At 42.3% G+C, this 71,817-nt stretch overlaps 1 protein-coding gene and 1 long non-coding RNA gene across 3 annotated transcripts; both read left to right on the forward strand.

Moving 5' to 3' along the window:
• The first annotated feature begins 24,668 nt into the window (after positions 1 to 24,668).
• Positions 24,669 to 26,066, forward strand: LOC140713870 (proline-rich protein 15-like). Its single transcript, XM_073024481.1, has 2 exons — positions 24,669 to 24,881; positions 25,058 to 26,066. Exon 2 carries the CDS (start codon positions 25,084 to 25,086, stop codon positions 25,408 to 25,410), a length of 327 nt encoding a protein of 108 aa, XP_072880582.1. The 5' UTR covers positions 24,669 to 24,881; positions 25,058 to 25,083; the 3' UTR covers positions 25,411 to 26,066.
• A 349-nt stretch (positions 26,067 to 26,415) lies between these two features.
• On the forward strand, positions 26,416 to 48,793 carry LOC140713880 (uncharacterized). Of its 2 annotated transcripts, XR_012095756.1 has the most exons (5): positions 26,416 to 26,505; positions 27,069 to 27,224; positions 36,011 to 36,115; positions 37,979 to 38,071; positions 48,465 to 48,793. It is a non-coding gene; the product is annotated as an uncharacterized lncRNA (long non-coding RNA). The 2 variants fall into 2 exon arrangements; XR_012095757.1 differs by lacking the exon at positions 37,979 to 38,071.
• The last annotated feature ends 23,024 nt before the right edge of the window (positions 48,794 to 71,817 follow it).

Raw genomic sequence — 71,817 nt, forward strand, 5'->3', positions numbered from 1 at the left:
ATGCAGGGACGGATACAATTTGGCACCAACAGCGTTGCAGGAGTTGCTAGTCAACTTAGTTGAATTCAACTAAGGACCGCCTTAGGGAGTCCATCTCCGGATTTTTCCCTCAGAGTTTACGCCTGAAGCCTGCCCCATGAGTGGGTACAGCCACACGGCAGTGGAGATTTGAAATCAGAGTTTTCCTTCTGGATGACCTGCCAAACACAGCTGACAAGCCCCATCTACCCAAAGCAACTGGTTTTAAGGCGCCCGAAACCTGCTTTGCCCCTTCTCCTGTCAGTAGAAACAGTTGCACCAGGCTTAGTAACTCAGACACACGTGAAGGCTAGGAGCTTGTTGTGGTTGTCAGAGGATATTTGAGGATCATGTCATTGGGAGCATTTAATAGGAAATGGTAGTTGGTCCCCATTACCACCCCTGCTTATAACAACCTTAAGGACGCATAACAATTAGTGTGATGTTAGTACAGCTCAATGCGTCATAGTTTATAGTTCAATTCCCGTGCCGTCCGGAATGAGCTTGTATGTTCTCCCCAGGACTACGCGAGTTTCCTTCGGGAGCTCCCACAACCCAAAGGCATACTGACTAGTAGCTTAATTGGTCACTGTAAAAATTGTCCTGTGACTAGCTGCTGTTAAATAGGTGGGTTGCTGGGCGATGTGGCTTGTTGGGATGAAAGGGCCTGTTCCATGCTGTATCACAAAATAAATGAACAAATCCCACAATTTTTCATTTCCCCTTGTTGTAATAGGCTCATTTCTTAGCCAATCAGATAGCCCATCTGTCAATGAGGTTTAGCCCACACTGCTCCAGTCATTGGCGAAGTCAGTATTACCTCATATTTCTGGTCAACTTGCTCTGTAAATCAGTCAACTGAAACTGAATTGCTGTGGGTATCTGTCACTACAAATCTCATTCCTGCTGCTACTTTTTATGAAGCATCTGCTTTATCCATACGATTGGCAGTAAAATGGCCGAAGGCCAACACAAGTCATACCTCAGGTTATCTAAAAGTGTGTGTGGGAGCATTGGTTCTGATCTGTCCATGTGTGGATATGATGAATAGAATGTACAGATAAGGTGTAATCTCAATTCAGAATCAAATTTATTAGGTACCTTCTGTATCTAATAAAGTGGTCACTGACTGTATGTTCATGGTCTGCTGCTGCAGTAGACCATCCACTTCAAGGTTGGATGTGTTGTGTTTTCAGAGATGCTCTTTTACACACCACTGTTGTAACATGTAGTTATTTGAGTTACTGTCAGTTTAATCAGTGTGGCCATTCTCCTCTGATCTTTCTCATTAACAAGGTGTTATCACCCACAGAACAGCCACTTACTGGATTTTTTTTGTTTCCCGCACCATTCTTTGTAAACTCTAGAGACTGTTGAGCATGAAAATGCCAGAAGATCAGCAGTTTCTAAAATACTCAAACCACCCTGTCTGGCACTAGCAATCATTCCACAGTCAAAGTCACTTAGATCCCATTTCTTCCCCATTCTGATATTTGGTCTGAACAACAGCTGAACCTTTTGACCACGTCTGCATGCTTTTATTCACTGTTTTGCTGCCACATAATTGGCTGATTAGATATTTGCATTAATGAGAAGGTGTACCTAATAAATTGGCCAGAGTGTACGTTCTTTGATAATAAATTTACCATTGAATTCATCCACTCAAATTTGCAATTTTTCCAAATCCTTGTAATGTGGTTCTACAACCCTTCAAAACTAAATTGGCTAAGGTAAAATGCAATGGTTTATCACAAATAGATTCCTGATAGTGGCATTATCAGCTTGAACAGGACCTTGCGGCTGAACATCAGGTTGGCTCATTACAGCCAATCATAGAGCTGCGTTTCTCAAAGTTAAGATCATGCTATCATGAAAACTTATCATAAATGCAAGGGAATCTGCAGATGCTGAAAATCCAGAGCAGCACACACAAAATGCTGGAGGGTCTCAGCAGGTCAGGCAGCATCCACGGAAAGGAATAAAGAGTCGACGTTTCGGGTCAAGACCCTTCATCAGCATCTGAAAACTTGTTTATAATAAATAGTTTCTTTTTTTTTACATACGTCAGTTCTGTTCTACCCTCCAATTTTTTCCCAATGCGTTTTGCCTGACAGCTGCTTTAAATAACATCTGAAACGTTTGCCTCAGGATCACTGGTGCTGAACTTGGCAACTGCCATGCTACAGTGCACAAAGCGACAGCTGTCATGAATCTCTGGCGATCCAACCACAAGACGTAGGTACAGCTTCAGCGAAGAATCCTTTGCTCTGCAGCCTGCAGTGGGTTAGTGGCACAACGCTGAACTGAACTGAATACTACTGGACTCCCGGTTTGATGTTTGATGTTCTACGGGTTGCCAGCTTGCTTTTCGCTGTTTGCACAATTTGTTCTGCTTTCGGGCACCCAGTGTTTGACATTCTCTTGAACAGGTTCCAGTTGTTTCCTTGTTTCATGGCTGTCCGTGGGAAGACAAATCTCAAGTTGTATTCTGTATACATACTTCGATAATAAATGTACTTTGAACTTCGGCTTTGAACTTTGAACTTGCTAAGCCATTCCATCATGGCTGATTTATTACCCCTCTCAACCTCACTCTACTGCTTTCTCCCCACAACCTTTGACACCCCTACTAATCAAGAACCTATCACCCTCCAATTTAAATGTACACAGTAACTTGGCCTCCACAGCTGTTCGTGGCAATGCATTCCAGAGTCACCATTCTCTGGCTATAAAAAATCCTCCATCTCTGTTCCAAAGGGACATCCCTCTATTCTGAGGCAGTGCCCTCTGATCCAAGAGTCCACCATGAAAGGAGACATCCTCTCCACATCCATTCGATCGAGGCCTTTCGATATTCAACAGGTTTCAATGAGATTCATCAAGCACAGGCCTGGAGCCATCAAGTGCTCCTCATACATTAACCCTTTCATTCCCAGGATCATTCTCTTGAACCTCCTCTGGACCCTCTCCAATTCCAGTACTTCCTTTCTTAGATAAGGGGTCTAAAGCTGTTCACAATATTCCATGAAGTCTGACCAATGCCTTATGAAACCTTAGGAAGCCCCCCCCCCCCCCAGACAAGTAGCTATAACTAGGCATGGGAAATAACTGTTTATGATCATTCTGCCCCTACCCACTTTTGAACATAGCAGCCAGTGCAGAGACAAGAGATTCTTCAGATGCTAGAAATCTTGAGCAACACAACCCAAAATGCTGGAAGAACTCAGCAGGTCAGACAGCATCAGGAGGAGAATAGACAGTTAACATTCTGAGCCGAGACACCATCAGGAATGAAAAGGAGGGGTAGTGGCAACCAGGAATTAGAAGATTGGGGTGGGGCAGGGGAAGGAGTACAAACTGGCAGATGACAGGTTCTTATTGGATTACTCTGAGATTTCTAAACCTCTATGACCCCCTGCCTGTTTGTATATAGAGGGGTAACAGGTCTAAACTGAGTGAAGTTCTCCTTCCTTCATTTCTGTATGCTCTCTGTCCCCGTTGGCCCAGTAGGTTCAGATATCAACTGCTTAATCAGAATTCAATCAAAGTACAATAACAAGTTGATAAGATAAAATGATTAAGCGGTAAAGCAAAACATCCGGCCTCTGTTCGTCTTTGCCTTTTCAATCACCAGTCTGCAGAGCTGATTTTTTCAAAAGATCTGCACAGGAGTGTCAACATCTCAGATTTTAAGACAATCTCTGCGCAGAGAATCCAAATGAGCAAACCTAGGAAATCCACATATAGCTCCCCCTATGGGCCACCAGTTGTAGCACAGATTATACAGAAGTAATCAAATGCAGTTACTCATCTGAGTTTGTTTCATCCTTGTGAATTTATCAATTTAGTAATGCACTTATTCAAAGAATATCCAAGTATTTATATTCGTGAACTATTGAGTTAAAGTGTTAGACCGTCAGACTGAAAATACATTTCTTTGATTGTTATCACGAGTAAAGCCCTCGTCACCATTGAGAACATCGACACAAAACACAGTCAGAAGAAAGTAGCATCTATCATCAGGGACCTACACCAATCAGGACATGCTCACTTCTCACTGCTGCCATCAGGAAAAAGGTACAGAATCCTCAGCACTCACAGCACCAGGTTCAGGAACAGTTATTAACCTTCAACCATCAGGATTTTGAACCAAAGGAGATAACTTCATTCAACTTCACTTGCCCCATCATCAAAATGTTCCCACAACCTATGTAGTCACTTTCAGGAACTCTTCATCTCATGTTCTCAATATTTATTGTTTATTTATTTATTATTATTGTTTCTTCCTTTTTATATTTGCATAGTTGGTTGTCTTTTGAACATCCTAGTTGGTGTGGTCTTTCATTGATTTTGTAATGGTTATTATTCTATGGATTTACTGAGAGTGCCCAAAAGACAATGAATCTTAGGACAGCATATGGTGACATATATATACTTAGATAATAGTGAGGACGCTGAACTCTGAGAAAATGAATCCCAAGGTAGTATATAGTGACATATCTGAACTTTACTTAAATTTACTTTGTCTTTGACTTTTGCCTCCATCATCAGATTGCTCAGCCCATGAACCCATGAACACCAATTTTGCACTACTTATATAATTAATTTAAAAAAAAATTCTTATTGCAACTTATTATTTTTATATTATGTATCGCATTGTACTGCTGCTGCAAAAACAACAAATTTCACGACAAGTGTCAGTAATGACAAACCGGATTTGGATTCTCTCTATCTTAACTAGATAAGGCAACCGAAGATGATTTGTTTTATAACCGCATCGGATCTGGAGTAATAACTATGATGTTCTCCTTTAAATATGTACTGGAAATAACATTAAATGATCTTGAATCTGGATAACTGGTTAGTATGTACTGTTTGCCATTTTACTGGAGTGGCTACAACTCGTTCCTGTGCCATTAAAGATTAATTACTTGGAAAAAATAAATCTAAATAGTAATTAATAACCTTAATATATACCAAAGTAAACGTATCTTTCTTACCAACTAAATGAAATATTTCAAAATCTGTGCTTTACAAAGACAAAAAGAATTCACTTGTATTATCCAACCTACAACATGGAGGAGCAGCACCTTACATTTGGGTACCGCCCAACCTGATGGCACGAATATTGATTTCTCCTTCTGGTGAACAAACTTCCCCCGCTCCTCTATTCCCCACCACAGTCTTCTTCTCACCTGCCTATTACTTCCACCTGGGTCCCTCCCTCCTCTTTCTCCTATGGTCCACTCTCCTCTCTTATCAGTTGCTTTCTTCTCCTGCTCTTGACCTTGCCCACCCACCTGGCTTCACCTATCTCCTTCCAGCTATCCTCTTCCCCCTCCCCCCACCTTTTTATTCTGGCATTTTTCCCCTCCCTTCTCAGTCCTGATGAAGGGTCTCGGCCCTTAACGCTGCTTGCTTAATCTTTTCCTTAGATACTGCCTGACCTGCTGAGTTCCTCCAGCGTTTTGTGTGTGTTACTTTGAATGTCCAAATGAGTTTTTTTTTAAATGTGATACTCAACTTCACAAGATTTTTCAGCAAAGGTGAACAACAGACAAAAAATATGAGGACTTTCTGAACAGAACAATAGAAAAAGAATACGTAATTGGCGATATGGACTGTAGGAAGTTGGATTCCTGATCTTATTTAATCTGGACAATGGCTGTGATTTGCTTGTCAATGATACCTTGTTTTTTCACTGCTGAAGTAATAGTTTTGTGCAATCAGTTCCTCCAACTCCCAGGCAATTGTGTCTGATTTGCATGTTACTACGTCAATCTACGTAAAGCTCCATTTCAAGAATGAGACAGTGCTCTAACTGTTTTGATTGTTTCAGTCACACAGTTACCAAAGTTGCCAGAGCTAAATGCTGGAGGGTATTTTTTTATGAGTTTCCATGAGAAAATTCAGAATTTGTTTGGGAAATGCAACCTATACACATTATAAATAGTTATAAACAGTTTTATGTTGAAATAACAAACAAAGATAATCACGCTCCAAGTACAACTTTACCCCCCCCCCCCCCCAAGGGTCCAATATATTTCTCATATAGACTCAGTGGTCACTTTATTAGATACAGGAGTGGAATCTGTCGGATGCGGGGGTTAAATTTTAATAATCAATGTGGAGATAGTAATGCAAGAAATGCAAAGGTGTGAGGACCCTCCATTGTGTAGTGGGAGTAAATTACACCCAGTGGCTACTTCCTGCACTGAGTGTGTGTTCATGGTCTTCTGCAGCTGTAGTCCATCCACTTCAAGGTTTGACATGTTGTGCATTCAGAGATGCTCTTCTGCACACCACTGTTGTTATTTAGTTACTCTCACCTTCCTGCTGGCTGTTGAACCAGGCTGGCCATTCTCCTGTGATCTCCCTCATTACAGAACTGCCACTTCCTTGATGTCTTTTTTTTTTGCTTTTTGCACCTTTCTCTGTAAACTCTAGAGACCGCTGTGTGTGAAAACACCAGGAGATCAGCAGTTTCTGAGATACTCAAACCTGTCTAACACCAACAATCATTCCACTTAGATCACATCACTTCCCCATTCTGATGTTTGGCCTGAACAACAACTGAAAGTCTGCTTTTATGCATTGAATTGCATTATGCATTGACACTTACATTATATGTAGGCCTCCGTTAGTCTCAATAGACCATGGATTTGTGCCTTGGAAAGGGTCCAGGGCACAAGCCTGGGCAAGGCTTTTTTTTAAATGGAAGACTGGCAGTTGCCCAAGCTGCAAGTCTCTCCTCTCCACGCCACCGATGTTGTCCGAGGGAAGGGCATTAAGTCCCATACAGCTTGGCACTGGAGTCATCACAGAGCAATGTGTGGTTAAGGACACACACGCAGCCTCAGCCAAGGCTCGAACTAGCGACCTTCAGATCACTAGACGAATGCCTTAACCACTTGGCCACGCGCCAACACATATTTACATTAATGAGTAGTTGTACAGGTAGTACATGCTAGCATCTGGCCTTTAAGCAGCATACTCAACTATGGCTAGACTGCCCTCACAAGATACTGCCCATTCTCCAAAACAATAACTCATGCTAACTGGATGGGGCCATTGCTCTAATTAAAAAGCCTAACAAAATTACTTGGACACATTGAATGGGACCAGGCTTCTGTGCCGCATGCCCGATGGTACTCACACAAATATGGCATGGGCCAGGTGGTGGGGATCTTTGATGATTGTTGTTGGCTCTTGAAGGAACACTCCCCTGTAGATACTACTGATGGTGAGAGGACTTCCCTTCATCCAGTCGGTTCTTCAAACCTGAATCACTACAGTTCACTTCGCATTAAAATTACTTTTATTACTTAATTCTGTTTTCTTGAAAGGATTGTAGATCATTTATGTTTAATTTGTGTTTTTCACATGAATACATTGAATATGTTCATACATGCACTTGTGTAGATGACAAGAAGCATAGGACACTTTTAGCCACTTTTTATAATGCAGTTTACAGCGTGAATACATTCTGGTATTGATGTGTTTATACACAATTTATTTCATATCTGCACTTCTAACTTTAATATAATTCTTTATAATTGTTGAATATTGTTTTTTTGTTTCATGTCACACCAATACAATGCAACAAATTCCTATACATGTAAATACATATGGCAATCAAAATTGATCCTTGATCCTTGATAAACTTGACTCTGAATTATTGTACATGATCGCAAAGTTCAAAGTAAATCTATTATTAAAGTGTGTACAGTAATGTGCAAAAGTCTTAGGTGCAGACTTGCATAGTACTGTAGTAACTTTATGTTTACACTCTTTGCTGCCAATAAAAAAACAAATTTCATGGCATATGTCAGGGATGACAAACCTGATTCTGATATGGGTCTCTATTGTGGATTGAGAATGGGGAGGGGGCAGGGAGAGGGGAATCATGGTTAGGAAAAGGGGAAGGGACTGGGGAGGGAGTGGGAAGCACCAGAGAGACATTCTGTAATGATCAATAAACCAATTTCTTGGGAATCAAATGACCTTGTTTGCTGTCTCAGGGCTGGATATATCTGTACCTGTATCACCCCCCCACCCCAGCACTCCTTCTCTGCCACCTGCCCCACATCCCTCCCGTGGCACTCCACCCTCGCCATTCCAAACATCTTTTGCTTCCACCAGATTTACAAACTTGCCCTCCACTCCTTGTTGACAAATACAGTATTCTACAAAAGGCTTAGGTACCCTAGCTAAATATATGTGTTTAAGATTTGTTTACAGTTTGGTATATGTCACCATATACTACCCTGTGATTCATTTTCTTGTAGGCATTCACAGTAGCACAAAAGAACTATATTAGCATGTTTTCAGTGTTCAAACTTCAGCTCTTTTTCACTATCCACAACAACTACCTAAAAGGAAATCCTGCTCACTTCACTTTTAGCATTTTTTGTTATAATATTTAAATAGTTCTGGATTTATGCAGTCTGATTGAAAGAAATAACAAAATAACTTAAAAATAAATCAGCTTTTGTAGATGAAGCGTCTCTCAGGTTGGAGTTGAAATACCTCATATTCTGTTTTGATAGCCTCCAATCTGACATTAATTTCTCTAACTTCCAGTGATTTATTCCCCCACCCCCACCTCTCTCTTTTTTCATTTCTCACTCTTGTTCCCCTCTTACCCCTTCTCTTCTCCTCACCTGTCCATCACTTCCCTCTGGCAACCCCTCTCCTTCCCTTTTCCCATGATCCACTCTGCTCTCCTATCAGACTCCTTCTTCAGCCCTCTATGCTTTCAAAACTAAAAGTAATTTTATTATCAAAAGACTTTTTTTACAGTTCGACATATGTCACCATACACAATCCTGAGATTAATTTTCTTGCAGGCATTTACAGCAGAACTAAGAAATACAATGGGATCAATTAAGAATGACAAAGACTGACAACCAATGTCCAAAAGAAGAAAATCTGTGCAAATAGAAAATAAAATAATAAATAAATAATATTGAGTTGTAGAGTCCCTGAGAGTGGGGCCATAGTATTAGTTCAGAGTTGAGATGAGTGAAGTTATATTTGCCAGTTCAAGAGCCTGTTGACCGAAGGATAACAACTGTTCCTGAACCTGGTGGTGTGGGACCCAAGGCTCCGATACCTCCTTCCCAATGGCAGCAACGAGAAGAGAACATGGCCTGGATAGTGAAGGGCCTTTCCTGTGGCAGTGCTCCTTGTACTGGTGCTCAGTGGTGGGGAGGGTTTGTCCTGTGAAAGAATGGACAGTACCAATGATTTTTGTAGCATTGGTGTTTCAAATTCTTGGGTATTGGTGTTTCAAAGTTAAAAGTAAGCATTATCAAAGTACATCTATGTCACCATATACAGCCCTGAGATTCATTTTCTTGTGGCCATTCTCAATACATCTATAGAGTACGTAATAACCATAACAGAATCAATGAAAGACTGCCCACTTGGGTGTTCAACCAGAGTGCAGAAGACAACAACCAGTGCAAATAATAAATGAAAGAAATAATAATAAATAAATAAGCAACAACCATCAAGAACATGAGGTGAAGAGTCCTTGAAAGTGAGTCTATTGGTTGTGGGAACATTTCAATGTCTGGGCAAGTGAAGTTGAGTGAAGTCATCCCTTGATGGTTGAGGAGTAGTAACTGTTCCTGAACATGTTGGTGTGAGTCCCGAGGTTCCTGTACCTTCTTCCTGATGACAGCAGAGAAAAGAGAGCATGTCCTGGGTGGTGGGGATTCCTGGTGATGGATGCTGCTTTTCTGCACCAGCTTTTCATGTAGATGTGCTCATTGGTGGGGAGGATTTTACCCATGATGGACTGGGCCGTATCCTTGACTTTTTGTAGGATTTTCCATTCACAGGCATTGGTGTTTCCATGCCCGGCTGTGATGCAGCCAGTCGATACACTCTCCACTACAAAGCTGCAGAAAGCTTGCCGAAGTTGTAGCCATCATGCCAAATCCACACCTACTCTCCTCATCTGTCTCTGCATTTTTGAATTTATCTTTGTGTGTGTTCTCCTCTGGCACTCAGCTCTATTTTATTGCCTTGAGCAGTTTCCATTTCTCCAGCTGAATGTGCTCCAACTGTTGAACTGTTCTGGATTTGCTCTAAAGGATGAACTTTGAACCTGAAGGGTGTGCCAGTGTTTGCTGTTCTTCCTGCTGTATTGACTCTTTCGCTGATTGCAGTGACTGTTGCCGGGGCACATTTTTACAGGCCTTGGCAGCTCTCCTGTACCTCGCCCAAAGAGCTAATCCTCACGACTGAGCTTAAGTAATTGATCCTAGATTTCAAAATTACAGCTGATTCACATCATGATACCAATAGTAGCAGTCAAAAGGGTGTTAATACCCTTGCCTCAATAGTTTGGACGTCATAAACGTCAATCTCCTTGGAGCGAGTGTCAGCGATCTAAACAGACGTCCTTATACCACTGGGACACTTGGCCTGAATCCGATGGAATCCTTTACGTTGAGAGTGGATTGCACGCACAATCTGAGAAATTACCATTGTTCAGTTTTCCCATTCCCATTCCAACATGTCAGTCCAGGGCTGCTTCTACTGCCATGATAAGGCCACTGTAAGGTTGGCAGAGCAACACCTCGTATTTCATCTGCGTAGTCTCCAATCTACTGACTTTTATCAAATTTTGGGTGCCTTTACTATAACTCAGCTGCAATCTGCTTAAATTTCATCTTGCAATTTAGACAGAGTCTTATCCATCAGCATTTGCCCATTGAAAACTCGTCCAATTAACATGTTGAAGACAGTCTGCATTCTGAAGACTGACTCAGAAGCTACACTTGCATTCCAGACTCTCCAAATATTATCATCATCATCATCATCATAATGTATTGTAAGACATGGACGATCACGGTCTTTTTCACCATGATTGTTCTTGGAAAATTCTTCTACAGAAGTGGTTTGCCATTGCTGCCTTCTAGGCAGTGTCTTTACAAGATGGGTGACCCCAGTCATTATCAATACCCTTCAGAGATTGTCTGCCTGGCGTCAGTGGTCGCATAACCAGGCCTTGTGATGTGCACCGGCTGCTCTTACGAGCATCCACCACTTGCTCCCATGGCTTCACATGATCCTGTTTGGGGGCTACGCCGGTGCTACACCCTGTCCAAGGGTGACTTTCAGGCTGGCGGATTGAGGACTGCCTTACACTTTCTTTGGTAGAAACTTATCAACACCCCTCAACACAAAATAACTTATTTTAAAAAGCAGGAACAATGATATTGACAGCTTTTAACCCGAGCGAATCTTCAAATTCTGTTTCATCTAATAGGATTATGAATTCTTATGTAGTATTGGGTGAAATATTTCCCCCTTCTTTCCCCTGTTCCTGGGCATATGCTTTTAGAACCAATATAACTCGGAGTCCTGCCATGTGCAAAAGTTCGCTGATGACACGGCCATAGTGGGGTGTGTCAGGAATGGACAGGAGGAGGAGTATAGGAAACTGATACAGGACTTTGTGATATGGTGCAACTCAAACTACCTGCGTCTCAATATCACCAAGACCAAGGAGATGGTGGTGGACTTTAGGAGATCTAGGCCTCATATGGAGCCAGTGATCATTAATGGAGAATGTGTGGAGCAGGTTAAGACCTACAAGTATCTGGGAGTACAGTTAGACAAGAAGCTAGACTGGACTGCCAACACAGATGCCTTGTGCAGGAAGGCACAGAGTCGAATGTACTTCCTAAGAAGGTTGGCGTCATTCAATGTCTGTAGTGAGATGCTGAAGATGTTCTATAGGTCAGTTGTGGAGAGCGCCCTCTTCTTTGTGGTGGCGTGTTGGGGAGGAAGCATTAAGAAGAGGGACGCCTCACGTCTTAATAAGCTGGTAAGGAAGGCGGGCTCTGTCGTGGGCAAAGTACTGGAGAGTTTAACATCGGTAGCTGAGCGAAGGGCGCTGAGTAGGCTACGGTCAATTATGGATAACTCTGAACATCCTCTACATAGCACCATCCAGAGACAGAGAAGCAGTTTCAGCGACAGGTTACTATCGATGCAATGCTCCTCAGACAGGATGAAGAGGTCAATACTCCCCAATGCCATTAGGCTTTACAATTCTACCGCCAGGACTTAAGAACTTTTTAAAGCTATTATTAATGCTTTTTGAGATAGTGATTTAGATGCATATCATATTTTTTTTACTGAGTTAAGTATTGTATGTAATTAGTTTTGCTACAACAAGTGTATGGGACATTGGAAAAAAGTTGAATTTCCCCATGGGGATGAATAAAGTATCTATCTATCTATCTATCTAAATGCCTGTCTTCATCTGTCAGCTCCGTGTCCTTGTAAAGGAGGTTTTCAGTAATTAAGGTTCAGCCTCTAAAGTTTTTGATATGCAGTAATTACTGTTTACCTGTGCTGCCCACCACATGTATTTCGAATTATATTTATTAACTTATTTGAGATACTATTTTGTTTTATGTGCTGTGTGATATATGTTTTGTGGGTACACCATGGTCAGGAGGAATGATGTTTCATTTGGTTGTATTCATGTACAGTCAGATGACAATAAACTTGAACTTGCACTTGGACTAGACCTTAAACATACTGTGTGTGTGTGTGTGTGTGTGTGTGTGTGTGTGTGTGTGTGTGTGTGTGTGTGTGTGTGTGTGTGTGTGTGTGTGTGTGTGTGTGTGTGTGTGTGTGTGTGTGTGTGTGTGTGTGTGTGTGTGTGTGTGTGTGTGTGTATAGGCACATGAATGACAGAAAAAAACTGGAGGGCTATATAGGAGGGAAGTTTTAGACAGATTTTAGGAGTTTAAAAGATCAGCACAGCATCCTGTGCTGAAGGGCCTCTACTGGGATGCAATGTCCTATGTTTCTGGAATTTACTTCTGGCACTCCTTCGTAAGAAAGCCATAAATTGCTTGGAGCTTTGTCCTGCATATCTTAATTAAGAAGACAGTAGGAGTACAGGTGGGAGCTGCAGGTAGACAGAAAACCAGCTATTACACTTTTTAAATGCATACAATTAGAATATTTGTCCTTTTACACAATAGGTTACTTATTCTGGTAGTATAGCGGTTAGTGCAATTGCTTTACAGTGCCAGCAATTACCAATCAGGGTTCGATTCCCACTGCTGTCTGTGAGGAGTTTGTATGCTCTCCCCTTAACCACATGGGTTTCCTCCCACAGTCCAGAGCCATATGCTTAGGGTTAGGGTTAGTAAGTTGTTGGCATGCTACACTGGTGCCACACTTGCGAGCTGCCCTCCGACATAATCCTTGCTGGTTTCAGTGGGTTTTTCTGTGTTTTAATGTTTCAATGTATAGTGCTGTGCACATATAATTATAGCTATGGTACCTAAGACCTTTGCTCAATTCCGTATTTGTCAATGTAGGGTGGAGAGCAAGTTTGTAAATCTGGCAGGAGCGAAGGATGTTGGGAATGGTGAGGATTGAGCACCACGGGAGGGGTGTGGAACATGTGACAGAGAAGGAGTGCCAGCAAGGGTGGTGTCGGTGCAGACACACCCAGCAAGGTGATTTGGTTCCAAACAGCTGGTTTATTGATCATTACAGAATGTCTCTCTGATGCTTCCTGCTCCCTCCCCTCTCCCTTCCCCCTTTCCCAACCATGATTCCCCTCTCCCTGTCCCCTTCCCGCTCTCAGTCCACAATAGAGACCCATATCAGAATCAGGTTTATTATCACTCACATATGTGATACAGTATACCAAAGACTTTTGCACAATATTTTGCACAATGTGCTAAATTAAGATGATCTTTAAAAAATTTTATTTGGATTGGTATCATAGTGAAGTCAAATTATAGCCCTGGTTGATGTCTGCACAGACATAACTCCAGGAACTAATGATTAAGTAGCAGTAGCTGGGAATCTCAACAGTTAGAAACACAAGAGTTTCAGTGGATGCTGGAAATCTTGAGAATCATACACACCCACAATGCTGAAGGAACTGTGCAGTCGATCCGTTCAGCTACAAAGTGATGAGGTAAATTACATCAGAATAATTTTCAATGCCTTGCTGCGATTTAAAAGCAGTTGTTTTCCAATAGTTCAGGGTTAATAATTTTGCAACAAATAGCCAAATGTGTCACTGTACGCCCGTTTTTGTTGTTAGAAAGGTTTATTATACGACTAACAAGTCACACCCTTTTCTGAGGTTTTCATTACTGTAACTGTTTGTATCAGTGTCGGTGTTGTGGAGTGGCCACAGAGGCAACAATTGCTCATTGGTTGGAACATGCAAGTTAGTGTGTAAAGGTAAAGGGTTTGGCAAAGTACGAGCACAAAAGAAAAGGGAGATCTGATATTTTATTGAAACTAAGCCACCCAGTTCACTGGAATCCACCATTTACGCATTTTAAAGAACAAGTTAATTCGTCAGCATCACATTACAGTGACACACAAATTTAGTGACAGTACTCATTCAGAATAGTTACATATAACAGAAAAGTAAACTGAATAACCTATGCAACAGCAACCTACTAATTATTTTAGTAAATGAATTAGAAAGGAAAGCCTTGAAATTTGATTGTGTGGAACCTGTTTTGGATTAAAATTGGGCACGGCAGGAGCTGTGTTGTATTTACAGTAAATTAATTCAGGTCTATTCATTCAGCCAGAAGGTAACATTGCAGCACTATGAAACCCTGGTTAGACCACACTTGGAATACTGTGTTCAGTTCTGGTCACCTCATTCTAGAAAGGATGTGGAAGCTGTAGAGAGGGTGTGAAGGAGATTTACCAGGATGCTTCCTGGACCAGAGGGCATATCTTATGAAAATAGACTGAGTGATCTAGGGCTCTTTTCTTTGAGCAATGAAGGATGAGAGTTGATTGGATAGAGGTGTACAAGATAGTAAGCGACATAGGTCAAGTAGACAGGCAGAGACTTTTTCCCAGGACGTAAGGGGTTCATACAAGGGGGCATAATTTTAAGGCGATTGGAGGAAAGTACAGGCAGAATATCAGAGGTAAGTTCTTTAGACAGAGAGAGGCGGGTACCTGGAACATCCTGTTAGGTTGGTGATACAGACAAATGAATTAGGGGCATTTAAGAAACTCTTAGATAGGCACATGCATGGTAGAAAAATGGAGGGCTATATGAGAGGGAAAGGTTAGCTTGATCTTGAAGTTAAAAGGTTGGGACAGCAACATGGGCCAAAAAGACCTGTATTGTGCTGTAATGTTCGATGTTCTATAATGGAAATGTGCCACACATCACCCAATTTAGAATACTTTGCAAATGTAGAGGCTTCTGCCTAGAATAGAACCTATATCCACAGCTTAACAAACACATTCAGTTCGAGAGGACTATTTTATAAAAGCAAGGATGTATAAGGTATTGGTTAGACTGCACTTGGGAGTATTGTGGGCAGTTTTGGGTCCCTTATCTTAGAAACGATGTGCTGGAATTGGAGAGGATCCAGATGAGGTTGGTGAGAGTGATCCCAGGAATTAAAGGGTTAATGAGTGAGGAGCATTTAATGGATGTTGGCTTGCACTTGCTGGAGTTTAGAAGAATGAGGGGGGAGGGGTTCTCATTGAAACCTGTCGAATATTGAAAGGCTTTGATAGGGTGGATGTGGAGAGGATATTTCCCTGTAGTGGAGGAGTCTAGGACCTGAGGGCACAGCCTCAGAATAGAGGGATGTCCATTTAGAACAGAGATGGGGAGGAATTTCTTTAGCTAGAGGATGTTGATTCTGTAGATTTCACTGCCACAGGCAGCTGTGGAGGCCAAGTCATTAGGTATATTTAAAGCAGAAGTTGATAGGTTCTTGATTAGTTAGAGTGTCAAAAGTTATGGGGAGAAGGCAGGAGAATTGGGTTGAGAAGGATAATAAATCAGCCACGATGGAATGGAGGAGCAGGGTCGATGTGCCAAATGGCCCAATTCTGCTCCTATGTCTTATAGTCTTAACAGATTCATACTGTTCATAATCTGTGTTAAATGTGGGTTTTCCCAGCCAGTGACTGAAAATGGAATGGAGGCAGCAGGTGCAACAGCAGACGTTGGGTAGAGACAAACACTGGAATTGGTTTATCATTGTCACAGGTACTGAGATACGGATAAAAACCTTGCCTTGCACAACTGTTCATACAGATCAGATCATTACACAGTGCATCGAGGTAGAGCAGCTTAAAGCTGTAACACTTAATGCTGTGTGCAGGATTTAGTGTTACAGTTACAGAGAAAGTACGGCGACAGGTATATAGAAAGGTCACACGAGGGAGATTGAGAGTGCAGTACAGGTAGATAATAAGGTCTCTCTACTGCTTGTTATGCTTCTGGCGTTTAGGGTAGCAATGAAGGTCCTCCATCTCAGGCGGTGCTTAGGGCTTCCTTCATCACATCAGTAGCTTCCTCTCGGTTTTCACTACTGTCAGACATGCAAGTTCCAGGTGGAGATTCAGGAGTACCATCGGATTTTTCATTGCTGTTTCCATAACAGTTTTGTTCTCCTAGTCAGATTTGTTGGCCTGAGCTGAACCCCTGAACCTGGAGGACCGGTGGACCACACTCAGTCTGGCCTCTACCCTTTGTCCTGTTTGGCATTGGTGACCCTACCAGGAGCCAAAGCATAAAGCCTGACTCCAGCCAGCGTAGCTCTCCGGGTTATTGACTCTAAGCCATGACGAGGCTGAGGTCCTTTTGGAGGAGGCAGCAAGGTGTAAGGTAGAATGCCACTAGTTGAGACTCCAGGGTTTGCACTTCTTACTTAATTTAACAATAAAAAAAAATATATATACTTCTTATTTCACAACATATGCCAGTGATTTCAAACCTGATTCTGAATGTGTATCCAGGTGGAACACTCCAAATCAGATACAGATAAACTTATTTTAAACACAAGAGATTCTGCCAATGCTGGCAATCCAGAGCAAACACACACAAAATGGTGGAGGAACTCAGTGTCAACAGAGGAGAATAAACAGTTGACATTTCAGGCTGAGACACTTCATCAAGTGCTGTCTGTAAGGAGTTTGTATGCTCTCCCCATGAACTACCTGCGTTTCCTCCAAGTGCTCCATTTTCCAAGATGTACTGGTAGGTAGATTAACTGGTCATTGTAAAAATTGTCTTGTGATTGGGCTAGTGATAAATAGGTGGGTTACTGGGCGACATGGCTCGTTTGGCTAAAAAGACCTGTTCTGTGCTCTATGTCTATATAAGTAAATTAAGTAAGAATCTGCTAATAGGAGAGGGAATGAAAGAGCATGACCAGGATGGAAGTTCTTTATTATGCTGGCTGCTTTCCTGAGGTAGCAGCAATTGTAATCCATGGCAGAGAGGCCAGTTTCCATGATTGACTGGCCCCATTCATAACTCTCCGCCATTTCTTACAGTCTCAGGCAGACGAAGATGAATTCAGGCAAAGCGAGTACTCCTTTCCCTCCCCCCACCTGCTCATTCTGGCTTCTGAACCTTTCCTTTCCTGTCTTGATGAAGCATCGACCATTTACTCCTCTACCTGCCTGACTGCTGAGTTCCTCCATCATTTTGTTTCTGTTGCTTGGGTACGGTACACACAGATTCACAGCACCAGTGACCCAGATTCAATTCCCGTTGCTGTCTGTAAGCAGTTTGTACGTTCTCCCCGTGACTGCGTGGGTTTCCTCTGGGTGCTCTGGTTTCCTCCCACAGTCCAATGACGTACTGGTTGTAAATTGCACCCTGATGAGGCTAGGGTTAAATTGGTGATAGTTAGGCGGCACAGCTCGAAGGGCTGGAAAGGATCACAAATAAATAGATTGATAGAAAGACAGATAAATAAATTTAGCTTAACTAAAAATAAAACCACTTAAGTATTGTTGAATATGACAATATATGCTATTTCAGAAAAAAGAAGCAAGAAAAAAGGGTAACTTTGAAGGTATGAGACGTGAATTAGCTAAGATAGACTGGCAAATGATACTTAAAGGGTTGACGGTGGATATGCAATGGCAAGCATTTAAAGATCGCATGGATGAACTACAACAATTGTTCATCCTAGTTTGGCAAAAGAATAAACCAGGGAAGGTAGTGCACCCATGGCTGACAAGGGAAATTAGGGATAGTATCAAGTCCAAAGAAGAAACATATAAATTAACCAGAAAAAGCAGCACACCTGAGGACTGGGAGAAATTCAGAGTCCAGCAGAGGAGGACAAAGGGCTTAATTAGGAAAGGGAAAAAAGATTATGAGAGAAAGCTGGCAGGGAACATAAAAACTGACTGTAAAAGCTTTTATAGATATGTGAAAAGAAAAAGATTGGTCAAGACAAATGTAGGTCCCTTACAGTCAGAAACAGGTGAATTGATCATAGGGAACAAGGACATGGCAGACCAACTGAATAACTACTTTGGTTCTGTCTTCACTAAGGAGGACATAAATAATCTTCCAGAAATAGTAGGGGACAGAGGGTCTAGTGAGATGGAGGAACTGAGGGAAATACATGTTAGTAGGGAAGTGGTGTTAGGTAAATTGAAGGGATTAAAGGCAGATAAATCCCCAGGGCCAGATGGTCTGCATCCCAGAGTGCTTAAGGAAGTAGCCCAAGAAATAGTGGATGCATTAGTGATAGTTTTTCAAAACTCCTTAGATTCTGGATTAGTTCCTGAGGATTGGAGGGTGGCTAATGTAACCCCACTTTTTAAAAAAGGAGGGAGAAAGAAACCGGGGAATTATAGACCGGTTAGTCTGACATCGGTGGTGGGGAAAATGCTAGAGTCCGTTATCAAAGATGTGATAACAGCACATTTGGAAAGAGGTGAAATCATCGGACAAAGTCAGCATGGATTTGTGAAAGGAAAATCATGTCTGATGAATCTTATAGAATTTTTTGAAGATGTAACTAGTAGAGTGGATAGGGGAGAGCCAGTGGATGTGGTATATTTAGATTTTCAAAAGGCTTTTGACAAGGTCCCACACAGGAGATTAGTGTGCAAACTTAAAGCACACGGTATTGGGGGTATGGTATTGATGTGGATAGAGAATTGGTTGGCAGACAGGAAGCAAAGAGTGGGAGTAAACGGGACCTTTTCAGAATGGCAGGCAGTGACTAGTGGGGTACCGCAAGGCTCAGTGCTGGGACCCCAGTTGTTTACAATATATATTAATGATTTAGACGAGGGAATTAAATGCAGCATCTCCAAGTTTGCAGATGACACGAAGCTGGGCGGCGGTGTTAGCTGTGAGGAGGATGCTAAGGGGATGCAGGGTGACTTGGATAGGTTAGGTGAGTGGGCAAATTCATGGCAGATGCAATTTAATGTGGATAAATGTGAGGTTATCCACTTTGGTTGCAAGAACAGGAAAACAGATTATTATCTGAATGGTGGCCAATTAGGAAAAGGGGAGGTGTAACGAGACCTGGGTGTCATTGTATACCAGTCATTGAAGGTGGGCATGAAGGTACAGCAGGCGGTGAAAAAGGCAAATGGTATGTTGGCATTCATAGCAAAAGGATTTGAGTACAGGAGCAGGGAGGTTCTACTGCAGTTGTACAAGACCTTGGTGAGACCGCACCTAGAGTATTGTGTGCAGTTTTGGTCCCCTAATCTGAGGAAAGACATTCTTGCCATAGAGGGAGTACAAAGAAGGTTCACCAAATTGATTCCTGGGATGGCAGGACTTTCATATGAAGAAAGACTGGCTTATATTCACTGGAATTTAGAAGATTGAGGGGGGATCTTATTGAAACGTATAAAATTCTAAAGGGATTGGACAGGCTAGATGCAGGAAGATTGTTTCTGATGTTGGGGAAGTCCAGAACGAGGGGTCACAGTTTAAGGATAAAGGGAAAGCCTTTTAGGGCCGAGATGAGGAAAAACTTCTGCACACAAAGAGTGGTGAATCTGTGGAATTCTCTGCCACAGGAAACAGTTGAGGCCGGTTCATTGGCTATAGTTAAGAGGAAGTTAGATATGGCCCTTGTGGCTAAAGGGATCAGGGGGTATGGAGAGAAAGCAGGTACAGGGTTCTGAGTTGGATGATCAGCCATGATCATACTGAATGGCAGTGCAGGCTCGAAGGGCCAAATGGCCTACTCCTGCACCTATTTTCTATGTTTCTTTGTTTCTAAACATTAGGTTTAAGAAACTGGAGGTTTTGTGTTGAACAGCTTTTTTTATTTAGAGATATTGCAAGGTAACAGGATCGCATGAACCTGCTCAGCTACACCCATGTGACCAATTAACCTACTAACTATACGTCTTTGGACAGTGGGAGGGAACCAGTGTATTGGGGTGAAACCCATCTGGTCACGGGAAGAACGTGCAATCTTGTTACAGACAGTGGAGGGAACTGAACCTTGGTCACTCATGCTGTAAAAAGTTATGCTATCCACTAAGAGGAGAATTCTAATAGTTATAAAAAATTAACAAATTAATGTTCACTGTACTGAAAGCAATCTGATAACCAATTGTGCTTCAGCAAAATGAATGTAACTTTATACATTGTCATTGAGTCATTGAAAAGTACAGCACAGAAACAGGCCCTTCAGCCCATCTAGTCTGTGTCAAACCATTTAAACTGCCTACTTCCATCGACATGCACCCAGATTGGACCCAGGATAAATCTTCAGAGATGTCGACACCCAGCAACATTGTGTGTCTATGAACTTTGTAACAATGACCAATGGCATTTTATAACTTAGTGGTCTAATTAATTATTTCCAGATTTCTGAATTGAGAATTACCAGATTAAACTTAATTTGAGAATTGTTACTGATTATATATTAATGGAATCTTAGTTTTATTGGAAGTGCCTGTTACTGCGCTGTATCTCTAAATAATTTTATTGAATAATTATTAAAGATACTAAAATCATTAATCTCATACTTCTGTATTCAAAATAGGTTTATCCTGTAATTCCAGATGGATTGGTTAGAGCTGCAGAGTATTCCAGCCCACTTCCGCCTAATGCATTTTTGCTGTCTGAGGTACCCACCAAACTGGTTACATTTGTCAAGGCTTGGCCTAGATTTCCTGAAAACTCTCCTATCTATTCCAAATATCTTTGAAATGTTGTTAGTACACTTGCTGCAATTGTACTAACTGGCAGCTCGTTCCATATCCCCACCAATCTGTGGGTGAAGAATTTGCCCTTCAGCTTCCTCTTATGTGTTTCCCCTCTCATTTTAAACACCTGCCTTCTAGCTTTCGGTTCCCCTTCCCTCTGAAAGAAAGGAGCCCTGTCCTGTCAATTCTGAGACAAGGCAAATGGGCGAGTTAGCTTGATGGGATGTGATAATGTGGATTTATGACAGTTTATTTCACTTTCAGTTAAAAAAAATGAAATGTTGACACATGGACTTAAGGAAGAGCACAAAATATTCTGCACTCCTCATTCTCATTACCCCTTTGTTCTCACCTGCCCATAACCCTCTGGTTCCCCTCCTCCCTCCCTTTCTCCCATGGTCCATTCTTCTCTCCTATCAGATTCTTTCTTCTTCAGCCTTTTACCTCTTTGACCTATCAACTCCCAGCTTCTCTCATCATCTCCCCTCCCCAACCCACCCACCTTCCCCCTCACCTGGGCTTGCCTATCACTTGCCAACTTGTACTCCTTCCCTCCCCCCCCCACTTCCTTATTCTGTATTCTGCCCCCTTCCAATGAAGGGTCTCAACCCAGAACGCCGACTGTTTATTCCCCTGCGTAGATGCTGTCTGACCCGCTGAGTTCATCTAGCATTTTATGTTTGTTGCTGAAGATTTACAGCACCTGCAGAATTTAAACGCAAGAGATTCTGCAGATATAGGAAATCCAGAGCAACAAGCACAAAGTGCCGGAGGAACTCAGCAGGCCAGGCAGCATCTCTGGAGGGGAATAAAAAGTCAACATTTTGAGCCGAGACTCATAAAAGGTTTATGCTTCTCCATGGATCTGCAGAACCTCTTGCGTTTAGGAAATATCAGTAACTTTAAAATTAATATTTTCAATCTGTAAAATTTGCAACATTACTCAAAGAAATAATAATCTTCAGAAATAAAATTAATTCTGCCAAAGCACAGGGGTCCCTTTTACAGACAATGCTCAGGTACATCTTGTTAAAAAAAAATCAGTACTTCCAGTGGTGTTTACAATGAAACAAATCAAAATAAATACTTCAACAGTGAACACAATGAAAATATTGAACCATAATGACACTTTCAATGAATATGAATGATTCTGTGCAAAACTTGAAGAGCAAGAAAATCTGCCTGAGAAGAATGTTTCTATTTGTGGAATACTGGTGTGCACAAAATATTTTTTTTTTTCATTTATTAAGATACAGCATGGAAGATGCCCTTCAAGCCACACCGCCCAGCAACCCCTGATTTAACCCTAGCCCAACCATGGGGCAATTTACAATGACCAATTAACCTTCCAACCAGAAACCAGAGCAGTGGAGGAAACCAACATGATCACGGAGAGAACGTACAAACTCCTTACAGACAGCAGTGGGAAATGAACCCGGGTCACTAGTATTTTGCCAACCACTAGGCTACCATGCCATGAGGATCACAAAATCATGCCCCAAGGCAGGTATCTGCCTTAAAGTGATCACGTAAAATCAGTGTTAATTACACAAATTTCTGAACGGTCCATCAACCCAATTTGTGATCCATTCATTATTCTTTTAAGTTCACACTATTTATTTTGCATTTTACAATAATTTTACGTCTTTGGGCTGTATTGCTAAACAACAAATTCCATGTCTTGTAAGTCGTAGTGCATGGTGCCGTAGTGTTTAGTGTAAATGCTGCTGCAGTGCCAAGTGACCCAAGTTCAATTTCCACCACCGTCTGTACGGAGTTTGAACGTTTTCTCTGTGACTGTGCGTGTTTCCTCTGGGTGCTCCGGTTTCCTCCCACATTCCAAAGACGTAGGTTATCGGTCATGTGAGCTTGTTGGGCCAGATGCTGTATCACTAAAAAACATAAGTTATTGATATTAAAAAAACAGATTCTGAATCTAATTATATTTTCCTGCCTCTGCCTGTATTGAGCATGTATGCATGGGTTTCCTCTGCGTGCTCCAGTTACCCCCCACCCCCAGTCCAAAGATGTGCTGGTTAGTAGGTTAAGTGGTTATTTTTAATTATCCCATGATAAGGCTAGGTTTAAATCAGGGGGTTGCCAGGCAGCATGGCTCGGAGGGTTAGAAGGACCTATTCTGGACTGTACGTCACTAAATAAAATAAATATATCTTGTGTCTGGGGAAGTATAAAAAACATAATCAATGTTGCTTTCAAATTGAATGCAACTACATTACAAAACTAATTGGTTAATATACTGTAAAGTGCCTCCATATATTTGAAAAGTGATAAATATTAGCCTCTACTACATGAATAGATTTCTTTTTATTGTTATCTTTATTGGATAAAGAATAAAATCTTATGCCTAAATACACTTAAACCTTGTGGACTATTTATTATTTTTATTGTGACTCATATTCATTTTTCAAATGTATGACAGTGTACATATACAGCAACACATTTCACAACATCTGTCAGTGATATTAAAACATGGTTCAGATTCTGAAAAAAATAAATCAATTGATTTCATTAAATAATTTATCATTATGCACATTTCCAGATTATAATTTCAAAGGTTCATTTATTATTAAAGTATACAACTCTGAAATTCTTCTTCTCCAGATAGCAATGAAACCAGGAAAAAGAACGGCAGCATCACCAACCCCCAAATGCCTCCTTCCCCGCACAAAGCACGAACAAACACGGAACAGGTACATCAACCCCACCATCCCCCACACCCGCACACCAAACAAAAACCAGAAAATCGGGCGAAAAACTCAGCATATTAAAAAAAAAACCTTAAGTCTGAAAACAAACGCCTGTAGTCCAAGTCCATTTCCAAAATCGCAAAATACTGGGTAACACTCTCCGGGCACAGCGGCATTCCTTCCCGTCTTCGTAGCAGAGCGATCCCACCAGCGAGCAAATTTCGAATCTTCTCTCAACTTTTTATACATTTTATTGTCTGTTCTGTCATAATTATGTGCTGCTTCCACAGTTTTTCTAAGTGTTTCGTGTTTTGGCTTATCCCTGTCCATAGAGATTTTGAATGCATCGGAATTTGTTGACCGGGGAGCAAAAATGATACTTTACCATGATCCCACCTCACCAGCACTGCATGCTCATCACGCCGCCACTTTATGTACAATGAGGCCACGTATTTAACAGCTGTGCACTGCGTTTTACTGGATTTTTATATGTATACTCATTATGTGTGTGCGTGTTTCTGCGAGCTGCTTCAGATCCGGAATAACAATCATTTCATTCTCATTTACACGAGTTAACTGACGAATGACAATAAACGTTTTCAATCCTGAACCTTTGAAGTCCCCGGTAAAACCGCTTGGACCTGCACGCCATCACCCTACCGTGAATTATAATTTGCAACCGTTAGAGCGGAACACACGCCAAATGTTGGAGGAGCTCAGGCAGCACCTATCTAGGGGAATAAACAGTCGACGTTTCGGGTCGACTTCATTGGTGGAAATATCTCCCTGAAGTGTACCGTTGCCCGGGTTCGGGCCCGGCATACCGCTGCTGAGTTGGAAGCTGGACTTGGGACTCACCTGAGGAGCGAGCGCCGTGCGTGATTGACAGAGATCCCCTCCCCGCCGCAGCCCGGAGCTCAGAGCCCGGGGCGGGGCGGGGCCTGGTGCCTTCTACCTGTCGCCAGTCCCTGCAGCTTTGGGAAATACGGAGAGGGAAAAGGTCGCGTCGGCTGCGACTACAAATCCGCCGCACTTCTTCATTTATTTTTTGTGTTTTTTTTTGGTGGTGGTAAAAGCGCACCGAGCCGAATGGATCGTGTGACCAGCATGGATTAAGGGCAGCACCGAGGAAAAGAATCCTGCCGCGGTCGGTTCAAGCGCAAACAGGTGAGCCGGTGCATAGAAATGGTGATGTGGAGCCCAGATCATCAACAGGTGGCCCGGGATCTTTGGCGTTTTGTGCTAACTTTCGCATTTTCGCTTTGTTTTGCGTGCGGCGGAGTTTCGGCGTACCGATGGCAGCCGGTGTTCACCCGTCCAGTCATTCCGTTCTTTCCGTGCAGGTCAAGAAGGGCGGAGTGGCCGGGAAATGGCCGACGGCGGGAAGAGCAGCTGGTGGAAGTTGATGACCGCGAAGAAGAAGCCGAAGGAGCTGACGGACAAGGGGTCGGGGCAGGAGAACGGGCAGTTCCCCGCGGACAAAACGTCGGCTCGGGAAAACAAACCCCCGACCGTGGCGGAGGAGAAGGAGTACTCGGATCCCCGGCTGGAGAAGGGCTTCAGCGAGAAGAACACGCGCAGGAACCTGAAAATCTCCCGCTCGGGACGGTTCAAGGAGAAGCGCAGGGTGCGGGCCACTCTGCCCGAGAACCCCAAGTTCTTCGAAGGCAATGGGAACACAAACGATGATAACTAATGCACATCCTTTCCCCGCTTACAGGGGCATCCGATGCTCCATCCAGCAAAGACTGGTCACCAGACACTATCTTAATTTAACAGTGATAAAGCCGAAATTAACGCATCAATTTATATTTCCGTAAATATTTCATGAATAATGCGTTAAATATTTATTTGTTGGAATCCGGATACCTATTGAAGTAGATTGATTTTTACGATTACTGAATTCTCTTTCTCCCCCACATCAGGTGCAGGTTCGATTAGCGGAGCAGGACGTGTTCTGATTAAGAACTTTATCTTGGTGGGGTAGGCGGGGAGGGATAATCACAAGAGGTTCTGCAGATGCTGGAAATCCAGAGTAACACATGCAGATTGCCGGAGGAACCCAGCGGACCAGGCAGCACCGGTGGAAATGAAGGGTCTCGGCCCTGAAACGTCGACTGTTCATCCCCCTCCATAGACGCTGCCTGACCTGTTGAGTTCCTCCAGCGTTTTGTGTGTGTTGCTCAGTTGGGGTGGGAGGTGATTTCAGACTGCAGTTGTAACTGAAAATGTTTTTCGGCCAACAGTTTGTTTCATGGCCTTGGTCAGTTTTAATTCAAGCAGTCGTTCTTCTGAAATGATAAAGATGTTGAGCATTTTTTAAAAAAAAATAAAGAATTATTTTCGGGAAAATTCCTTATTGCATGCCTGCTTACTGCCGTGCTTTATTCTAACTTAAAAGGTTTGGAGAGTTTGCTTTTCTCATAAACTGTCGTAAAAATTAATCATTTGTCAAAATGTATTTCGAAATGCAACACACCCAGTAATCCACCACGTAGTTAAGCCTGTCATGACATTTCTGTGTATTTTTAATCCGTTTCAATATCTTACGGGGATGTTGCTATTTATTTGAACAATAATCAAGAATAAATAAGTTAGCAGTTTTCGTGAGGCGCTTCAGGTTACCGCGGGCAGGGGGAGGGGGTGGGGGTGGTTAGGCAAGGTGAGTTGCCAGGACGACGTAAACTACTTGGTTAAAATGGCAGACGGCTCGGGTGATGTGAGTTAGGGCTCCAGCCACCCTTGTCGATCCAAGTTCGCGTTTCACGTGCTTTAGTGGCGAAGTCTGAAGGTGAGTCCTTCTGCAGAACCTCTGCGTGGTTTCCATTTCTTCTTACGTCCACGTTACATAATTATAACTAGTTACGTTATTCTGATATGTCGTGTAATAAAATTGTAAAATTGAATACTGTAAAAGATCAGGGGAAGAAAAACTCGGTAAGATGTTCCATTTCGATGAAGGGTCGCGAATAGAAACTTGACGGTTTATTCCTCTCCATAGATGCTGCCTGACCTGCTGAGTGTGTGTGTGTGTGTGAGTGTGTGAGAGAGAGGGAGAGATACTTAAAATGCAAACGTTGACTTTCGATCCTGTCGTGGCTTCTCTCGATGTAACCACTAGTGAAAAGTTGATTTCGATTTCCAATCGCAGCTTCCAGTCTCCCACCGACTGTGTTAGATCCAGGCGAAGTGTTCCTCTACATAAATTGATATCTAACTTCTCGATGTTTCCTGGATAACCCAAGTTTCATTTTTCTCAATTTGTTCCAGGAAGCATGTTGAGGCATGTGCTTCATACCTGAATCTTACTACCGTCTGTATTTTTCAAAACCCTATATTGATTATTTCTTCCAGATAACAAGATTTAATGGTATTTCCTTTCTGTCAAAGAAGAGCTATTTTATAACTTTCAGTATCATTTGAATAGTCTCAAAGGCCATCTTTCTGTTGTCCCTAAGGCGGGAATTCGTCCCTAGGTGGTAATCAGTGCAGCAAGAACATCTTTCTAAGGTACAAAATATTTTATGGATTGTTTTCTTTAGAATTTTCCAAATGAATCATGTATAGGGTGTTAACATCTATTAGATATTAATTTGTATAAAATCCACAAAGCAGCTTTGGAGAGGGTTTACCACGAAGCTGCTTGGATTAGAGGGAATGTGCTGTAACAAGAGTTTGGACAGACTTGGGCTGTTTTTTCAGGAGCAGCAGAGGCCGAGGGGAAATCCGATAGAGGTTTATAAGATTATAAGAGGCACAGATACAGACAATATCTTTCCCCTGGGGTTGAAACATCTAATAGCAGAGGGCATGCATTTAAGGTGAGAGGGGTTGATTTCAGAGGAGATGGTGGGGGGGGGGGAGTTTTTTTGCACAGAGAGTGGTGAGTGCCTGGAATACACTACTGGGGGCGCTGGTAGAGACAGAAACATTAAAGACTGGTAAGAGATGTTTAGATATGCTCATGAAGGTGAGAAAGTGGAAGGATGTGGGCATTGTGTAGACAAAAAGGATGAGTCGAGTTGGCCATTTGGTTTCTAATTTAATTGGATTGGTACAACGTTGTGGGCTGAAGAGCCTGATCCTGTGCTGGACTGTTCTGTGTGAAGATGAGATGGAACAATTTATGTAATAATGCCAATTTTGTATATGGTGGGTCTTATTAATCATAATTTTGACTTATAGCTGGCAATATCTATCATTCATTGCTGTATTGCAAAAGGCATCAGAAAGTAAAATTTCTTATACTGAAACAATTCCAGAAAGAGAATAATGAAACCCCTTTTTAAGTGTTAAATTGATTATTATATGACATTCTCAAAAGATGAATTAAAATAAGAAACTCAGACCTGAAGGTCCATTCATGGCATTCTGGAAATATAAATAACATTTCTGTCACAGACAAAGTGAATAGACGATTTACCGTAAAGCAGGAGAGCGGCAGAGAATCACAAACAAGAGAAAATCTGCAGATGCTGGACATCCAGGCAACACACACAAAATGCTGGAAGAACTCAGCAGGCCAGGCAGCATCTGTGGGGGAGAAAAGTACAGTTGATGTTTCAGGCCACAACCCTTCGGCAAGACCTCGGCCCACAACGTTGACTCTACTTTTTTCCATAGATGCTGCCTGGCCTGCTGAGTTCTTCCTGCATTTTGTGTGTGTTAAGAGGTAGAGAATGTACAGTGATGTGATTTTACGAACCCTGTTAGATGGGCCGAATTTCCTGTTTCTGTGCTGTTGTGTATTGTGACTCTATGACGAGGGTGAATTTGAAAAGCCTTAGAAATTGAAATGCCATTCAACCTAAGCATTCTCTTTACAATAATACTTTTCTGAAGCTGGGAACAAAAGGAAGATTATTAGAACACAGGGATACTAATACAAGTGATTTTATTCCTATTGCTCTTCATTATACGTGTATATTTTTCATTTAAGCAGAGCTAACTAAATCCGCTATAATAATTAAGCATTTGTTGTTTGATAGTGAAACCAAATCTTGTAATAGACCAAGCATTTTAATCAACAAGCTAGGACTTGGTATTTTGCTCTGCTAATTCTGGAATCAAAGGCCTACTTAAGTGAAAATAATGTTTGGACTTGACTTTCTGACTAATAGTAGTTTATTATCTGGGAAAGCAGTTTATTATCTGGGAAAGCTGGCCTTTGTACGCAGACTCTTTAGAAGTTTTGAGTTCATTTGGATTTACTGGAATAAGCCTCACTTGCATTTATGTTATTATAATCATAAAGAAGCTAAATAGGGATTTAACAATTGGGACTAAGGAAGGAGCATGTGCATTTGATTTCAACATGTAAGGTGTAGGTTAATGGGACTTGGCAGATTAATAGTTTGGCACAGACTAAACAGGCCAAAGGACCTGTTTCTCTGCTCTAGTGTTCAATGAGTCTAAGAGTATTCAATCTGAAAGTTAGCATTGCAAAATAAAATGCCCGATGATTTATAAAATGTACAATAGGCCAGTTTATTTGCTAAAGTTAAATATGTACAAAGTATTGACTAATTGCTCATTGGTAATTTTCATGATGAGGACAAATATCTGGAGGTGACTACACTAGTCAGCGAATATACACACACACCTTTCACTATTTGTGAGCCATAATCATTTTCCTCCCTTGATTCCTACAGCAATAATTTGCACTTAACTAGTGATACTTTTAAATAGTATGAAACATCCTGGGGACTGATTGCAGACAGAATTTGAATATTAGCCTGTATTTATTGATCTTAGAGTCACAGAATACTACACCACATAAGCAGGCCATATGGCCCTTCTAGCCCATACTAAACTATTGTTCTGCCAACTCCCATCGATTTACACCCGGATCACAGTGCTCCGTACCCCTCCCATCCATGCATCTATCCCAACTAATGGTTGAAACCAAACTTGAATTCACTACTTCTGATGGCAGCACATTCCACACTTTCACCACCATCTGAGTGAAGATACTCCCCTTAAACATTTCACCTTTCACCCTTTGCAGCAGAAATGGTGGATGAAGGGTTGATGTCAACATTTAGGAGAAGTTAAGAGAAGTACATAGATGGCTGGGATATGGTGGGGACGCTGTGGTCCAGTTTGGCATGTATTAGGTGGGCTGAATGGCCTGCTTCTGTGTTGTGTGCTATGACTCCATAACTATTGAAGCTATGTTGTATTAATGGAGTGCAGGCTTACTAAAGTTATGGAAGAATACAACAGCAATCAGGAAATGATGTAGTTAGCGATGTTGCAGGTGGAGAAATTGGTGATCCCTGTGATGCTATGCATGTGGTTAGAAAGATTATTTGAGGCTCAAATATGCCACCACAACGGAATTGATCAACGTTTAACTGTTGCTGAGGGCACAGATTTTGTGGGGGAGATCAAAGGGTGTGCTTGTAATCAAGGCTTCCCAACCTTTTTTGTGCCATGGTCCAATACCAAGAAACTGAGACCTAGGTTATATCAGAGTTATAGAGTACTACAGCTCAGAAACAGGCCTTTTGACCCATCTAGTCCATGCCAACTGACTATTCTGCCTAGTCCCATCGGCTGGTACAGGGATCAAAGCCCTCCCATCCATGGATCTATCCAAACCTCTCTTAAACATTGAAATTGAACCTGCATCCACCACTTCAGCTGTCAGTGCATCCCACACTCTCACCACCCTCTGAATGAAAAAGTTCTTCCTCATGTTCCCTTTAAACATTTCACCTCTCACCCTTAACCCATAATACACATACTTGTGTATTAAATATTAACACATACTTGTCTCACCCAACCCAAGACACAAAAACTTGCTTGCATTTACCCTATCTATACCCCTCATAATTTTGTGTACCTCTATCAAATCTGCCCTCATTCTCCGACACCCCAGGGAATAAAGTGCAAACCTATTCAAACTTTTCCCATAACTCAAGTCCAGGTGGCATCCTTGTAAACGTTCTCTATACTCTTTCCATCTTGCTGATACCTTTCCTGTAGGAGGAGAGATAAGAGCAGATAATCAAGATAAGAAGGTCCTTAGGCAAGAAAAGGAGGAAACAGCAGCCAGTTTCCAAGTAGAGGTTGTGAGGAGGAATGAAAAACTTGCCCCTCATATTTCCTTTGAACTTGCCTCCTCTCACCCTAAATGCATGCTTCTAAATTTCAAAGTAACGTTTATTGTCGGAGTACATACGTGCCACCATGCACAACCCTGAGATACTTTTTCCTCTGAGAATACTTAGCAAATCTATAGAACAGTAACTGTAAACAGGATCAATGAACAACAAACTCTGCAAACGCAAATATAAATAAATAGCAATAAATAACGAGAGTATGAAATAACAAGAGTCCTTAAAGTGAGACCATCAGTCGTGTGAACTCCAAAAATAGAATGAGTGTAGTTATCCCCTTTTGTTCAAGAGGCTGATGGCTGAGGAGTAGTAATTGTTCTTGAACCTGGTGGTGTGAGTCCTGAGGCACTTGTACCTTCTACCTGATGGCAGCAGTGAGAAAAGAGCATGGCTTGGGTGGTGAGGATCTTTGATGATGGATGCTGCTTTTCTCTGGCAATGTTTTATGTAGATGTGCTCAATGGTTGGGAGGGCTTTACCTTGTGATGTACTAGGCCAAATCCACTACCTTTTGTGGGATTTCCTGCTCAAAGGCATTGGTGTTCCTATACCAGACTATTCTAGTATTGGACATTTCAACCCTAGCAAAAAGATATTGTCTGTCTACTCTATCTATGCCTCTCATCATCTTATAAACCTCTATCAGATCTCCTCTCAACCTCCGCTACTCATCTTTTAACTATTGTTGAGAGCAATGATGCCTGGGGGATGAAGATTGCATTGGACATCAAACACTATGGTTTTGTACATCCTTGTAATTTAAAGAAAACTTGTCTTTGCTTAGGATTGGATGATAGTCAAATATTGTGATAATTCTTTAGTCAGCAAATTTGAGAGAACACAGTATTTTTGATAATTGCATAAACTACCTGCATTTTAATCAATATTATAAAGAAACTGAGACCAACACTCAGTGGCCACTGTATTGGGAATACCTGCACGCTTGCTTGTTAATGCAAATATCTAATCAGCCTATCAGGTGACAGCAATTCAATAATTAAAAACATACAGACATGCTCAAGAGGTTCAGTTGTTGTTCAGACTAAACATCAGAATGGGGGAAGAAATGTGATCTAAGTGACCTTGACCAGGGGATGATTGTTGGTGCCAGACAGGGTGGTTTGAGTATCTCAGAAACTGCTGATCTGCTGGGATTTCCACACACAACAGTCTCTGGGGCAGGGGTTCCTGACCTTTTTTATGCCAGGGGCCAATGTTAATGATTAAGGGGTCCGTGGACCTCAGGTTGGGAACCCCTGCAGTAGGGTTTCCAGAGAAGGGTGCAAAAACAAACAAAACGTCTGGTGAGCGGCAGTTCTGTGGGCGTAAGCACCTTGTTAATGAAAGAAGTCAGAGGAGAAGGGACAGACTAGTTCAAGCTGACAATGTGCTAAACAAGGGGTTAAAACATGAGAAGTAGAAGCAGGAATTCGCCTTTAAGCCCCTTCTGTCTGCTGCACTATCTTTTATCATGTCGGATTGCCATATTCCTGCACAAATCCCATTTCCTTTGCTGGAGCTCTGTGTGGGTGAGATGAAATCCAGGGCAAACTAAGGGAGAACGAGCTCAGTGCTCTTGTCAAGCTGGAGGGCGGCAGGGAAATCAATCCTGATGAGCAGATCAAGAAGTGCGGGAGGCAGGATGGAGCGGGGAAATGGGTGATGAATGTGCACAGAAAGCTCAGTAGCTTTATTTGTCACATAAAGAATGAAGCATACAGTGAAATGTGTTGTTTGTGGTAACAACCTACACTGTCTGAGATGTGCCGGGGGCAGCCCGCTAGTGTTGCCATGCTTCTGGCATCAACTTGGCACGTCCTGTGTTACTACTAACTAACTCCAGCACGTACATTTTCAGAATGAGGGAGGAGACTAGAGCTCCCAGAGGAATCCCACGCGTTTACAGAGAGAACGTATAAACTCCTTACAAGCAGCGGCAGAAATTGAGCCCCAATCTTACAGCTGGTGCTGTAAAGCACTACTTGAGCCACTGCTCTACAGTGTTACCCATGCCTTTCCAGGCTCAAGTATGGCACTACAAAGGAATTGGTTCAAACTTGGACTCTTGCCCAAGGGCAAAGATGCAGGGTTTGCAGTGGTGTTCAATGACCTGAGTTTTGGGAATCCTGGTAATTTCCCATCTGTATAAAGTTACTGACTCCACCCTTCCCTGTAACTGCTGCAATTCTTCTTGCTGCCTCATTGTAACTGGCATGAAGGAGCCAGGGAGAAGAATTTCAGAAAACAATTTTCATCAGGGAAAAGAGGAGCTTGTGCTTGTATGGGACTCATTTGTAGCCTGTCTGAGTACAATTGTCAATAGCTAAACCTGTCGCTTACCTTGTTCTTGTGGTTTGTATTTCCTAACCGCAGAAGGATGAGAGGTGAATCATCCCAGTGAAATGGTCAGACAAATGTAATGTTTACAAAGTGGGATAGGAATCAAAGGAGGAGGCAGATGGGTGTCTAAGAACTGCCAGTAGAATACCATAGTAAAGACAAATCAAATTTATATAGAGTAGCCTTATTTGGGAATCAGAATCAGGTTTCATATCTAAATTCAAAGTAAATGTTATTATCAGACTATGTCTCCATACTCAACCCTGAGATTCACTTTCCTGTGGGCATACTCAGCAAATCTATGGAATAGTAACTGTAACATGGTCAATGAAAGATCAACCGGAGTGCAGAAGACATAAACTGTGCAAATGCAAATAAAAATAACTAGCCATAAATAATGACAACATGAGATAAGGAGTCCTTAAAGTAGGATTATTGGCTGTGGGAACATCTCAATGGATGAGCAAGTGAGTGTAGTTATCCCCTTTTGTTCAAGAGCCTGATGTTGGAGGGGTAGTAACTGCTCTCGAACCTGGTGGCGTGAGTCCAAAAGGCTCATGTACCTCTACCTGGTGGTAGCAGTGACAAGAGAGCATGACCTTGATGATGGATGCTGCTTTCCTATGACAATGTTTCACGTAGATGTTCTCAATGGTTGGGAGGGCTTTACCTGTGATGTACTGGGCTGAATCCACTACCTTTTGTATGATATTTCGTTCAATGGCATTTCCAAATGTCAAAAAAAGTCCTGACGAAGGGTCGACAGCGCTTCTCCCTATAGATGCTGCCTGGCCTGCTGTGTTCCACCAGCATTTTGTGTGTGTTGTTGTTTGAATTTCCAGCATCTGCAGATTTCCTCGTGTTTGCTCAAAAAAAGTTGTTGTTTTGTGGCCACTGTGTATACATAAAAAAACTGTAAAATGCAATAAGATATAAATATATATATGAATAATTAAGTAAGTAGTGTAAAAAGAGAACAAAAAATATATTGAACTAACTTCATTGTCTATTCAGAAACTGATGGTAGAGGGGAAGAAGATGTTCCTAATACTTTGAGTGTGTATCTTAAGGTTCCTGTACCTCCTCCCTGATGGCAGCAGTGGGAAGAGGACATGTGCTGGGTGAAGGGGCTTCTTAATGCTGGATGCCACTTTCTTGAGGCCTCGCCTTTTGTAGGTGTACTTGATGCTGTTCAGTGAAAAGCATTTTTTGTACCAATGACCAGTACAGTCCAAGAATGTGCTGTGGGCAGCCCGCAAGAGTTGCCATACTTCCAAAGCCAACACAGCACGCCCACAACTTTCTAACACTAGCCGGTATGTCTTTGGGATGTGAGTGGAAACCAGAGCAGTAGGAGGAAACCCACACAGGCACAGGAGTCAAGAATAGGTAGTTCAAGCATTGAAACTACAGTTGAACGTGAAGAGGGTAATATTGTGAGAGATCGTGAAGTGACCTGTTCTAGCCTATATTTGAGACTGTGTGCACATTTGGTTACTGCAGACAGAGATTATTGAATTAAAACATACGTCCCTGCATTTTTCAGTGAGAATTGCTCCTCAGGTTTTTTAAAGGTTTAGAATTACTTGCAACTCCCAAAGCCTTTTTTACCCTCTGCAAGGGTAAAGTCGCTATTTAAATAGAATACTGCACATTTCTCTGGAAGAGTCCCCCTTCAATAACACTTGTACTTCCTTGTTATCCAACACAAAACGAACTCCTGGTATCATATGGACTCCTCAGTACAATGCTGGTGTCTGTATCACTTACAAAATATCCTTCAATAAATAAACCTAGTGCACTATTTGCACTGATGAGAAAAACCAGCACAGTAATAACCAGGCAAACATTGTGACTGGGAAGCTCCCCTCTCATTTAATGCATCACTTTAACTTGTAACGATATGCCTATACTTTCAAAGTTTAAAGGAAATTATTGTCAAAGTACATCTATGATCATATATTACTCTGAGCTTCATTTTCTTGCAGACATTCACATTAGAATAAAGAAATCGATGAAAAACTACACCGAAACAGAAACCGACAAATGACCAATGTGCAAAAGGACAAACTCTACAAATACAAAAACAATAAATAAATAGACAGGTAGATAAATAGACAATTAATTAATACTGAGAACATGAGTTGTAGAGTCCTTGAAAGTGAGTCCATAGATTGTGGAATCTGTAACATCAATCACTGCACTGCACTTTAAATCACATTTTATAATGCTGTTTACATTATAAATACACGCTCGTATTTATGCATATTTTATTCCATATCCACAGTTTAACCTCAAACTTTTTTATAGTATAATGCTTTATTCGTTATAATTGTGGAACATTGTTGTTTTTTGTGGCATATTATCCTACACACCACAGTGAATTTCTAACATATGTAAACGTATATGGCAAATGAAGTTGATCCTTGATCTTTCATCTTCAAAGGGCAGTATTACATTCTCTTGTTGATCACAGTATATCACATTGATTGGTAAAAACTTATGATATATACAAACAGTACTGCGAAAGTCATTTTTACATTTTTACATATGTAAAAATTATTTAAAACAATGATACTTTCGAAACTAATGAAATCAGAAGTTTCTAAATATCAAAAAATGCTATAAAGAACAGTAAAGAGTTAAAAAAACTAAATAATATCAATATTTGGTGTGACTTGCATTTGCCTTTAAAACTGCATCAATTCTCTTAAGTACACTGTTGTGCAATTTCATAAGAAAATCGGCTGCTAGGTTGTTCCAAGCATCTTAGAGAACTTGCCACAGTTCTTCTACAAACTTTGGCTGTCTCACTTGCTTCTGTCTCTCCAGGTAATCCCAGACATCCTCGATGATGTTGAGATCAGGGCCCTGTGGAGGCCGTGCCATCTGAAACCATGGGGAAAAAAAGCCTAAGACTTTTGTACAGTACCGTAGGTGAATACATCACCCATTTATTATTGAATGGTTATAGAATTTGTTTGCTTGCAAAGACAATGTAAAGATTATCTCAGAGATAAGCTACAACAATGAGAATTGCATAAAAGATTACTCATAAAGGGACAACACCTGTTCAAAATAAAAAAAATGTCGATCTTAGATAACTGAAATAAAAAAACACGAAACCTCGTAAATGCTCAAGTTAAGTAGAGTAGTTTAGAGGAACACAGTTGGCAATTCTTTCAGTGACCATTAACCATATTTGGAAAGATTTGACAGGTTAGCATTTGACAGAAGCCAGCCTCCCCTCTATGTTCTCCTGTAGCCAGCATAATTAAAAACCCCACCCACTCCTTGCTGTCAGGCAGAAGATACAAAAGGCTTTGAGTTGTTAGACTATTGAATGGTTTGCTGGTAGAATAAGATAGACTCTTGACCTCACAATCTAGCAGATTTATGATCCTGTATCTTATTGTCTCCCTGCCAGCACTTTATAGGTGTTGCACTTAATTCTGTATTATGCTTTATTTATTTATTTATCTATTTATTCTTTCTTCTTTTTATATTTGCACAGTTTGTTGTCTTCTGCGCTCTGGTTGAACGCCCAAGTTGTGTCATCTTTCATTGATTCTATTCCGGTTATTATTTTATAGATTTGTCGAGTATGCCCATGAATCTCAGGGCTGTATATGGTGATATATAGAGTATGTACATTGATAATAATAATTACTTTGTACTTTGTACTTTTACCTTGCACTGCATCAATGCACTGTTATAAAGATGTGATCTGCATGGATGGAATGCAAGGCAAGTTTTTCACTGTACCTTGGTATATGATAATAAAGCAGTTTGTCAGTTCATTAATTTAGTTTACCAATTTTAGGGCAGGGAATGAAAGGAGAGGGAAAGAGAAGAGAAACTGTTGTGACACAGTGGAGGACAGACAGAATTTACTGAGTAGATGGAGTTAGAGCAAATGTAGATGGGAGGAACTAGATCATTACAGCCCCAACGCTCTGGAGAAGAAATGGGGTTACGCTTTTCCCCTTAGGGTCAGTGAGACTAGAACTAGAGGTTAAGGGTGAAAGGTGAAGGGTTTAAGGAGAACCTGAGTGGGAGCTTAATCACTGATGCAGGTGCAGAATGAGATTAAAGGTAATGATTAGCTTTATTTGTCACACGTGCATTGAAATGGGTTGTTTGCATCATCGTTTGTGATGTGCTGGAGGCAGCCCACAAGTGTTGCCAAGCTTCTGCTGCCAACACAGCAGCCTGCAACTCCCTAGCCCGAACGTCTGTGGAATGTGGGAGGAAACTGGGAGGAAGCCCATGGGGAGAACGTACAGACTCCTTATGGAGAGCGGGAAGAATTGAATCCCAGTGAATGATCACTCTAAAATGATAGCACTGATCATGACTCTAGCGTGATGCCCAGAGCTGCCAGTGGAAGTGGTGGATACGGGTTCAATTGTAACATTTCAGAGAAGTTTGAGTAAGTACGTGGAAGAGGAGGGTATGGAGGTTTATGGTATTGGTGCAGGTAGATGGGACTAGGCAGAAGACCAGGTCAGCTTGGTCTAGATCAGATGTGAATGGTAGAGGTCCATGGCATAAAAACGTTTGGGAACCCCCAGTCTAAATGGGCTAAACGGCCCAATTCTGTGTAATTGACTATGACTCTATGACTATGACTATGACTATGACTTCTGATCTAGAATTGTTGAATGCCATCACTTTCTTGATTTATAATTGGGGAAAGCCTCAGAAAAGCTGATTTATAACTATCATCAGAGAGGAGGTACAGGAGCCTGAAGACAAACACTCAACATTTTAGTAACATTTCTTTCTCTCTCTCATCAGATATCTGAATGGAAAATGAGCCCATGAACACTACTTCAATATTTTAACTTCTTTTTGCACTACTTAATTGATTTATATTTTTATATATGTAATGTAAGTTATGGTATTTTTATGTACTGTACTGTCTCTAAACAGCAAATTTCTTGACATATTGCATGTCAGTAATCTTAAACAATTCTGAATCTGACATCAGATGAGTTTCTCACTACAGGATCTCAGCCTTCAGCACACTCTTGTGTGTGCAGTATTTACAAGATTGGTTGAGTTTCCAGTCAGTGGTGATTCCAACATGTCAATAGTAGTCAAGCGGGCAATGATAAGTTTTTTGAGACTCAGTGACTGGCACTGAGAGCTGGTTACCGAGAGAGGCCAGGTGGAGATACGTCTCTACCAAAGGAGGTGTAAGGCACTCCTTTCCTCCGCTTGCCTGCAGGTCACCCTTGGGCAAGGTGTAGCACCTGCTTAGTACCCCCATTTAGGGATATGTGAAGTCATGAAAGCAGGTGTTAGATGGTCGTATGAGTAGCTGGTGCGTATCACAAGTTCTGGTTTTGTGACCACTGATGCCAGGCAGAAAATATCTGTAGAGAATTGATCATGGCTGGGGTCACCCATCTTGTAAAGACACTGTCCAGAAGAAGGCAAGGCAAATAATTTCTGTAGATAAATAAGACAAGAACAATCATGGTCATAGATAGAGAATGAGTAATCGTTAGATTAAAGCAGATGGGGACCATGATCATCCATGTCATACAACACGGCGTGTAATGATGATGAAGATGACCAAGAGAGAGCAGTCCAGGCATGATGATACCTGACACTCTTCCTGTGGCTTTCAGAGACATTGAGGTGGACTGTGACATCTCTGGGTTTAGGCTGAGCATTCTGTCCTGTGGTCCCCTTGTGTAGCCAGTTACATCAGCACAGCGGTTAGCATAAGCTTTTCAGTGCCAGTGATCACGATTGGGGTTCGATTCCCACTGCTGTCAATAAGGAGCTTGCATGTTCTCCCCATGACCACGTGTTTTCTCCAGATGCTCCAGTTTTCTCCCACACTCCGGTTAGGCTTAGTGAGTTGTGGGCATGCTGTGATGTCACCAGAAGCATGGTGACACATGCGGGCTTCCCTTGGACTGCACTGGTCATTGACACAAACGATGCATTTCATAAACTCCAGAGATTCTGCAGATTCTGGTAATCCAGAGCAACACACACAAAATGCTGGAGGAACTCAGCAGATCAGGCTGCATCTATGGAAAGGGATAAACAGTTGACATTTCAGGCTGAGACCCAGTCCTGATGAAGGATAGACAATTTATTCCTTTCCATTGATGTAACATTGACAATTTATTCCTTTCCATTGATACTGATTGATGCATTTCTTGACATGTTTCAATGTACATGCGACGAATAAAGCTAATCTAATGATGTATTTTGTAATGGAATACTGCAAGTGAAACCAGTTATATCAATCCGAAGGCAACCTTTGAATGAAAAGTTCAGCAGGTAGATACTGCATAGAACAGTACTAATTTTACCTCACCCTGTGGACCTTGGACATGTTGGAACAATCAACAGTTAGCTCGAAAGCTGTAAAGTCAGTTCAAGTTGGCTGGTGATAGGTGAGATCAGGTAAGGGGGAAAGGAGGTTGAAGTGAGAAGCTGAGAGGTGATAGGTGGAAGAGTTTAAAGTCTGAAAAAGAAGGAATCTGACAGGAGAGTAGAGTGGACCAGGGGAGAAAGGGAAAGAGGACGGGCACCAGAAAAAGGTGATGGACAGCTGATGAGAAGAGAGGGGCTAGGACAGGAACCAGGATGGGGATTAGTAAAAGAGAAGTGTGGGGGGGGGGGAGAAATTACCAGAAGCTATAGAAACCAATGGAGACAGCCCAGACAAAATGAGGTATTGCTTCTCCAACCTGAGTGGTCTTAGTTGAATTGAACAAATTCAATGATGGTCTTGCTTCCCATTTTTTGGAAGGAATGCCAGAAATTGGTACCCAAAGGAAATGCCCTTGTCATCAGTATGGATAGTGTAGAGAAATCCGTTGTTTAGCTTCATGAAGGTCATAATTTCTCACGGTAACAGACTCCACACAGAACAAGTTTTTGCAGGATATGATCCTAAAACAGTGGACGCTGTTTGATAAAATTTCTAACCTTGCGCGGTTCGCATGATTAACTTTTATTAAGGTTAGAAGCAGGCAATTCTTTCTCTAATTTAAAAAAAAACAATTTTGATTGGTTTACAACACAATTTAGAGCAAAACGAGAAAGAAAATGAACTTCTCTCCATAATCGCAAGAGGTTCTGCAGATGCTGGAAATCTTCAGCAGGGCACATACAATACTGCAGGAGCTCAGCAAGCCAGGTGTGTGTCATACTGCTGATCCCAATCCACCCCCCACAGGTGCTCCCTGACCTGCTAGGTTCCTCAGGTGTTGTGTGTGTGTTGCTCAGGGTTTCTTTTCATGACCTCTTTCTGTCACTCTTGCAGCTCTTGACTTTTATAATCATTGTTTCACATGAACCAACCGACAGAGTTAGCTACACTGCGAATAAGGCAAATTTATTGTCAACACCAGAAAGCCTTTCTTGATGAGGAGATATAAAGAGTTAAAATTATAATATTGGAACTCTACCTCAGGTTCGCTTCCACTCAAGTTCACTTCCACTCTGAAGGCACAGGAACACTGAATTTACCGTCCATATACACTCAGCGGCCACTTTATTAGGTATCACCTGTACCTAATAAAGTGGACCCTGACTGTATGTCCACGGTCTTCTGCTGCTGTAGCCCATCGACTTCAAGGTTTGATGTGTTGTCTGTTCAGAGATGCTCATCAGCACACCCCTGTTGCAGTGCGTGGCTCTTTGAGTTACTGTCGGTTTGAGCTTGTCTGGCCATTCTCCTCTGACCTCGCTCATTAATAAGGCATTTTCCCTGAAAGAGCTGCCACTCGAGTGCTTTTTTTTTGTTCTTTGCACCATTCCCTCTAAACTCTGGAGCAGGACTTCCCAACCTGGGCTCCACGGACCCCTCAGTTAATGGTAGGTGTCCATGGCATAATAAAGGCTGGGAAGCAGTCTGCCCTAGAGACTGTTGTGCGTGAAAATCCCGGGAGATAAGGATCTTCTGAGATATTCAAACCAGCAGTCATTCCACAGTCAAAGTCACTTAAATTACATTTCTTCCCCATTGTGATGTTTGGTCTGAACAACAGCTGAACCTCTTGACCATGTCCGCACGTTTTTATGCATTGAGTTGCTGCCCCATGACTGGCAGAATAGATACTTGTATTAATGAGCAGGTGTACCTAATAAAGTGGCCACTGAGTGCATGTCACGAGTTTCCTTTGTATCTTGAAGGTTACCTGGTAGTGCCGTTTATCTGCACAGGAACAAAATAAATGTGCATAACAAACAGATTGGCAGGGCAGAGTAGTCCAGTCTGTATCCAGTTTCCAGTAATGCAAAACTGCAGGGAAGGTACATGACATCACGAACAATACCGTGCACGGATCAAGGTGAAAACTCAGTTTGAAATGGAAAATGTCAAACAATAGTGACACCAATATTAAATCAGAATTAATGGACTGAAGTAACTATTGCCGTGGGTTTCTGTTTAAGTTACCTACACCTTACCTGGTGAGTTTTACAGTAATTAGTTTATTTTCATTTGGAATGCCCTTCTTTAGTTTCTGAGGAAGATAAACATGATTCATTCATTCATTCATTCATTCTGTGTCATATCCTAAGACTTTCTATGACCAGGACTGTTCTTGGCAAATTTTTCTGCAGAAGTGGTTTGCTATTGCCTTCTTCTGGGCAGTGTCTTTACAAGGTGGGTGAGACCAGCCATTATCAATACTCTTCAGAGATTGCCTGCCTGGTGTCAGTGGTCACATAACCAGGACTTGTGGTATGCACCGGCTGCTCATACGAGCATCCACCACCTGCTCCCATGGCTTCACATGACCCTGATTGGGAGGTGGGGTGGGGTGGCTGCTAAGCAGGGTGCTACACCTGACTGAAGGGTGACGTGCAGGCTAGCGGAGTGAAGGAGCACCTTACTCCTCCTTTGGTAGAGATGTTTCTCCACCTCAGCCCAAAACCTGGTTATAGAATGCATAGTGACAGCAATCCTTTAAACTTCCAGCTACCATTACTAAAGAACGTAGAACACCGCAGTGCAGTATGGGCCTTTCAGCCCATAATGATGTACTGGCCCTTTAACCAAATCAATCTAACCTTTACCTTTCACGTAGCCCTCCATTTTTCTTTTATCCACTGCACAGTATTAGAAGAAACTGCAGAGAGTTGCACACTGAGGCAGCTCTATCATGGGCACTAGCCTCCTCAGCACTAAGGACCCCCATCACTCCGGCCATGCCTTCTTCTCATTGCTACCCTCGAGGAGGAGGTACAGGTGCCTGAAGGCACACACACAGCGTTTCAGGAAGAGCTTCTTCCCCTCCATTATCAGATTTCTGAATGGGCAATGAGCACATGTACACTACCTCACTATTTATTTGCTTTCTTCTTGCACTAATTGATTAATCAATCAATAATTTTATATATATTCTATTGTAATTAGTTTTTTATTATGTATTGCATAACTGCTGCTGCAAAACAACAATTTTCATGACATATGCCACTTATGTTAAACCTGATGCCAATTCTGATGCACGTGCCTAACCAGGAGTCTCTTAAATGTCCATAATGCCCCTGGCTCTACCACCCTGGAAACATGTGCCACATACCCACCACTCTCTGTGTAAAGCCAGAGCTTTCCCTAAAAGCCCTTTGGAATTCTGGACTTCCAATGCTGAAGTTAGGCTGAGCTGGAGGCAGTGTCTTCCGCCCCGTGGGGGCACCTATCCTGCTCACTTCTCAGGAAGTCATGTGATGTGGTGTGACCTTCAGGCTGGTTGGCTCCCAGGCTGGTAGACTGCATGCTGGCCCTGTGCTGGATTAAATCTGCAAGGCATTCTCAAAGTCAAAGCAAGTTTATTATCAAACTACATAAATGTCACCATATACTTCATTTTCCTGCAGGCATTTACAAGAAAATAAGAAGTACAATAGAATTTATGAAGAACTATTCATAAGTGAAGAGTGACAAGCAACCAGGAGCAAATTGTGCAAATAAAGATAAATAATACTGAGACTGTGTTGTAGAGGCCTTGGAAGTGAGTCTGCAGGTTGTAGAAACAGTTCGGAGTTGAGGTAAGTGAGGTTATCTACACCAGTTTAAGAGCCTGATGGTTGTAGGGTAATAATTTTTCCTAAACCTGGTGATGTGGGACCTAAGACTCCTGAACCTCCTACAGGATGGTACATGCAAAAGAGAGCAGGGGCCGGATGGTGGTGGTCTTTGATGATGAATGATGCTTTATTGTGATAATACTCCTTGTAGATGTGTTCAGTAGTGGGGGGGGGGGGCTTTTCCTGTGATGGACTGGGCTGTATCTACCACTTTCAGAAGACTTTTCCTTCCCTGGCCATTGGTGCTTTGATACAAGGCTGTGATGCCACCAGTTAGGATACTCTCCACTGTACATCTATGGGCAAAGAAAATTAAATTGAATACTTTGGTATTATTTACATTAATTTCATTGGTTTAAATCATGGGTTCTCAGCCTGGGGTCCACAGTGAATGGTAATCTAGCATGGCATAAAAAAGTTGTGAACCCATGGTTTAAATTGATTTTTAATGTTCCTGTACATTAGATTTTATGCAAAAAGGAAGTTATTTAAAAAATATTGTTGCACATGTCCTAGTTGTCACTAATGATTTAAGAGTGTCAAAGATACTTAATGCTTGACCAGTGTGAGAGGCTGGTGCAGATATTGTGTTGCTAGGATGTCAACACAAAAGTCCCCTCCATCGTTGAGCACGTTTACATGGAGTGCTGCCACAAGAAAGCAGCATCCATCAGCAAGGATCCCCACTATTCAGGCCTTGCTCGCTTCTCCATATTACCCTTCAGCCATCAGACTCCTGAACCAGAGCGGATAACTGCACTCACCTCAACTCAGAACTGATTCCCCAACATATGAACTCATTTTTAGGTACCCTACAACTCGTGTTCTCAGATCCATATATCTATCTATCTATTTATCTTTTATCTTTCTATTTATTTGTATCTATATTTATTTGATTACCTACACAATTTGTCTTTTACACATTGGTCATTTGTTACTTTTTGCTTTTGTGCAGTTTCATATTGATTCTCTTGAATTTCTTGTTCCACTGTGAATGCCCGCAAGAAAATGAATCTCAGGGTGGTATATGGCGACATTTTTACTGCGGTGTTCCCGAAAGAGTATTGCACAGACCCGTGACATTATCTCCTCAAACTTGAATTTGAAATGTTACCAAAGCACAAGTGTGACTCATGCCAGGTGGTGCATGGTTCGAGTTTCCAAAGTGACCTGAGATGGGGCAGGTATGGTTATTATTGTATTTCACTCTGGGTCGGTTACATAACTTCAAACTGTGTCTTATGTAACTTTAAATTCTGGGTTCATCCTTGCTGGTGAATGCAAATTTGCTGTGTTTTCATTCTGTTTTGATGCCGTCAATGAGCTGCTATTCTGAAATAGAGTTATAGAGCCATAGATGCTACAATACAAAAACTGGCCCTTTGGCCTACCTAGTAAGTGTCAAACTGTTAGTCTGCCCAGTCCCATCAGCATGCACCCAGTCCTTAGCCCTCCATACAGCTCCCAACCATGTACCTAGCCAAACTTTTCTTAAATATTCCAATCAAACCTGCACCCGCAACTTCCACTGGCAGCTCATTTCACAGTTTCACCACCATCTGAGTGAAGAAATTCCCCCTCAGATTCCCCTTAAGTATTTCACCTTTCACCCTTAACCTATGACTTCTAGCTCCAGTCCCACTGAACCTCAGTGGAAAAAGCCTGCTACCTATATCCCTCATATTTTTGTATACCTCTTATCAAATCTCTCCTCGCTCTCCTATTCTCCAGGAATGAAGTCTTGGCCTATTCAACCTTTTCCAATAACTCAGGTCTGCAAGTCCTGACAACATCCACATAAGTTTCCTCTGTACTCTTTCAGTTTTATTGATATTATTTCTGTAGGTACCAGGGTTTGTTGTTTCAATATTGCTTTCAACTTGCTTCGCTAAATGAGAACATTACAATGTTATCCACAGGAATATGTTGTGATTTTGTAGATTTATGTTCCAATTCATGTTTCTTGGCATGAAATTCTTCTTGTCCTGCCAGCCCACAAAAGAAGATAAATGGCTACAGAGTAGACCTCACACTTGGGACTTAGTGCTTGAATGGCTGATTTTCCAGTTATTCCAGTTAATGCTTCAATGGAGCGCTTCTTTGAACACCTCCACTCCATCTACCAGAAGTGGAACTTACCGGTGGCTAAAGGTTTTAATTCTCATTCCCATTCCTGTTCTGACATGTTGGTCCATGGCCTTCTCTTGTGCAATGTTGAGGCCACCCTCAAGGTGAAGGAGGAACACCTTATATTCTGTCTGGATAGCCTCCAACTTGAAGGCATGAATATCGATTTCTCCTTCCAGTTTAAAAAAAAAAATCCCTCCCCTACTGCTCTTCTTCTATACTCCACTCTGGCCCCTTACTTCTTCTGACCTGCCAATCACCTCCCCCATATCCTCTCCTCCTTCCCCTATGGCCTAATCTCCTCTCCTATCAGATTCCTTCCTCTCTGGCCCTTTATCTTTACCACCCACCTGGCTTTACCTATCACCTTCTAACTATCCTCCTTCCTCTCCCCCCTCCTTTTTATTCTGGTGCCTTCTCCCTTCCATTCCAGTCCTGAAGAAGGGTCTCAGCCCAAGACGTCAACTGTTTATACAGTTCCATAGATGCTGCCTGACCTGCTGAGTTCCTCTGGCAGTTACTGTGTGTTGTACAGTAAATGCCTGTTTTTTTAAATAAAATGGCACTCGACAGCACAATAAATTTTAAGGGAGAGTGGGAAACAGAAGGGGGATGGAAACAGGTCCCATGTAAGTATCAGTCCCTTGAGCATGGTGTCACGATGAGCACTGGAACTATGGCCACAGTGCTTTAAAGGAACTGGGCTTCTAGCTTGCTAACACACAAAAAGCAGGAGGAACTCACCAGGTCAAGCAGCATCTATGGATGGAAGCAAGCAATCGAGATTTTGGACTGAGATCCCTCACGTGGTCTCAGGTTCACCTCGATCCATTCTTAAATTTCACGCAGAATCAGAATCATGTTTAATATCACTGGTATATGTTCTGAGATTTATTGTTTTGTGGCAGTAGTACATTGCAATAAATAGTAATTAAAAAAACTATCATTACGATCAGAAATACATATACTGGATAAAAATTAAGCAGAGCAAAGAGAAAGCAAAAGAAGAAAAAAATGGTAAGGTGGTGTACGAGGATTCATTGTCCATTCAGAAATCTGATGAGGGAGGGGAAGAAGCTATTCCTGAAACATTGAGTGGGTGTCTTCAGGCTCCTGTACATTTTCTTTGAGAAGAGGGCATGTCCTGGGTGGGGGGGGGGGGGGGTTCTAAGTGATAGGTTACAACTTTTTGAGACATTACCTTTCAAAGGTGTCCTCGATGCTGGGGGAGGCCAGTGCCCATGATGGAGCTGGCTGAGTTTACAACTTTCTGTAGCCTTTTGCACACTTGGGACCTGGGGCTCAACTTGAAATGTCGACTGTCCATTTCCCTCTAAAAACACAGCTTAACCCACTGGTTTTCTCCACCATTTTGCATGTTCCTTGAAATCCCATCATCGGCCAGATTCTGATGTCCCCCAGTGAGTTAATCCTGGAATCAACACCCGATGGCCAATTGCCAATCCACTGGGATTCCTGAACAGTCATATTACAGATTATCAAGAGTTTTACCATACCAAGTGACCAGTTGTACGGTTGCCTATATAAAATATCAATTACGTAAAATATGGAGTTTTTAAAATGTTGTGCAGCTTTAACCTTTTTCTATACCACCATTGAGCACATCTACACAAATCGTTGTCACAAATCGCAGCATCCATCATCAGGAGCCCCCACCGCCCAGGGCATGCTCTCCTTTTATTGCTGCCTTCAGGAACCACCAGGTTCTGGAACAGATATCACCCCTCAACCATCAGGCTCTTGAACCAAAGTGGATAACTTCACTCACCCATCACTGAACTGTTCCCACAACCTATGGACTAATTTTTAAGCGTTCTTCATCTCATGTTCTCAATATTAATTGCTTATTTGTTTTAATGATTGTTTCTTTTTGCATTTGGACAGTCTGTTGTCTTTTGCACACTGGTTGAACGCCCAAGATGGTGTAGTCTCTCATTGAATTATGGTTATTATTCTATTATGGATTTATTGAAATGAATCTCAGGGTGACATATATGTACTTTGATAATAATTTTACTGACTTTACTAGAATCTTCAGCAAAATTCTTGCATCCGTGCACCTCTGCTTTTGATTATCTCTTCCCTTAGTAAAGAGGTGATATTTGGTCTGTAAACAAGTAGACTTAATAGACTCTAAATAATGCCTTCATCCTCAAAAGAACATATTTTACCTTTTCTTAACTTCAGGGTCAACTCAGGTGATGTAAGTATTCATGTATGTATACTTTGTATGTGTTATATTGGATAAGTTTGTAAAGTACAAATATTTAATGAGAAGCGCACACAAAACGCTGGAGGAACTCAGCATGTCAGGCAGCATCTATGGAAGTGAATAAACAGTCTATGTTTTGGGCCAAGACCCTTTTATCAGGGCTGGAAATGAAAGGGAAGGGGAGGGGAGGGGAAGGAGTACAAGTTGTCAGGGTGATTGGTGAGTGATGCACCATCAATAACTCACTCTGAGACGTAAAGGTGAGGTATCGGCTTTTATTGACTGGAAGAAGGAACAAGCAGTGATTGACCACCATACTACATCCTGGAGACAGAGAGGCTGGGCTCAGACCTCCATCACCTTTATACAGGGGTCTGTGGAAGGAGCCACAGGAGCAGTCAGCAGGGGGCGTGTCCAGACAGGTATATGTACGGTAGTTCACCGCAGTGAGTAACACACAAAATGCTGGAGGAACTCAACAGGTCAGGCAACGTCAGTAGAAACTAATAAACTGTCGACCTTTCAGGCTGAGATCCCTGGCCTATGTGTCTATGAAAATAATAAAGTCCTTCCTGATTCCTCTCAATATCAATTTTGACCATCAAAAAAGCATTACTTTACTTCCATTTATACATAGTTGGCCTTCGGTTGGATTGATTCCTACAGTATGCTTCACTTGTAGCCAAGACAACACCTTCAGTAGCTTCTTTTCCCATTAACGCACTATTATATAAAACACTGATTATTAATTTCCCTCCATTGATGCTACTTGACCTGCTGAATTCATCTGGCACCTTGTGTGTATGCTTTTGTAATAATCTCTTTCAAGATCAGGTTTTCATTCCCGTTGTTTCTCAGGGCGGTTTGATCAGGGTGATCGATGTGGACTGGGAGGCTTTGGCGAAGAACGGCTCTGCAGCCTGCAGTCAGCTAGAGGTGTTGAACTGAACACTCCTGGATTGTTACTGATATTTTAAATCAAGTGTCCACTTGATTTTTACTGTTTGCACAATTTATTCTTTTTTTCTTGCGTTGGGTATATCCATGTTGTATCTTTCATTGTTTCGTGACTGCCTGCAGGAGGACGAACCTCAGAGTTGTATTCTGTATACAGTACATACTTTGATAATAAATGTACTTCGAACGTTTTACTTTAATTGGAAGTAAAACGGGAGTCTGGAATGTGAGTCTAACTTGGGTTTTTTACTTTTAGCAAGGTGCACATGTATGACATGGTGTGATAACATATGCCATTCATGTACTATTCCATATAACACGTAATGAATTATTTGAACAAAGAATGCTAAATCAAGCAATATATTTACAATATTACTGACATATTACATACACAACAAATCTCATCTCAGAGATTCTATCCTGGACCCAATATACTGTTGCAATCACAATGAAAGCAGACCAACGACTACTTCATCAGGAGTTTGAGGAGATTTGGTATGTCACCAAAATCTCTTTCAAATTTCTTTCGATGTATGATGGAGAGCATTCTGATTTGTTTCATTAGAGCTGGTATGGAGGCTCCAATTCACAAGGTCACAAGAGACACAGAGAGTAGTAGACTCGGCCAGTTCTGCCACAGGCACAAACCTTCACTGAGGAATTCTCCAATGGGCAGTGTCTAAAGATGGTAGCCCCCGTCATTAAGGATCCCCGCGATACGGGACAGGCCTTCGTTATTACCATCAGAGAAGAGGCACAGGAGCCTGAAGATCAACTCTCAATGATTTAGGAAAAGTTTCTTGAATGGTCCATGAATCCAAGAACACTACCTCATATTTTTTTGCATTATTTATTTTAGAAATCTGACTTTTAAATACTGATCAGGGAATCAGAAGCAAAGTCAGGTTTATTATCACTATCGTATAAGAAGTGAAATTTGATGTATTGTTCAGTTTGGAACAAAGACATAAAAGGTTTATAAATTACAAAATAATTCATGGGAAAGACTTAAGGGATTTTACTTTAAATCAAAAATCAGTCCTTTTCTTTATTAAAGTGAAAAATCTGCTTGGAATTTATTTGTTTTTATATGAAATTACAAGCAAATACGTTAACAATATTCAGAATAGATCACAGGAACAAAAATTTTAACGAGCACTTTACAAGGAAGGGAGATGTGTGAGTGAAGGGAGCGATGACTTCACACAGCACCATCAATTCTTCTGGAAATGATTCGGAAATGTTGCACAGACTCAAGCAGTAAAGTAAATTTGTTATTGAAGTATGTATCTGTCAGCATATCTGAGATTCATTTTCCTGCAGGCATTCACAGTAAAACAAAGAAGTAGAATAGAATCAATGAAAAACTACACACAAACAAATGCTTCCTAGGATGCGCTGGGACACATCATCAGTGATGTAACCTGGGGTCATCGGGCATTTGGGGTTTTTCAGCATCAGATACTCTCACGCAGGTGACCCAGCTAGAGCTGATCCGGCCTTGGTTCGTGTCCCAGCAGCTTTGGTCTACAGGTCACACCTCTTGATCCATAGCCATCTGGGGGCTCACTCAGCAGCTTCTGTGACTGTCCTGATAGCTCTGCTCTTTACAGCCCCCATAATGCCAAGGAGAGAGTAAGTTCTGCACAGTGAGCAGCCAGCAAGACCTCTACACCCCACCTCTATTGGCTCGCACTGGGCTCTCCACCCCTGTCTCTGGCATCTGGCATTTCACCTTCTCAATCCAGTCTTCCCTAGGCACTGCTGGTTCTACCATGATCATCTGCTTCGAGGTTTCTGACAGGCCTCAGGGATGATGACGCAATGAAGTCAGGGAACTCCAATTGCTTGCCAAGCTCGACTTTCAGTTGCCAGTCAGATGCCGTGGACAACCAATGTGCAAAAGAAGTCAAACTGTGCAAATGTCAATAAATAATACTGAGACCCGAAGGTGGTCGGAAGTCTGATGGTTGAAGGTGATAACTGTTCCTAAACTTGGTGGTGTGGGATTTTATGCTCCCATACCTTAGGCTGATTTGGTAACCTTGCACAGAGTTAATCAGTTTATATTGCTTTTGTTTGACCTTTGCAAGCTGTGTTTTACTGAGATATTATTGTCCCTTACTTGCTCAACCAGATTGTTTTGTTTGACTTTTAGTTCTCAGTTATTGTCCCAGTTGACACATTATGTGAAACTGCACTCGGTGACTAAACAACCTGGAATCAGATTATAATGCAGCAAGTTCACCGGCAGAATACAAATTTTACACTGTTTATTTTTTTCCAGTGCAAGAAAATGAATGATGTACAGGAGAGAAAGTAATTGATCTTATTTTATTTGCCTTTATTCATAATGTAGAGTGCAATAATAAAATGCCAGCAATACTCGACAGGCTGGGAAAGATGAAATAATAATTAAGACCATAAGACAGGAGTTGCCAACCTTCTTTATGCCATGGACACCCACCTTTAACTGAGGGGTCCATGGATCCCAGATTGGAAACCTCTACTATAATATATAGGAGTAGAATCAGGCCATTCTGCCCATTAAGTCTGCTACTCTCTTCCATCATGTTCCATACATTAACCCTTTCAAACCCATTCTCCTGCCTTCTTCCCATAACCTTTGACACCCTTATTAATCAAGAATACATCAACCTCTGCTTTAAATATACCATATGACTTTGCCTCCCCAGCAATGAATTCCACAGATTCACCACTGTCTGGCTCAAGAAATTTTTCCTCATCTTGGTTTTAAAGGGATGTCCTTCTATGTATGGGTGATGAGCCAAGAATAATAAAAATCACTGTTACCATGCTGGACCGCAGTGTTGTATTTAGTTGTCTTCACCACCTTCCTCTACTCGCTCTCTTTTGGCACTGAACTGGTTCCATTTGGAAACACCTTTCGTTATGTTCATCAACATACATTGCTGTTGGAACTACCACCATATCAGGTTTCTTCCCCTCGAACTTGGCATTTTATGGAGAGGTTTTTGTTTTCCTCTGTGTTCCATGCTTGTGTGGTTTCAATGTACCGTCCACAATGCTCAGCTGTCATAGTAGCGAGCCTGGCATTGACACAGACAAGGAAACAGCCAGGTTACCTAAACTGGAGAAAGTCTGTAGACACTGGAAATCCAAAGCAACACCCACAAAATGCTGGAGGAAGTCAGCGGGTCAGGCAGCATCCACACCATGCTTGTTCCTCAAAGGTGCCATTGAGAAGGTGGTATAGGAGCCTTAAGTCCCACATCAGCAGGTTCAGGAACAGTTATTACCCTTCAACCATCAGGGTCCTGACCCAGCATGGAGAACTTCACTCACCTCCACACTAAACTGATTCCACAATATATGGACTTGCTTTCAAATTCTCTAATACTTCTGTTCTTAGTATCTATCTATCTATATTTATGTATCTATCTATCTATTTGTATAGCTCTTTTCCTCTATCTATTTTTGTATTTGGAGTTTGTTTTCTTTTATACATCATTTATCAGTTCTTCTTGGTGTGTAGTTTTTCATTGAATCTGTAGTATTTCTTTGTTTAAGGTGAATGTTTGCAAGAAAATGAGTCTCCATGGTGATACATATATACATAGTTTGATAGTAATTTTACCTTGAAGTTTGATCTATGCTGCGAAGGCACTCTGGGCATCTCCTTTTTCTGTTGCAATTAAATTTCTACTCCAGCTGATTATCAGCAGATACCGGAATATTGTTACATAAAATAAATATTATATTCCTTCATTTTTACCAAATTCTTTCCAGAGGTAATTATTATGATGATTATTCTTTGCATCTCTCAGAAAAATAAAACCATGGCATTTAAATAAATGTGAATTTCTTAAAGTAATCAATCATGTGTATGAATGCATTCATAATCAGATATCACAGACATATGTCATAAAATCGGTTGTTTGCCACAGCAAACAACCTGTACTTAATAAAGTGGCCACTGAGTGTATGTTCATGGTCTTCTGCTGCTGTAGCCCATCCACTTCAAGGTTCGATGTGTTATGCGTTCACACCACTGTTGGGATATGTGGTTATTTGAGTTACTGTCGCCTTCCTGTCAGCTTGACCCAGTCTGGTTATTCTCCTCTGATCTCTCTCATTAACAAGGCATTTTCACCCACAGAACTGCCACTCACTGGATGTTTCTTTGTTTTTCACACCATTCTCTGTAAACTCTAGAGACTGTTGTGTGTGAAAATCCCAGGGGATCTGCAGCATACTCAAACTACCCCATCTGGCACCAACAATCATTCCACGGTCAGACAATTTGATCACATTTCTTCCCCATTCTGACGTTTGGTATCAACAATAACTGAACTTCTTGACCATGTCTGGATGGTTTTGTGCATTGAGTTGCTGCCACATGATTGGCTGATCAGATGTTTGCGTTAGCAAGCATGTTTATGGGGGGAACTGATCAAAAAGCACTAGAACCTGGACCTCTGTACCTCACTCTGCAACTGGATCCTCGACTTCCTAACCAGAAGACCACAAACTTTGCAGATAGATAACAAAATCTCCACCTTGCTGACAATCAACATTGGCACACCTCAGGGATGTGAGGTTAGCCGACTGCTCTATTCTCTCTACACCCATGGCAGTGTGGCCGGGCACAGCACACAAGCCATCTATAAATTTGCTGATGATACAACTGTTGTTGACAGAATTTCAGATGGTGATGAGAGGGCGTACAGGAGCGAGATATACCAGCTAGTTGAGTAGTGTGGCAGCAACAACCTTGCGCTCAAAGTTAGAAAGATCAAAGAGCTGGTTGTAGACTTCAGAAAGGGTAATATGATGGAACACTCACAGATCCTCATAGGGGGAGTAGAAGCGGAAAGAGTGAGCAATATCTCTTGAGGATCCATCCTGGGCTCAACATACCAATGCAGCTATAAAGATGGTGCGACAGTGGCTATCTTTCATTAGGAGCTTGAGGAAATTTGGTTTGTTGCCAAAGACTCACTCAAATTTCTACAGGTGTGCTGTGGAGAGCAATCTGTTTGACTGCATCACTGTCTGGTGTGGAACGTCTACGACACGGGATCAAAATAAACTGCAGAGTTGTAAATTCAGTCAGCTCCATCATGGGAAATAGCCTCCATAGTATCCAGGACATCTGCAAGGAGCAATGCCTCAGAGAGGCAGCATCCATCATTAAGGACCCCCATCAGCCAGATCATGCCTTGTTCTTATTGCCACCATGAGGAAGGAAGTACAGAAGCCTGAAAGCACACACTCAAAGACTACCATCCAATTTAAGAATGGAAGCTGAACCCATGAACACTACCTCTCGACTTTTTTATTTCTATTTTTACACATTTAATTTAACTATTATATATATACTTACTGTAATTCATGTTTTTTATTATTATGTATTGCTTTGCATTGCTGCTGCAAAGACAACAAATTTCACGACATATGCTGGTGATATTGTTAAACCTGATTCTGATTTCCGTGAGATCGGAATGCCAAACAATGCATGCAATGTCCATGGGAGGGTGCTGCTGCTCCAGATACAGTGAATGTTAGCAAGAGTTACCACTGACAAATGCCATGAAATTTGTTGTGTTGCAGCAGCAATACTGTGCAATACAAACAAAATTACTATAAATTTAATCAATAGATATACAGACAGACAAATAGTGAGGTAGTATTCACTGTTTATGCACCATTCAAAAATCTCATGGCTGAAGGGAAGAAAATGTTCTTAAAACATTGCCAGTGCTTCTTCAGACTCCTGTACCTCCTCTGTGATGGTAGTAATGAGAAGAGATGATGGGGTGCCTTTAATGATAAGTGCTGCCTTTCTGAGGTGTCGCCATTTGAATATGTCCTCAATAGTAGGGCAAGTTGTGCCCCGGAGTCTGAAGCCTTCTGCACTGGAGCCTCCGTAACGGGCAGTGATGCAACCCATTAGCATGTTTATCTGTAGAAATTTGCAAGAGTCCTTGCGGACATATGAAATCTCCTCAAACTTGTAGTGAAGTATCGCCAAATGCAAGCGTCAATGTGTTGGGTCCAGAATAGATCCTCTGAGATTTTCGTGCCCAGGAACTTGAAGTTGCTCATCCTTTCCACTGCTGACTCCTCAATGAACATCGGTGTGTTCCCCTTCCTGAAAACCACGATTAATTCATTGGTCTTACTGACATTGAGTACAGGGTTGTGGTTGTGACGCCACCCAACCAACTGATCTACCTCACTCCTGTATGCCTCTTCGTCACCAGCTAAGGTTCTGCCAACAACTGCGGTTTCAGCAATGGAATAGTATTCAAAGTAATTCTGTTAAATAGCAACAAAGAGCACATTTGACCAACATCATCATCAACATGTGCCACGTCATATGTCATGCAACATGGGTGATTACAGTCAATGGCCATGATCGTTCCTGGCAAATTTTTCTATGGAAATGGTTTGCCATTGCCTTCTTCTGGATGGTGTTTTTGCAAGATGGGTGACTCCAGCCTTTATTAATACTATTCAGAGATTGCCTGCCTGGTGTCAGTGGTCACATAACCAGGACTTATGATATGCACCAGCTGCTCCCATGGGTTCATGTAACCCTGATCAGGGTGGTGGGTGTGGGGTGGGCTAAGCAGGTGTTACACCTTGCTCAAGGGTGACCTGCAGGCTAGCGGAGGGAAGGAGCACCTTACACCTCCTTTGGTAGAGATGTATCTCTACCCAGCCACCCAATTTAACCAACACCATAAGACCATAAGACATAGGAGCAGATTTAAGCCAACTGGCCCATCAAATCTGCTCCGCCATTTAATCATGGCTGATCTTTTTTTATCTTCCTCCTCAGCTCCAATTCCTGGCCTTCTCCCTGAAACCTTCGATGCCATGTCCAATCAGGAACCTATCAATCTCTGCCTTAAATACACCCAACGACCTGGCCTCCACAGCTGCATGTGGCAACAAATTCCACAAATTCACCGGCCTTTGGCTAAAGAAATTTCTCCACATCTGTTTTGAAAGGGCGCCCCTCTATCCTGAGGCAGTGCCCTCTTGTCCTAGACTCTCCCACCATGGGAAATATCCTGTCCACATCTATTCTCTCTAGGCCTTTCAATATTCGAAAGGTTTCAATGAGATCCCCCCCTCATCCTGAATTCCAGTCAGTACAGACCAGAGCCATCAAACGTTCCTTGTATGATAACTCTTCCATTCCTGGAATCATCCTTGTGAACCTTCTTTGGACCCTCTCCAATGCCAGCAGATCTTTTCTAATATGAGGGCCCCAAAACTGTTCACAATACTCAAGGTGAGGCCTCACCAGTGCCTTATAAAGCTTCAGTATCACATTCTTACAGCGACCTGTACTTAAATATCATTTTTATCAAATTTAAACACTCTAAGCTTACTTTGAAACACTTGTCATTTAGCATCATGGGAGTTAATTGGCTAAAGTGTGCACAAGAAGATGCTTTAAGGAGCATCATAAATGAGAGCAGAAAAACCAAGAGATGAGGAAACTCATTCAGGAAATTGAAGAGATGAGAGGTGAACCTGATAACGTGGTAATTACTACTCTGGAATGTTGAGTGCAAGGGAGGTTGGAGAAGGTCATAGAAATAGTGAGGAGCATGGACAGCAAAGGGTTTAACAATGAAGAAGGTGTGTTTATACGCACTATGACTCTATAAAATCATGAGAGTTTTAAACCTAAGCCATTATTTAACTGGTGTTCAGATTGGCAAGTGCAGAGACAATGGTGTGGGGAACTTGATGAGAGTGAGGATGCCGAGATCACAAGACAGGAGCAGAAGAAGGCAATATGGCCCATCAAGTCTGCTCTGCTATTCCATTATGGCTGATTTATTGTCCCTCTCAGCCCCATTCTCCTGCCTTCTCCCTGTAACCTTTGATGCCATGACTAATCAGGAACCTATCGACCTCCGTTTTAAAATACACCCTATGACTTCACCTCCACAGCCGTCGGGGCAATGAATTCCACAGATTCATCACCGTCTCACTGAAGAAATTTCTCATTATCTCTATTCTAAATGGATGTCCCTCTATTTTGAGTCTGTGCGTTCTGGTCCTAGACTCACCCACAATAGGAAACATCCTTTCTACATCCACTTGATCCAGACTTTTCAATAGTCAATAGATTTTAATGAGATCCCCCCTCATTCTTCTGTCCTTCAGCGAGTACAGGCTGTGTCCATTTTCAGGCATTACTGGATTTGCTCTCAGTTGTTTTCAATACTTTTAAAGGTTCATTTATTATCAAAGCATGTATCCATATACAACTCTGAAATCCGTATTTCTCCAGAGAACCACGGAACAAAGAATGAGTGTGAAATTCGTTCAGAGAGAAACCTCAACAACAACCCCCCGTACAAAAAAGAACGGCATCCTGATAATCAAGACCCCCCCCCTCCCTGCACAAAACGGAACAGGAACATCAACCCCCAAAAATCCTCCCCTGATACAACAGAACAGAAAAGGTACCAAATATAAAAAAACGCAAGTTTGAAAAAGTCCACAGTCCACAAACATAATAATCCAATCCATAAACAGAGTTCCATGATACCATCCTATGGTACCATTCATCAAAAGAGAGGAACACCACAGGAGGCAGAGAGGCCTACCCGCCAGCCTTCTCCCGCTGTGGTCAAAAGGCAGGCAGTCAGCACTAAACTCCTGCTTGTCTTCAGCCTTCGCCTTGATGTCTCAATCTTTCTCAATGCTTTAATCGGTGATTAATGGACATTTCAATCGGCTCGCGTCTTGAAGTTTCTTTGCATCGAGTCTGTCCAAGTACACACATGCTTCCTGAAATCTTCTCGGAGACAGAAAAACACTGGATCACTCAAATGATCTCCAACCTGTAGGTCGCAGGCCCTCACAGTCCCCGAAACATTTATGGTGAAAAACAGACCTAAAAGAAGTAAAAAAGCTTATTTTTGTGAGCTATCTGGAAGTTATCAACCGAGGGAGTATTGTACACTGGCACCATCTTGACTGGATTGTCAAGACAGCTAAAAGATTGAGGTAGCCAAGCCAAAATGTGTTTTTGTTAAGTTCAGCTTTGTGTTTTAAAAGAAGTGAAAAGTAGTTCAACACAGACAAAATGTTGGAGGAAATCAGCAGGTTAGGCAGCATCTGTGAAAATGAATAGTCAACAATTCAGGACTTAAAAGGAAGGGGGAAGAAACCTGAATCCCTCTTTCTTTCCAATCCTGATGAAGGGTCTTGGACTGAAACATTGACTGTTTATTCCTTTCCATAAATGCTGCCTGACCTGCTGAGTTCCTTCACAATTTCATACGTGTTACTGTGGATTTCCAGCAACTGCAGAATCTCTTGGGTATTAGTGAAAAGAAGTTAATGTGTATAATTTGAACAATGTTTAATCTAATGAATAGTTAGGAAGGAAATAGGGAACATGACTTTGAGCAGCTGTTGAGAAAAGATGATAAAGAGATTAATTATGAGACTGGTGAAGAAAAGTGGAAGAGGAGAGCATACTGATTGGCCTCTGTGCATAAGTGTGATTAGGAGCTGCTAAACCACTTCAAACAGGTTAGCCGGGTAGGAAAATTAAATTACTGAGCAACTCTCCTGGTTCCAGATTATTTGGTGCCATCTCTAGGTATTTTACTCTAGAGGTGATGTTGGGCGTATCGTGCATTCAAGAAAATTATGGGATTTTGTTATGCAAAGCTTTAGGCTCTGCAAATTAGGAAGGAAAATGAAGCCAGAGAATGTCTAATCAAATGGACCTGTGTGCTCATCGGAACCTTTGTTTTCATGTTTCTCAGAACAGCTCCTCACCTTTGTCAACTCCACGTGAAGACAGATGTCTTCAGGACATCAAACACTGAGCTGCAGCATGCCAATCGATATATGTGGCGTTCTCATGGACACTGAAGGAGACCTTCAATCCATTCTGGACCATTTTCCTCAAAGTGGAGTAGCCTCAGATGTCAGTTAACATTGAGAAGACAGAAGTTCTTCCAGCCTGCCTCTAGCCGTGCTCAAATCAATATTAGTGTGGAGGTCTTGGTGGCAGTGGAGATTTTTCCAGTTTACCTCTAGCCTTGCACAAATCAGTACTAAAGAGCAAACCTTGGTGACAGTGGAGTACCGCTGTTATCTTCATAGTTAACTCTCTCAGTGTGCTAATGACTGAGGTTTGGTATACCATTCAGTTCACAATACATCCTCTAAGAAAATACCCTGAAGCATTTTGAATGATTACAACCTACAAATGCAAAAATAAAGATGAGAGATCAAAGATTACCTTTATTTGTCATATGCACACTGAAGTTGGTTCCTTAACGTTCTTATAGTCGGGGGTGTTAGTGGGAATAAGCTCCCACTACCTATTAAATGCTCCCAATGTAATGCATCTCACATAGCCTCTGACAACCAAGTCCAACTCCTCAGTCTTCGTGTGTGGCTGATATACTAAGCCCAGCAGAACTGTTTCTCCAGACAGTCCTGAGTACTTCCTCTCCTGAGGAAGATTTTAGGTATGTTATGTTGGTGCTGGAAGGATGCTGGTGCTTGCAGGCTGCCCTCAGCACATCCTCAGTGATAGATTTCACTGTACCCAGTACTGTGCAAATGTCCTAGGCACTGTGTGTGTGTGTGTGTGTGTGTGTGTGTGTGTGTGTGTGTGTGTGTGTGTGTGTGTGTGTGTGTGTGTGTGTGTGTGTGTGTGTGTGTGTGTGTGTGTGTGTGTGTGTGTGTGTGTGTGTGTGTGTGTGTGTGTGTGTGTGTGCGCGTGTGTGTGTGCGCGCGCGTGTGTATATATATATGTATATAGATAAGGTGCATGAGACTGTTGTACAGAAATGTAGTAATTTTATGTATTGTACTGTACTACTTTGAACTAATTCCACAAACTACAGACTCACTTTCAAGGACTCTTTACAACTCATGTTTTCACTATTATTTTTATTTGCACTTTTTGTCGTCTTGTGCACACTGGTTGTTTGTTGGTCTTTATGTATGGTTTTATGTAAATTCTATTATATTTCTTTTACCCTTGTAAATGTCTGAAATAAAATGAATCTCAAGATAGTGTATGGTAATGTAGAAGCACTTTAATAATAACGAGTTTGAACTTTGGATGGAAAAAAAGAAGTGTGCCGATGATCAAAGGATGTTTAAAGGTAAGAATGTGTTGCAACTTGCAGAGAGACTTAAACACTGTCATCATTATTATAATTATAATGTCATCACTGCTGTGTTGTGTGTTGTGTGATGTAGGCATTCATGGCCTTGACCATGATTGTTTTGGCAAGTTTTTTTTACTGATGCTGATGCAAAAAGAAAAATTCATGACATATGTGAGTGATGTTAAACCTGATTCTGATATGGGTCTCTATTGTGGACTGAGGGTGTGAAGGGGGCAGATAGAGGGGAATCATGGTTACTGAAAGGGAGGGAGCAGGGAGCACCAGAGAAACATTCTGTAATTATCAATAAACCAAATGTTTGGAATCAAATGATCTTGCCTGGTATCTCAGGGCTGGGTGTGTCCCCATTCGTGCCACCCACCAAACTCAGCCTAATGGGAGGGGTGTGTGACAGGTGGTAGGGGTGGGGGGTGGCATGGCTGCAGATGGATTTTATCACAGCACTTTTGTTGTCAGTCTATCAGGACTGAAGCAGTTATATTTCTAGAGAACGGTGACCCCAGAATGTTGCCAGAAGGAGACTGAATGCTGTCTCATCAATTAAATTTAGAGACTTGGAGAACTACAGCTCAAAAACGGGTCCTTCAGCCCATCTGGTCTGTACCGATCTGCTTTACTTCCTTATCCCATCTACCCACGTTGTAATGAGCTCTTTGCATCTGTGCGGGGAGCCAGAGAGTGCTGGGCTCCAGAATTTCCAGAGCATCTGAATTTGTTTTAATGAGTATTATTAATCCCTTGTATTTTCTGTTTAAATTTTGTTCAGTTTATTTTGACTGACATGGGGTTTCTGCATTCTGTGATTATTTAAATAGACTCCTGATTGGCACTAATCACGGGGTCCTAGCTTTGAGAATCTTTCATCTTGAGGTGTCACTTGGGTGAGCCACTGATGTTTTGGTTATCAATAAACCTGGTCGCCGTCTCTACTTGGTAGTCTGTCTTTCCTCTGCATTTGGGTTTGGTCTTTGCCAGCATACATCATGACGCTGCATGTTGTTTGTGTTACCTTGTGTTGTATCGATGACATCAAGGAAAGAGAATAATGATCAAACATTTGGTCAAAGGAAGGGAGAAGGTAGAAGAGAATCTGGTGCTGCAGTGGACTGCTGGAGAGGGTCTTATCCTGATGGGTCATGAAGAAGGTATTTGGTATATTGGATGCAGAGAAGGCTCAGTCACCAATGGTGTTGAGACAGGTATACAAGACTACAAAATATTCAGAACTTCATTTCCTTGAAACATCGTGCTTCGTAAGGAGAGCACATGATGAACAGTTGATCAAATACAAATGGCAAATGATCAACAGGTTAACAGGAGACATGAATAGCATCACAGAGAGCTGTTAACATAAAAGTCAGAGGATACAGTTATCAGTCACGCATTGTCACAGAAAAAATAAATTATAAACAGCTCTAAGATGGGATTTTCTTCTCTACACAAACAAAACCAAAACTCGACCCAGAGTTTAAAAGTGTAAAGAGATCTAAGAGATTTAAGTGTATAAAATGCAACCTTGTTCCAGTGAGAAGGTGTGATTTTCAACACTGCATTTCTCACCAGTGCTGAGGCATATCAAACTTTATTAACACAAGAAGGAACGGTCAGTGTAAAAAACATTACACTGCATTTTTAATGGGTATGCTTTTTGTAACCTGTTTACAGATAGGAAGCATTTCATTCTGAGGCTGGCAGCCCAATAAACAAGTATAGAGAACCTGGATAAAGTGATTTTATTGGCTTTGAAAAGAACTGGACTTGGACAGTTTGATTTTACCATCTTGTTGCAGAATTTTTTTTACAGAATTACCAACGCAGCAGATTCAAATTACATATTGGAATTTATTCGAGGATTGAAAACAGGGTTAGTCAGAGAATCCTCCAAAGAATCTTCCAATTGGAAATACGGCCATATCTTGAAACAGGAAAGACAAATCACTGTGACCTGGTCTGTTGAGTTCCTCCAGCATTTTGTGTGTGTTCCACTGTACCAATGCCTTGAGACTTAGCTTTGAATCAATTAGCGAACCAAATCTAATCTCAGATCGGGGACTCGAGCTTTAAAAAAAAAAAATTGCTTCCTGTTGCTCAGTCCAGGTGGTTGTGCCCAGGTTTTGAGTTGTATAGGGTTTAATGAAGCCATATATGGAACATGTGTGGCCTCCATGTTTTGCCTGACCTTGTATCTTTGGCTTTGAAATAATGTGTGGCACTGATCACGAGAAAACACTGTCCTTCCAGATAGAGGTACAGGAGCCTTAGGTCCCACACCACCAGGTTCAGCAACAGTTAGTACCCTGCAACAAGCAGGATCCTGAACCGGCATGAATAACCTCACTTGAACCACTTTGAACTAATTCCACAAACTACAGACTCACTTTCAAGGACTCTTTACAACTCATGTTTTCACTATTATTTTTATTTGCACTTTTTGTCGTCTTGTGCACACTGGTTGTTTGTTGGTCTTTATGTATGGTTTTATGTAAATTCTATTATATTTCTTTTCCCCTTGTAAATGTCTGCAGTAAAATGAATCGCAAGATAGTGTATGGTAACGTATAAGCACTTTAATAATAACTTGAGTTTGAACTTTGGATGGAAAAAAAGGAGTGTGCCGATGATCAAAGGATGTTTAAAGGTAAGAATGTGTTGCAACTTGCAGAGAGACTTAAACACTGTCATCATTATTATAATTATAATGTCATCACTGCTGTGTTGTGTGTTGTGTGATGTAGGCATTCATGGCCTTGACCATGATTGTTTTGGCAAGTTTTTTTACTGAAGTGGTTTGCCATTGCCTTCTTCCAGGCACTATCTTTACAAGACGGGTGACCCCAGCCATTCTGAATACTTCATGGATCATCTGCCTGGCGTCAGTGGTCGCATAACCCATAACCATGTATGGCGCCAAAGCAGATGTGGAGATCTTAAATAAATATTTTGCATCTGTATTTTCTCAGGAGATGGACACAGAGTCTACAGAAGTGAGGCAAAGCGGCATCAATTCATGGACCCTGTACAGATTACAGAGGAGGAGGTGTTTGCTATCAGAGCGGATAAATCCCCAGGGCATGACAAGGTGTCCCCTCGGGCCCTATGGGACGTAAATGCAGAAATTGCCGGGGTCCTAGTAAAGGTATTTAACTCATCCTTAGTAACAGGAAAGGTACCAGAGGATTGCCAGTGTTGTTCTGCTGTTTAAGAAAGGCTCCAGATATAATCCTGGAAATTATAGACCAGTGAGTTTGACAACAGTAGTGGGAAAAGCATTGTAAAGGACCAGATATATAACTATTTGGATAGACTTGGACTGGTTAAGGATAGTCAGCGTGGCTACATGTGTTGTAGGTATGTCCAACTGATCTTAGAGTTTTTCAAGGAAGTTACCAGGAAAATGGATGAAGGCAAAGCAGTGGATGTTGTCTACATGGACCTTAGCAAGGCATTTGACAAGGGCTCGCATGGTCAAGAAGATTCAGTCGCTCAGCATTCAAGATGAAGTATTAGATTAGATTAGACATAGGCTCTGTGTGAGAAGTCAAGAGAATGGTAGTAGATGGTTGTTCCTCTGACTGGAAGCCAGTAACTAGTGGAGTACCACAGGGGTCGGTGCTGGGTCTTTTGCTGTTTGACTTCATCAGGACTGGAAAGGAAGGGGGAAAATGCCTGAATAAAAATGGTGGGGGAGGGGAGGGGAAGGTGATCAGTGAAACCAGGCAGTGGGAAAGGTAAAAGGCTGGAGAAGAAGGAATCTGATGGATGAGGAGAGTGGACCGTAGGAGAAAGGGAAGGAGAAGGGGACCCAAGGGGAGGCAGATGAGAAAATGTAATAGGCCTGAGTGGAGAATAGTTGAGGGGAAGGGGAAAGAAAAAAATTATTTACTGGAAGAAGAAATCAATATTCATGCCGTCAGGTTGGAGGCTACCCCGATGGAATATGAAGCATTGCCCCTCTGCCCTGAGGGTGGCCTCATCGTGGCACAAGAGGATGCCATGGACCAACATGGTGGTACACTAAAGTACTCTAGACTATCAGCACACTGCTGAACTGACTCCATGAATGAGGCCTGCAGTCATTGGGTTCCTGGACCAGCTTCTCTCGCCCCGGTGGTTCTGTGGCTGTGGACTCACTTTTGGGGATTCTGTGGTTAATGTTCTGTGTGTTATATGTTTACTTTTTATTGTTTGTGCGACTTCTCTTTTTTCACAGGTTTGATGGTCTTTCTTGAGTGGGAGTTTTCTTTAAATGAGTTCTACGGTGTTGCTTTGTTCTGTGACTGACTGCAAGAAGACAAAATTCAGGGTTGTATACTGTATACATAATAAAGATACTTTGAAATATATTTTCAGTAATTTCCAAAGGGTGTAATACAATGCAAAATACATACCACATTCTCTTTTAGTATTTTGTGCACCAGGAATGAGGATGTCATGGAAGGTCACATCTGTGCGCCTAGTGCGGGTTGCTGAAAAGTGTGTGTTGTCATTGATAGGGTCAAGAACGTTCCCAACAATGAAATATCCTGTTAGCATTTAGTACCTTGTTACTTATGACAAAATGAGCAATGATCCAAATATCTCATATGCATGTTTGCCCCACAAATATCTGCCCATATTTTGTTTTATCTGCCAATACGTATTTCACTCCTGCTCGCACTCTCAAGCCTTCTTCCATCGGTCTATTAAATTTAAACAATCTCCCTCAAACGACAATCAGAAGGTCAGCTTTTGTGAACTACGCTCCTAAACTGTGGAACTCAATACCTAAAACTGTAAGTAATGCAGACTCAGTTGACGCTTTTAAACACAAACTCAAAATGAATTTATTTAACTAACATCATTTTGACTTTTATATTCCTGTTTGCACGTTATTCTATTGTAAAGCACTTTGAACTACATCAGTTGTATGAAAAGTTCTCTATAAATAGGTTAATATTTTAAATATTATAATATAGTAACCCAGATTAATAGAGTTTCATCAATGGCAGTATTGATTTTGGTAAAACTCTGACACTGTGTAGTGCATGCATGAGGCTAGGGGAAATTTACAATTTTCTCGTTGTTTCCTCGTTCTGATTGAAGTTGTCTTTGTGATTATACATCTAACTCAGATCAATTGCAAAGGCAGTTGGCCTTGGCCAAGTTACACATAGTTCTTGGTTCTCCCGATGCAGAAGTAACAGTGTGGTTTAGACATATTGTATTCTGTTACCAAGTGTAGCGAAATGCATGGCCATGCACTTTGATAGAAGGAACAAAAGCATAGACTGCTTTATAAATGGGGAGTGAATTCAGAAATCAGAGGTGCAAAGGTAGTCCTGGAGCAGGATTCCCTAAAGGTTAACTTGCAGGTCCATTTGGTAGTTAGGTAGGCAAATACAATGTTAGCATTTATTTCAAGAGTATTAGAATATAAATGCAAGAATGTTTTGCTACGGCTTTATGAGGCATTGGTCAGACCACATTTGGACTATTGTGAGCAGTTTTGGGCACCTTATCTAAGAAAGGGGTTACTGGCATCAGAGAGGGTCCTGAGGAGGTTCACGAGAATGATCCCAGGAATGAAAAGGTTAATGTGTGAGGGGCATTTGATGGCTGTTGGATGTGCACCCACTGGAGTTTAGAAGAATGAGAGCAGGTCTCATTGAAACCTTCCGAACATTGAAAAGACCAGATAGAGCGGATACGGAGAGTATGTTTCCAACAGTGGGAGAATCAAAGACCAGAGGACACAGCCTCAGAAATAAAGGATGTTCCTATAGAACAGAGATGAGGAAGAATTTCTTCGGCCAGAGGGAAGCGAATCTGTGAAATTCATTGCTACAGATTGCTGTGGAGGCTAAGTCATTGAATATATTTAAGATAGTGGTTGATAGTTTCTTAGAACATAGAAATCTACAGCACATTACAGGCCCTTCAGTCCACAATGTTGTAGTGTTGTAACCTACTCTAGAAACTGCCTAAACTTTCCCTACCACATAGCCCTCTAGTTTTCTAAGCTCCATATGCATATCTCTTAAAAGACCCTGTTGTATCTGCCTCTACTACCATTACTGGCAATGCATTCCATGCACCCATCACTCTGTGTCCCCCCAAAACTATTTCCAAGCACCTTAAAACTATGCCCGTTCTTGTTAGCCACTTCAGCCCTGGGGAAAAGCCTCCGGCTATCCACATGATCAATGCCTCTCATCATCTTATACATCTCTGTCAGGTCACCTCTCATCCTCCATCATTCCAAGGAGAACAGGTCAAGTTCACTCAACCTGTTCTCATAAGATATGCTCCCCAATCCAGCCAACATCCTTGTAAATCTCCTCTACACTCTCTCTATAGTATCCACATCCTTCCTGTAGTGAGATGATCAGAACTGAACACAGTACTCCAAGTGGGGTCTAACTAAGGTCTTATATAGCTGTAACATTACCTCATGGGTTTTGAACTCAATCCCATGATTGATGAATGCAACTCACCGTATGCCTTCTTAACAACACTGTCAGTCTGTGCAGCAGCATTGAGTGTCCTATGGACACGGATCCTCTGATTCTCCACACTGCCAAGAGTCTTATCATTAATACTATATCCTGTCTTCAAATTTGATCTACCAAAATGAACCATTTCACACTTATCTAGGTTGAACTCCATCAGCCACTTATTAGCCCAGTTCCGCATCCTATTGATGTCCCACTCTAACCTCTGACAACCCTCCAGACTATCCACATCACTCCCAACTTTGGGTTAGCTCTACTCCCTTTCCTGAACAAGGGAACAACATTTTCAACACTCCAATCCTGTCCCTATTGATGATGCTTTTCCCGTCCCTATTGATGATGCAAAGATCATCGCCAGAGGCTCAGCAATCTCCTCCCTCACTTCCCACAGTAGCCTGGGGTATATCTCATCTGGATCCTCTGACTTATCTCACTTAATGCTTTTCAAAAGCTTCAGCACATCCTCTTTTTTAATGTCTATATTCTCAAGTGTTTCAGTCCACTGTAAGTCATCCCCACAATTGCCAAGGTCCTTTTCCCTGGTGAACACTGAAGCAAAGTATTCATTAAGTACCTCCACTACCTCCACCATCTCCATGCACACGTTTCCATCATCGCACCTGATTGGTCCTATTCTCACCTGGCTCATCCTCTTGCTCCTCACATACTTGTAGAATGCGTTGGGGGAGGGGGGTGGTGTGGTTCCATACTCCTGCTCACCAAGGCCTTCTCATGGTCCCTTCTAGCTCTCCAAATTTCATTGTTAAGCTCCTTCCTGGCAAATCTTGTAATTTTCTAGAACTCTAAAAGTTCTTGAACCTTTTGAAAGCTTTTCTTTTCATCTTAACAAGATTTTCTACATCCTTTGTACACCATAGTTCTTTAACCCTACCATCCTTCTCCTGCCTCGATGGAACATACCTATGCAGAACGTCATGCAAATGTTCCTTGAACATTTGCCATGTTTCTGCCATGCATTTCCCTGAGAACATCTGCTCCCAACTAATGTTTTCAAGTTTCTGCCTAATAGCTTCATATTTCCCCCTACCCCAATTAAATGTTTTCCCAAATTGTCTGCTCCAATGCTATGGTGAAGGAGATAGAGTTGTGATCACTACCACCAAAATGCTCTCCCCTGAGAGGTCTGACACCTGACCAGGTTCATTTCCCAATTCCAGATCAAGTACAGCCTCTCTTCTAGTTGGCTTATCTATATATTGTGTCAGGAAACCTTCCTGAATACACCTAACAAACTCCGCTCCATCTAAATCTCTTGGGCTAAGGAGATGCCAGTCAATATTAGGAAAGTTAAAAGCACCCATCACAACAACCCTATTATTGCACTGTACCAGAATCTGCCTCCATATTTGCTCCTCAATGTCCCTGTTACTATTGGGTGGTCTATAAAAAACAGCCAGTAGAGTTATTGCCCCCTTCCTGTTTCTGACTTCCACCCACACTGACTCAGTAAACAATCCCTTCATGACTTCCTCCTTTTCTGCAGCCATGATACTATCCCTGATTAGCCATGCCATGCCCCCACCTCTTTTGCCTCCCTCCCTGTCTTTTCTGAAACATCTAAAGCCTGGCACACTCAGCAGCCATTCCTGCCCCTGAGACATCCAAATTTCTGTAGTGGCCACAACATCATAATTCAACATATTGATCCATGGTCTAAGTTCATCCGCCTTGTTTATGATACTCCTTGCATTAAAATAGACACATCTCAAACCATCTGGCGGAGTACATCTTTGCTTTATCATCTGCCCATTCTTCCTCACCAACTCACTACAAACTGTCTATACTTGTGTGCCAACCGCCCCATCCTCTACTTCTTCACTTCAGTTCCCAGCCCCCTGCAAATTTAGTTAAAACCCTCCTCAATAGCATTAGAAAATCTCCCTCCCAAGATATTGGTTCCCCTCCAGTTCAGCTGCAACCCATCCCACTTTTACAGGTCACCCCTTTCCCAGAAAAAGTTCCAATGATCCAAGAAATTCAAACCCTTCCCCCCTGCACCATCTCTTCAGCCACTCATTCCTCTGCACTGTATTCCTGTTCTGACCTTCCCTAGTTTGTTGCACCTGGATTAATCCAGAGATTACCACCTTGGAGGTCCTGCTCTTCAGCCTCCTTCCTGACTCCTGAAACTTACTGTGCAGGACCTCTACACCTCTCCTGTCTATGTTATCAGGACCTTTGGCTGCTCCCCCTCCCCCAGGAAGGCAACACGCTATCCTGGCGACTCTTTTGCTACTGCAGTATCACCTATCTGTCCCCCTAACTGTTGAGTCCCCTGTGACTTTTGCACTGCCTGACTTCACCCTACCCTTCTGAAGCTCAGAGCTGACCACAGTCCGAATGGTCTGGCTGCTGCTGCCTTGCCCAGATAGGTCATCCCCCTCACCAGTATCCAAACGGGACACCTATTTCTGAGGGAACGGCCACAGGGGGTCCCTGCACTGACTTCTTTCTCCCTTTACCTCTCTTGGTGTTCACCCAGCTTCTCCCTGAATTCTGCACTCTGGGCACAACCACCTGCTCAAAAGTCTTATCTATCAATTGCTCTGACCCCAGGTAATCCCAAATTCATCCAACTCCAGCTCTAGCTCCTAAATTTGGTCTTTAAGTTGGCTGCACTTCCCGCAGCTGTCATCAGGGAGACCATCAGGTTCCATGAATTCACACATCCTACCGAAGGAGCATTTCACTGTGCCATCCTGCCTGCACTGTACAAGGACCAAATCAGCAATAAAGTAAGGAAAATCCTACCCTTCGTACTTGCTTCTTTGACATCAGCCTCCTCTCGCTGAGGTCTCTTGAGTCAACGTCTTTAAGTTCCCACTCTGACTCTAGCCCACACTCCGACGATGGCCGCTCTGCTAGACCCTATCTCTGTTTAATGGTTTAATAAATAAAAACCCCCCACCCCCATGCAAGAAGAAAGAACTCGCCGCGTCTGGGGGTGCTCTGCCTGCCTTCTGTTGCCACCGATGCCTCTGGTGCTTCTTGCGCCTGTGCACTGGCTGCTGTTTTTACGGAAAACCCCCACGCAAGGAGAAAGAACTCACCACATTTAGAGTGTCCGCCTGACTTCCGCTGCGGCTGATGCCTCTCTGATTAGTAAGGGCATCAAAGGTTATGGGGAGAAGGCAGGAGGATGAGGTTGAGAGGGAAAATAAACCTGATTCTGAATCCCTGTTCTGTGAGCCGTGATAAAGATATGGGATTCCTCCTGCTTCTGTGGCTGAAGTATGTGGCGGAAATGCACAAACAGTACAGGGAGTGCAAACTATCTACCCACTTCTTGCTGCCTCAGTATTACAGCCACGTGATGAAAGACCCCTCCCACCCCAGACATTCTCTTCTCTCCTTCCCATTGACCAGAACATACAAAAGCCTGAGAGAACTCAAGGACAGCTTCTTTCCTGCTGTTATTAGATAATTGAAAGGTCCCCTTGTACATAAAGCTGGATTCTGGACCTTATAATCCACCTTGTTATGATCTTGCACTTTATCGTCTACCTGAACTGCACTTTCTCCGTAACTGTAGCACTTTATTCTGCATGATGTTATTATTTTACCTTGTTCTACCTGAATGAACTGTTTAATGATTTGATCTGCATGAACAGTACGCAAGACAAATACAAAAGATTCTGCAGATGCTGGAAATCCAGGGTGACACACACAGAATGCTCGAGGAACTCAGCAGGTCAGGCAGCATCTATGAAGAGGAATAAGCACCAATATTTTGAGTCCTGATAAAGGGTCCTGGTGAAAAACATTGACATATTTCTCTCCGTAGATGCCGCCTGGCCTGATGAGTAGCAAGACAAGTGTTTCACTACACCTCAATGTGTGTGACAGTATTAAACCAATTTACTGTCCTCTCGACCACCATCTTGCCCAGCTGTGTAGGAGAGGATTAGAGATTCTGATAAGCCTCTTTCACCTCCCGAGAGCCCACAGAACCTGGAGCGGAGACAAATCATGTTGGACCCCGGCTCCAGTCTCAGAAGGAGCAATTGACCTGCAAGATGGGGCCAGTGACGTGTTTCAGACAGCTCACTAAACTGCTAGATACTCTTCTTCTTCTTGACATACTGCTTCTCCTGAACTGCGGTCGCTGCGATATGTAGCCTGCAATTTCCATTTTAAGGATGTACTTTTGAGCCGATTAAATGACCTACCATTTTTGTGATCTTCCAGTGGATTTGGCGAACCGGATTCTGGGGAGCGCAGGTGTGGCCTTTGCCGGGAGGTGGATGATGCGTAGCGACACTATGGCAGAGCGTGAACTCATGGTTGGCACCGATTAAATTGTTGAGCCAGACTAAAATCGTCGAGGACGAGAATGGCAAATGAACAGGTGTCCAGTACCATTTGCCTGTGTTTAACTATTCTCCCTCTCTTCTTGCTACTAATATCAAGTGGCAGGTACAGGGGTCTTGGGTCTCACAGTTCAGGAGCAGTTGTTACCCTGCAGCTATCGGTCTCCTGTCTGGGCTTCAACCACCTCAGCGCTGAATGGGCTCCGCAGCTGTAGATTCACTTTTGGGGACGGTGCAATTCATGTCCCGTGTGTTTTTGTTTACTCTTCTTTACTAATTGTGCGATTTGATCAAGGCACTTCAACACTGAACTGGCTCTGTGGCTGTGGCCTGCGACCATCAGCACTCACCTCAACACTGAACTGGCTCTGTGGCTGTGGCCTGCAACCATCAGCACTCACCTCAACACTGAACTGGCTCTGTGGCTGTGGCCTGCGATCATCAGCACTCATCTCAACACTGAACTGGCTCTGTGGCTGTGGCCTGTGACCATCAGCACTCACCTCAACACTGAACTGGCTCTGTGGCTGTGGCCTGCGACCATCAGCATTCATCTCAACACTGAACTGGCTCTGTGGCTGTGGCCTGTGACCATCAGCACTCACCTCAACACTGAACTGGCTCTGTGGCTGTGGCCTGCGACCATCAGCATTCATCTCAACACTGAACTGACTCTGTGACTGTGGCCTGCGACCATCAGCACTCACCTCAACACTGAACTGGCTCTGTGGCTGTGGCCTGCGACCATCAGCACTCACCTCAACACTGAACTGGCTCTGTGGCTGTGGCCTGCGACCATCAGCACTCACCTCAACACTGAACTGGCTCTGTGGCTGTGGCCTGCGACCATCAGCACTCACCTCAACACTGAACTGGCTCTGTGGCTGTGGCCTGCGACCATCAGCACTCACCTCAACACTGAACTGGCTCTGTGGCTGTGGCCTGCGACCATCAGCACTCACCTCAACACTGAACTGGCTCTGTGGCTGTGGCCTGCGACCATCAGCACTCACCTCAACACTGAACTGGCTCTGTGGCTGTGGCCTGCGACCATCAGCACTCACCTCAACACTGAACTGGCTCTGTGGCTGTGGCCTGCGACCATCAGCACTCACCTCAACACTGAACTGGCTCTGTGGCTGTGGCCTGCGACCATCAGCACTCACCTCAACACTGAACTGGCTCTGTGGCTGTGGCCTGCGACCATCAGCACTCACCTCAACACTGAACTGGCTCTGTGGCTGTGGCCTGC

The sequence above is a fragment of the Hemitrygon akajei genome, chromosome 20, assembly GCF_048418815.1.
Source record: "Hemitrygon akajei chromosome 20, sHemAka1.3, whole genome shotgun sequence".
Taxonomy (NCBI): domain Eukaryota; kingdom Metazoa; phylum Chordata; class Chondrichthyes; order Myliobatiformes; family Dasyatidae; genus Hemitrygon; species Hemitrygon akajei.

What these genes read in the sequence shown, in the direction of transcription:
- LOC140713870 (XM_073024481.1), top strand. Translation starts at nt 25,084, where the DNA reads ATGGCCGACGGCGGGAAGAGCAGCTGGTGGAAGTTGATGACCGCGAAG.